General features: G+C 48.4%; 1 protein-coding gene across 1 annotated transcript; it reads right to left on the bottom strand.

The window, feature by feature from the left end:
* Positions 1-28,338: 28,338 nt before the first annotated feature.
* LOC140691680 (small ribosomal subunit protein uS3m-like) lies at positions 28,339-56,150 on the bottom strand. Its single transcript, XM_072955533.1, has 5 exons — positions 56,114-56,150; positions 55,191-55,251; positions 54,575-54,782; positions 30,350-30,461; positions 28,339-28,795 (listed from the first exon to the last, which is right to left on the bottom strand). The coding sequence occupies exons 1-5, from the start codon at positions 56,148-56,150 to the stop codon at positions 28,512-28,514; spliced, it is 702 nt and encodes a 233-aa protein (XP_072811634.1). The 3' UTR covers positions 28,339-28,511.
* Between the last annotated feature and the right edge of the window lie 15,939 nt (positions 56,151-72,089).

Below are 72,089 nucleotides of genomic sequence, written 5' to 3'. Positions count from 1 at the left end.
GGGAGACGGGATCGACACAGACGTCCTCTTTGGTGGCCTGGGAAGGGTCTCAGGGTCCGCACCGCCAGTGAGCATGGGAGGGGGGTGTGCTGTACCCCCCCACCTGGGTGGGGGGCTGGGGCTGGGGAGATGATGCTCTGTTGCTCTCAGAGGGGAGGTCACCCACCCATGGGCTGCTCTCAGAGGGCCCTGGGTTCAGCCCCCAGCCCCTTCCCCAGTGCCCCTCCCTTCTCTGAGTTCACACCACTTTGTCCTTGGGGAGCAGCGGGGCTGGCAGAGGCCCACTGTGGGCCTGCCCTCTCCTCAAGGGTGTCTGAGCCCGGACCTGCCTGTCCCCTGCCAGGCGTGGGAGCTGGAGGGGACAATGAGGGTGTGGCTTAGGGACTGCCGCTGTGCTCTGAGCCTGGGGCAGTGAGCATCTCCCCTGCCCAGGCATGCAGCCCTGTCCCCCCGAGCTGCTGCCCTCCACCCTGTGGGCCCCCTTGTCACTCTCCTCTGCAGCGCCAGCTGGAATGCTTGGTGCTCTTGTCCCTGGGCCCGCCGCCCTCTTCTCCTCCAGCCTCAAAAGCCACCTGCTCTTGGAGGCCTTTCTGCCCATTTTCCGACGTCCTTGGCCCTGTCGACTTCCACAGCTTGGACCTCAATTTTGCAGGAAGTCCGTGTATCCTCAAGTTTGCCCCCCCCAGCAGAGCGTGAGCCCCATATCCCCCTGTCACCTGTGCAGCAAGCCCTCGGGAGGCAAACAGAAGCCATTGGAATGGGCCGCATGTGAAGAGGGTCCATGATCCACCAAGGACCGGGGGTTTACTCATTCATTCGTTCATTCATGAACTCACTCATTCATTCCCCCAAACACGTCATTCCTGCATCCAGTCTGCCCAGGGTGGTCTGACCGTGGTGACGGGGTCCTGCCTCCAGGTGCCTCCATCCACCACCCACCCCGCAGGACATCCACCACGGTGCCTGGCCCCGGTAAGCCCACCCCCTCCCACTCTTGGATATGGGGAGAGGGGCCCACCCAGGAGGCTGGGGACCAGAAGGGCTGGGCTCCTAGTTGCCCCCCCACCCCGCCGCAGTGCCTGGTTAGGTCTGTACATCCGAGCATTTGGGGTCTGTCATGTCCTTGGGTGGCAGATCAGGATGATCAATCCTTCCATCCCAGGAATCCTTGTCTCTGCCCGCATCAGCCACACAAGCCCCAGCCTCAGTTTCCTTAGCTGTGCAATGGGACTAAGGAGGTGCGGCCCAACCGCCCCACCCAGCCCCAGCCTCCGCCAGATGCCTCCCAGGCTCCCGCAGAAGATGGGCGGCCAGTGCTGGCCTGGAGCCGCCTCCTCCTCACCGCTCCTCATTCTGGGGGTAAGAGGGCTGCCAGCTGTTGCTAGGCCAGTGATGCTGATGAGGTGTGTCTGGGGGGGACCATCACAGACATGCGCTTGAGGGTCGGGGCACACTGGCGTGGTGGCGGCAGGGGGCACCTGGGTGTGGGAGTTTTCCCAGGCGGAGTCAGGGCGCAGGAGTCTCCCATGGCATCTCATCCGTGTGTTTCCCCACCTCTGTGGGGCCCCCGTGTCTGGGTCCCCGTGTGTCGGTGGTGGGGGTCTGCAGTGCAATGAGCGTGATGCTCACAGATACTTGAAGGTAAGGGGCTGGGACTGACAGTCAGGGGAGGTAGTGGGTATGGCCAGCCCTGAGCTCACGGGATGTGTTGGATGGGATGGGGGTGCGCAGGGCAGCTGCGGGGTGGGGCCAGGTGGAGTCAAATGCTGAGTGGTCGGGGAGAGTGGCACCAGCAGGGGAGCTTCGAGGCCTCCCTTACTCCCTGCCTCCTGGCCTCTGCCATCATCCAGCCAGAATCTGCGCAGGCACTGGTTTGGGGAGTGGGTGGGACAGAGCCTTAGACATTGTCAGTGCCTGGAGAGCCCGCCCACAGGCAGGAACACAGGCCTGAGGGGACATGGCTCAGCAAGACTGAGATGAGGCAGATCTCCATCCCCTAAGGTCCCCTTGGTGACAAGCAGTGCCCCCAGGACCTGAACCGAGAAGGCATGGCACTGACCTGGGGAAGCAGACGTGGGCCTGCCCGGGGGTGGGCTGGTTCTAACAGGCTAGTGGTCAGATGGGAGCTGGGATGGAGTGGGAGGTTGAGGAGGCTGCCAGGAGATGGCAGGGCCTCAGGAGAGCCCTGAAGGATGAAGCTGAGTCAGCCAGCGGACAGGAGGGAATATGGTCAGAGGGAACGGCCAAGATCAAGACCTGGAGGCAGGAAAGGGCGCCTGTGCTCTGAGTCACCAGTGGTTCCATCCTGGTTGGCACAGGAAGGCAGGGCTGCCAGGCCTGAGGGGGGCTTAAGAGTCCTGATGAGCTATAGATGCTGGGGGAGGTAGGACCCAGGAAGGGATCACCAGTCCAGCAGCCGGGTAGGACCTGTAGGAGGAGCCAGGTGCAGTGTGCAGGAACTCACAGCTTATCCAGGTGGGCTCCCTGGAGGCGGCAACCCAGCGCAAGCCGTGGTCTGTGGGTGGGAATTCAGTAGGCAGACGTGGGAAGTGGGCACTCTGGACGTGTGAAGCCTGATTCACCAGGGACTGTAAATGGAATGGGTGGTTTCAGGAGCATCAAGGCACAGCTGAGGAGTTTTGAGGGTCTCCTAGACGCCCCTGCCTGCAGAAACATCTTGCCCACTCCCTGTTCCCTCACTGGGGCAAGCTGTGCCCTCTCTGGCTTCTTTCTGTGTGGAAGGACAGCTAAGAGTCATTCCCAGTCCAGTGTGAATTAGCCCATCACCCCAGGAGACCCCGATGCACACAGTCCTATAATAACACCTGCTTCCTGCGCCAGCACGAGGCATCCTGAATGCCGAGAATGCCTAGGCCCAGTGGGAGGCCGGGCAGACGGGTGCTCTCCATGCACACTGTGTTACTGGCCCCTGCTGTCCCATGAGCATGCTGGACCCTGTGCTGAGCCCTGTGTCCCTGCGGCCTCCCTGAACAGCACATGGGGTGAGGGTTTGCGCCCCCGATAGACGAGGCAGCTCAGACCTGAGTGGCCCGCGGCGGTCTTTGCTGCCCAGTTTCCCCTCCTGGGGATGGGCTGGGCCAGCAATATCTGGGCTCTGCAGGGAGTAGGGTGGCATGGGACCCCAGGCTGAGCCTCCTCCCAGGGCCTCCAACATGCCTGGGCCCTGGGGGAGGTCCCCTGGGGCCTGCTCTGAGCCGAGTGGGGGCCAGGCTGTTTCCCTCTGGTGGCTGGTGGCCGGAGCCAGGCTGCCTTTTCTGAGCCACCTCACCTGGGACACCAAGATAAGGCTGTGGCCCCACACAGGCGCTGGAGTCAAAACGAGGCAGGTCTCCCAGGGGGAGATTGAAGTGAGCAGGGGTTCCCCGCCTGAGTGTGGCTGGAAGGGTGCACATGAGGGGAGGTGGGGAGGGTCAGGGATAATGGGCCAGCCCCTGTGGGCTGTGGGTCCCTGAGGGCTGCATGGCCTTTGCTCTGAGTGAGGAGGGAGTGGCGGGGAGGTTTTGAGCAGAGCGTGTGTCCTGGCAAATTGCAAATGATGGCAGTGTTCTGGGGACAGGCAGAGGCGGGCCATACTGCCCAGCATCGGGGCCTCGCTTATACACCCATAGCAAGTCTTGGCTGGGCTCTCTGCCCCTACTGGGGTGCAGGCAGTGGGGTGAGCCAGCCAGGCCCCGGGCCCGCCCTCCCAGAGGAGGATGCCAGCAGGAACATAAAGCCATCTTGTGATGGGAGAACCCGGCAGAGTTGGGAGAACCCACAGGTGGTATGCAGCCAGTGGGCGTGCAGGCCAGGGACAGCCACCAGAGGACAACTTGGGGTGGGGGTACACAGGATCAGAAGGCCGGCTGTCCAGGGAATGAGGTGGGTGGATGGGCTGGTGTGGGGTGAAGGGAGGACGCTGCATGTATTCAGGACTGGCCAGAGGGTCCGAGGGGTGGGAAGCAGCAGAGGAAACTCAGGTCTCTGCTCAGGGTCAGTCCCTGGGAGCCAGTATGTAGGGGCTGCTGGCTCAGGGCAGCAGAAGAGCCCAGAAGTGGAGCAAAAGTGACAGGCAGCTGTCCCTGGGGTTTGATGACATGGGGACTTTGGCCAGAGCAGGGTGGGAGGAGCACGTGGTGAGGAACTGGTGGCCTGCAGAGGTGTGGGCAGTGGCTGGACCTTCTTGGGGACCCTGGTCAATGGGAGAGGCATAGCCCTGCTCTGGGGGATCCTAGTCTGAAGGGGAAGGCATGGCTCTGTCCTGGAGACCCTGGTCTGATGGGGGAGGAACAGCCTCTTCTCTGGGAGCTCTGATTTGAGGGGCCCAGGGCCACATGCATCCTATCCTCAACTCAGGAAGGAAAGGGCTTCCCCTCGCCCAGTGCTGGGAGGGACCACTGCTCCAGCTCCTTCTGTCACCCTGGACCAGCAGGGTGGGGAGCAACAGGTGTCACTGACCTACATTCCTCCGATCTGAGCCCAGGAGTGGGGACCTGGCTCTGTGACCCCCAAAGTTCCAAGTTTGTGAAGCTCAGAGGAGAGGTAGCAAGTGATCTCCCACGCGTGGGAACGGTCGCTGTGTGCCCGAGGAAGCAGTGACCTGCTTGTGTTGCAGCGATGATAACAGGTGTCCCCTGCAGCAGGAAGGATTGCAGTCAGACGTGGGGAAGAACTTCCAGATGTTGTGGGTACAAGATGATGTGTCCTAGTGGTCTCACTGAAAGAAGGCAGGCCAAGGGGCCCCTGACCTTTGCCAGGCCAGAGTGTGCCTAAGATACAAGTGAGGGTCCTCTAGCCAGAGACCATCACGCACCTGTCCTGCCTGGGGCCAGTCCTTGGCTGATGCCCAGCACAGCCCAGAAGGATGTGCAAACAATTTTGTAAACCTCCTTTGAATGGCTCTGCCCTGGAGTGGAATGAGCCTTAGGCAAGTCCCCTCTCCGCCTGGTCTGGGTGTTAGGACATCCTTGAAGGTCACTGTCAAGTCTGTGTTTCAGAGTCCCGTGGCTCAGATGTTGCAGGCCGTGGGGAGGGGCGGTGCGAGGCGGTCAGACAGATACAATCTGCTGGAACCCTCGCCTTCCTGCTGTCTTGCTGTGTGGCATCAGGCAATCCCACCACCTCTCTGAGCCTGAGTTTCTATATCTACACAGCTGAGCTGAGGATGACTTCTGAGATTAAATGATAAAATGCACAGGAAGCTGTTAACATTGAAAAGGTGGGAAGGGACAAGGAGAAGCGGCCTGTGCAGGTGCTGGAGGTCAGGAGCCTGCACGTGCTCCCCTGATCCCGGCTGCCAGGGCCTGCTGGAGCCAGGGGACACTGGATGGGGGACACCTTGAGGCCCAGGAGCCTGCAGCACAGTCCTGCTACCCCAGCTACCCACCTCCTAGGCTGCCAGCCGAAGCAGCTGGTTGTCTGGACCAGGGGCCGAGGCCTCCTGGCGCCCTCTGTGATGGAGGCTGCAGGCGTAGGCCCAGGCCGAGCCCCTCAGCGGCGTGGGCCGTGCCCACTGCCCTCCCCTCCGCTGGGAGGCTGACAAGCTTATTAGTGTCCGTAGCAGGAATCCTGTGAGGGGAGTCAGAGGTGGCCGGCAGCTGTCACCCTGGTGCCCTGCAGGGCCACCAGCACTGCCTGGGAACCTGCCAGGCTGCTGTCCCCAGCCAGCCTGACTCCTGTCACCCCAGGCCTCAGGGTGCTCTCCCTTCCTGACCCTCCCAGCAGCCTTCAGCCAGCAGGAAAGCTGGGTTCTGGGTCCCTCCCTCCACTCGGAGGAGGAAGCCTGAGACAGTGTCCAGGCCTGGACCATGAGAAACTGAGCTGGGGTTTGAACCCCGGACCGGCCAGCCACGGACCCCCGCTCTTGGGACGAGGACGATGGTGGCAGCGGGGCTGGCCCAGCTGGTGGCTCCCGGAGGGCAGGGCCCCCAGTCCGGACCTGTCCCTGCGGCAGGCGCGCTGAGCGAGGACACCCGGACGCCTGGCTCTCAGGATGAGCAGGAAATGCCGGTCCTGGTGGAAGGCCCGGGGGCACCTGTCATCCTCGCAGCTGCTGACTAGCGCCGCCTAGTGTTACATGGATAAACGAGATTTACTTTTTCAGGACTAGCGCTGAAGAGGGCTGGTTCAGATACTCGAGAAGCAAGACACGTCACTGGGGAGAGGATGTAGCTCAAGTGACAGAGTACGTGCTAAATACACACGAGGTCCCAGATTCAACCCCCAGTACCTCCTCCAGACGGAAATAAATGAACACAGCTAATCTTTAACAAATACTGACCTTTTAAATCTTAGATTTAACTGAATGATAAATAATGTTGCTGTTATTAGTGGGTTCTATGTCTATTTTTGAATTAATGTTTTTATTTGGGGGGCATATACGTCAAGAGTGGAATTCCTGGGCCGTATGGTGGTTCAATGTTTAGGCTTCTGAGAACCCTCCAAATTGGTTTCCATTGTGGCCGCGCCAATTTGCTTTCCTACCAACACTGTACAAGGGTTCCCTTTCCTCCACATCCTTGCCAACATTCATTTTTGTGTTCCATTGGAGAACGCTCATTCTTACAAGTGTTGGATGATATCTCATTGTGATTTAGATTTAAATTTCCCCGATGTGAGTGATGTTGATCAACTTTTCGTGTTCCTCTTGGCCATCTGCATTTCCTCTTTTGGAAAAAAATGTCTGTTCAGTTCTTCTGCTCATATTTTAAATGGGTTGTTTGCTTTGTAATTGAAGCACAGTTGATTCAAAATGTTGTATTAATTTCTGGTGTACATGATGTTTTGAAGAAGTTTCAGGGATATCATATTGAGTTACTTATGGTTGAGTTAATAAATGCTTCCTAAAATAAGTCTTTGAAAATAAGACTGTAATTAATACAGCTTATAAAGATGGATTCTAATGCCCTAAGCCTTTCTCTGAACTACAAGTATTTGATGCTAATTTGAGTTGCATTCTAAGCAGCAGTGACTTGCAGGGTTAAGGAGAAATCACACCTCGTAGTTTAGTAAGATGATCCACACATTTTTCTAAACATAACAAAACAAAACAAAACATAAAGCCTTGATTCTTATAATCCTTTGTGACTCTCCACAAAATAAGGGGACGTGCTCAACAAAAAGAAACGAACCAACCAACCTGCTGGAATCTCAGTGACATTGACTTGCAAAGAAATACTTTCCTTCAGATATAAGGATTTATTTAGTAAGACAAGGTGAGTGGATGTGGTGGTTTTAAAACACGTCTACAGATTCTTTGAGGCTTCTCTCATGGACTTCCCTCCCCTTAAATATATGCAGGCCTCAGTAACTGGTTTCCTGGGGACAGAATATGAGGGAACTTCTGTGTGATTTCTAAGGCTAAATATATTCTAACTTTCACTCCATGGGGATGTTCACCCTTAGAATCCTGCTACCATGTTGTGAAGAATTCCAGGCCACATAGTGAGTCTTTGTACATGCAGGCGCTCCAGCTGGCTGCCCCAGCTAACATCCCAACCAATGCCAAATGTAACTACCAAGCATGTACATGAACAAGTTTTAGATGATTCCAGTCCTCACCTTCAAGTCATCCTGGTTGATGCCAAATGGAGAAGAAATGAGCTGGCTCCACTGAACCTTGCTGAAATGCAGATTTGTGAAATGAGCAAATGCTCTTTTAAGCCACCATGTTTTACGTGGTTTAGTATATGATTTACTAGCAATAAATAACTGGCACACATGTTGATGTTAAAAGTGGGGTGCAGCCATGAAAAAGAATGAAAACATATGGGGATGCCTTTGGACCTAGAGGTAGTTGCATTCTGAACGGATATACAGAAGAGTAAGTATGGAAACACAAAGGGCTCCACAAGACTGTTAGTGGAAGCCTCAGGGCCCTTGAAGGGCTGAGAGTGAAGGCCTCTAGGCCAGGGAAGAAAATGACACTGAAACTGGAGGAAATGGGACTCTTGCTACCAAACAGTAAAAAGTAAAATTGATGAGGGAGATAATTTAAAAAAAAAAAGAGTATTAAATATAAAGGAATCAGGACATACTGGTTTCTAATATCTGTATCTCATTTACAGACTCTCCACGTGTCCAACTGTCAAATAATGGTAAAACAGAGAAACGGCTTCTGGGCTAAGATCAAGTCTAGGATGCAGCCAGGAAAACATGGTATAAAGATGAAGCCGAGACTTTGTTAAGATCTTGGAAAGATTCAAGATGCTGCCTCAGATTCCTTTAAGGGTCTTAAAAGCTTAAGAATTTTAAAGGTTTTGTCCCACTACAGCTTCGCAGGAAGCCCCAAGTGAAGAGCTTATCTCAAAAAGACTTGTGAGGGTAGCTTTTCCAATAGCATGAACCCCAATAAAAATTCACAGGAAACTCAAAGTTTTAAAGAGAACTGGGGTAGCAGAAACACTTCTTGCTAGCTTGGACTGAAAGAGACAAAGACAGTACAAAATGCGAAGAGACCTCGGGTTTTTTTCTTAGAAGTTCTATAAAGAGGAAGCGGGCTTGGGGAAAATTTTAGTCAGCTGCAAACACAGGTCATTTGTTATGAAAGCGATAGAACAAAGAGTTCAGAGAGGACAGCAAAGGAGAACCCTTCCCATGGTTAGGACTAAGTCCTAACCAAGCATCAGGCTGTATTTCGGAAATGCTATGGACCAGTGTGCCTCCATTTTCCATTTGTGAATGGGAAGGTCTTTAGAAGTTTAGCAGAAGGTTGGGTGTGTGGTGGTAAATAACCTGTCCCTTTCATCATCAAGTCTCAGCATTGAAAGGAGCGTGCTCAAGAGGCTAAACTCTAGAAATCACACCTTCAGCCCCATCTTTATATGATGAAGATGGTAAGATCTTGGGATGGAGCCCGACCCTAACACCACAGCAATGGAGACGTGTGTCACTACCGAGAAGTGTATTTTTCATGTGGAAGCAATATAAAGCAGCATGGCAAGTGATTAGATTATGCTGGTTTTTCAACGTATGCATACGTTTTTTTTAAATTAATTCCATAAAAAGGTAGACATTGGGCCAACCTTAAATCACTTGCTCCTAATGAGCAGAATGTGGTGAGGGTGGCCCTGGGGGAATTGCAAGGCCAGGTTAGAAAAGGCAACACAGCATCTTCCTGGCTCTAAACCCTGGAAGCCAGCCTCGTGTGTGGAGGAAACTCAGGCCACAGAGAGGGTGTAGGTGTTCCAGGGGAGGTGCTCCACCTGCGTACCCCAGCTAAGTTTGCAGCCAACCACCAACTTCAAACATGAGTGGACAAATCTTCAAGTGATTCCAGCTCCCAGCCTTCATGCTGCCCCACCTGAAGCTGAGAGGAATACAGGCCAGCTGTCTTGGCCGCACTTTTCCTAAGTGTAGGTTGTGAACAAAATAAATGTTTACTTAAGCCGCTGTGCTTTGGGGGAGTTTGTTAAGGGAAAATAGATACATAGAATAGTGGATTTAAAAAGCTAATAAGAAATGTAATTTAAATACAGTAGACATTGGCTCCTATAAATGGGAATCTAATGAAAATTGAGATTAACTTACTAATACCAAACAATGCTGATGAGAAGCAGCAGATAATGAGAAGTGAGTGCTAAGAACGATTGAGAAGAAAGTTTTTTCAGAGTTTCCTTCAGTTACAATTTCTTACACATAGGCACGTACGCCTCTTTAGAATTTCCCCTCAAGTTTGAGGATAAGGAAGACAAGTAAGCAGGGAGACATATGGTCTGAAGCCTAATGGTTGAAAAACAACTGGAAACAGTCAGTTTAGTTACCAAAATCAGACTTTTTACCTCATTTATTGAACTGAAATTCTAAAAGAGATAGGCAACTTTGAGATTTATTACTCTAGCACTCAATTTTTATTTTCCTTTCATCAGAGAGAAAATAAAATATTATGAAATCATTTTTAATCTTCTCAGTCATAAAACAAATGTAGTGTCCTTGGGCAGCATTTAAATTAAATACAAATTTTCCTTTACTTTACTTAAACTTGTTTGCATGGGAATGTAAGACTATCTCACCTTTATGTTGTAACACAATGCTTCTTTTTTTTAACTTTTTTTGTTGATTTATAATCATTTTACAATGTTGTGCCAAATTCCAGTGTAGAGCACAATTTTTCAGTTATACACGAACATATATATATATTCATTGTCACATTTTTTTCACTGTGAGCTACCACACGATCTTGTGCATATTTCCCTGTGCTACACAGGATAATCTTGTTTATCTATCCTACAAATTTGAAATCCCAGTCTATCTCTTCCCACCCCCTGCCCCCTTGGCAACCACAAGTTTGTATTCTATGTCTATGAGTCTGTTTCTGTTTTGTATTTATGCTTTGTTTGTTGTTGGGTTTTTTGTTTGTTTGTTTGTTTGTTTTAGATTCCACAAAGGAGCGATCTCATATGGTATTTTTCTTTCTCTTTCTGGCTTACTTCACTTAGAATGACATTCTCCAGGAGCATCCATGTTGCTGCAAATGGCATTATGTTGTCGGGTTTTATGGCTGAATAGAATTCCATTGTATAAATATACCACAGCTTCTTTTATCCAGTCATCAGTTGATAGACATTTAGGCTGTTTCCATGTCTTAGCTGTTGTAAATAGTGCTGCTGTGACCATTGCGGTGCTTTATGTTCATGTCCACAATGCTTCTTGATATCATATAGATTGACTTTGAAACTTAGAAATTAAAGTGCCTAATATATTATCTGTTTCTGATGAATTGATTGATTATTATCTGATTTTAACAGCTGTACTCTTGAAAAACTTTCCTTGGATGGGATGAAATATTTGTTTCACTAATCATGTATTAAGCTATAGAATACAGCTGGGCATCTCTCTTTTATAAGCAAAAGGAGGGAGACACAGGGGGCAGTGGTTTCTGAGAATGCAGGATCTATGCTAAGAACAAGTTCAGCACCAGTGTTACGCACAAGAACCAAGTCAAAAAAGAATTTGATTGTGAACTGCAAGATGATGGATTAGGGAGACTTCCAAAATGGAAATTTGACAGCCTAGATTTAATCTTTTGCTTCTGGAGAGTGAAATCTATGGATGAGTCTATGAATTATAATGAGTTCAACATAATGAAGTATATTGCAGACTGATTCAGCAGATCCTGAGACCATGATTTGATGGAAATTGGAGTGAAGTGGGAGGCACTGGGTGAGAAACTAAAGGTTTGAATGGAGGGGGGGAAAGGAATGGAATTTATCTTTGTAAGCCTACTTCCCATCATGTCATGGAGTCAGCAAGGCATAAGCTGGTCACAGGCTCCTTCAAGAAGCACAAAATGTCCACCAAAATAGAGTTGAAAACATTACACTACACTGACTTTTTATTTTGTAAAATGACTGGTAATATGAAAGAGGACTGGGAAAAAGTTCTCATAAAATCTGACTAGGTACTGGCATAGGACAGACATCAAGATCAATGCGTTACCACTGAGAATCTTAAAAAACAAAAACAAAAACAAAAACTCACATTTATGGTCAACTGATTTTCCAAATAATTGAATGAGAAAATAATAGTCTTTTTAAGAAATGATACTGGCACAATTGGATATCCACATGCAAAAGAACAAATTTCAACCTCTACCTCACACCATATATAAAAATCAATGCAAAAAAAAAAAATCAATGCAAAATAAAAGAGCTAATACTACAAAATTATTAAAAGAAAACATAAGTATGTATTTTCATGACTGGATTTGACACTTATTTCTTAGATAGGACACTAAAAGATAAAAACAGATTAACTGAACTTCGTCAACATTAAAAATTTCTATGGTTCAAAGAACATCATCAAGAAGGTGAAAAGTCAAGCTCCTGAATAGGAGAAAACATTTGAAAGACCTATATTTGATAAAATGTTTAAATCCAGGATACTAAAAGAATTCATACAATTCAATAATAAAAGACAACCCTATTTAAAAATGGGCAAAAACTTGAATAGACAGTTCTTCAAAGAAGATACACAAATGTATAAGCACATGAAAAAATCCCCAACATTATTAGTCATCAGAAAAATGCAAATCAAGACCACAATGAGATACCACTTCACACCTACCTGGATGGCTGTGTTAAAAAAAAATTACAGCTACTGAAAATTGTTGACAGGAATGTACAGAAATTGGAACACTTGTACACTTTGGATAAAATGGTGCAGCCACTCTGGAATCCAGAATGGAAGTTCTTCAAAAGGTTAAACAGAATTACCGTGTGATATGGTGATTGCATTCATAAGTATAATCCCCCCAAAATGAAAACATGTTCACACTCAAACTTGGGCATAAATGTTCACAGCAGCATTATTAACAGTAGTCAAAAAGTGGAGACAAACCAAAGGTCAGTCAACTGATGAATGGGTAAGTAAAACATGGTATGTCCAAACAATGGAATATTATTCGGCAAGAAAAAGAAATGAAATGCTGATACATGCTACAAAATAGATGGACCTTGAAAACATTATGCTAAATGAAAGAAGACAGTCGCAAAGGACCCCATATTATGTGATTTCATTGATATGAAATGTCCAGAGACAGGGAGTAGAGTAGTGGTTCCCTAGGGCTGGGAAGAGTGGGGAAGGGGAAATTGGCACAGAGTGATGGCTAAAAGATACAGGCTTTCCTTTTAGGGTGATGACAATGTTCTAAAATGGATAACTGCATAACACTTTGAATAACTAAAAGTACTGAATCAAACACTTTAAATGAGCGAACTGCATGGTATGTTCATTATATTTCAATAAAACTGTCACCAAAATACAATGGATGCCTGGGGGTCTGGGATGGTGCACTGCTCAGGTTCAGATCACTAGTCGGGGTTCATGACATAAGGGAGTTAATATTAAGCCCTTTTTATAGAAAATGATATAGGACAAATGCTGTCTTTTTTACTGGTATGAAATCTGGAAAATTAATATTAAAAAAATCTATGTTTCAGTGGTCAAAGCACTGAGTGACTTATATTTCCCCAAATTAAGTAATTTTGATGTCCCAAAATTGATTAAAAATTGCCTTATGCTTTAGCATATTAATCTGAATATCCAATTCAATTTGATTATTTTTCAAATCTCCATGGAAACTAATCTCTCCATTTTCATATTCATACAACTTCCTTCTTGTCATTTTAAAGTTTCTTAAATCTGTAGAAATGTGCTCAATGAGTAAGTCAAGTTCTTTAAAAGTAAATATTGAATTATTATTTAAACAGATATATATGTTCTAGCATATAAAATAAACCAATAAACTATGATCTTTTCTCATTTGTTCTAATCTAATATTGTTTGAAATCATAATAAATATAATTTTAGGTAAATAATATGAAGAAAAACCTTATGAAGTATATGGCAGGTAAAATTTAACATAATATATGTATTACATAAACAGTTTTAAACATAAGTTATAATTAATATCCATTTTTAGTATATTAATATGAAACATTCACTTATTAAATATTAACAGTAAACCAAAGGTCAAAGTATCCAAAGTGAAGAAGACCATATTTATAAAATGAATGTTTTGAAAAGACACAAAAATACATTTTGGTACATACTGGACCACAGCCTACAAAAAGAAAAGAAAGTACACACACAAAAAATCAAGGTACTCACTCAAAACAGAAAAAGAAACAAGGAAGATAAACCTTTGGCATCTGAGCTGTTGGCGGGGGGGATCCAGAGCTTGAAAGAAGGGGAATCAACGGAGAGGGAATGTGTAAGTCTCCTCAAGAATGTTTTAAGGGATCTAGAAATCTTGGCGAGCGCAATGCTGACAAAATATAAAACAATGTAGAGAAAATTTAATGAGAGAACAATGTTGATATGCATCAGGAACCACCGTAAGTATAACCATCTCTCAGTGTGCACAGAGGTTGCAATACCCCTTCACACCCCATGGATTCCAAAATCCACAAACGCTCGATCTCCTACATAAAATGGCATAGTATTTGCATGTAACCTGCACAACATCCTCCCACATATTTTAAACCATCTCTAGATCACTTATAATAACTAAAATAATGTAAGCACTATGTAAATAGTTGTAAATTCAATGTAAATGCCATGTGAATATTTGCCAGCCTGAGGCCAATTTAAGTTTTGCTTTCTGGAACTTTCTGGAATTTTTTTCTGCATTCTTTCCATCTGAAGTTGGTTGAATCTGTGGATGCTAGAGCTAACTGTGCTCAGCAAATAAATGGAAAGGAAGCCAGGTGGGCACTTCACAGACTTTGGGATGCACTTTAAAAAATCTGAGTGGTTGAAACATGATCACTAATTTTATTATTAAGTCATACATATATTTTTGTATGTACATTTTATGACTAAAATGAGAAGAAATTATAAGCCCAATTAAGATAAGTTTTGATATTAAACACTGACACAGGTAGGTTTTTAGATACTAAAGTACTTGAGTTTTGAACAACACTACTTAAAGAAGGAAAAATTACCAAAGAGAGTGAAGATATCTTACAGAGATGAAAATTCAAGGAAGACAATGAAGAGCAGAGTAATATTATTATATGCAAGCGGCATGATTCTTATTGTTTTAGATCTTTATAAAGCAAGTGTAATATTGTCGCATTCAAAAAAGTTTCAGAATGTGCTGTGAGTGTCCAAAGTAAATATTTAAACATGATAGTTTGTTTAGTTATGAAAATACATACATAAAATGAATTTGCATCTAGGTTTTAATAAAATATAATCATAGTTAAATCAATGAATTAATAATTGAAATGATCTGAAATATTAAAATCTTATCCAGTAATCTTTCTTTCTAATTCACTATTCTTCATTTCTTGACCCAAACTATATTCCAGAGATCGCTTTAACTCTGTTAATTTTTTCATTGTTCCTTTTCATCCTCAGACTTTGAAAAAAAAATTAAAGAAAATTATTTTTAAAAACCTAGAGACTTCTTCCTTAAAAATATTATTTTTCATGAGTTTGAGTCATGTGTGTTAATACTGAAACATAGTTTATAAACCTAATGCCAATGGCGACAGATTTCCAAAAAAAATGACTTTCCTTAAAAGAGCTTTAATTGATTTTTCATTATCATCATCCATTTTCTGAAACTTTAATTGCCAAAATGTATCTGTTACAAGCAAAGGTTTTTACACATAAAATGTGAAGTGTTAATGAAATTCTTTGAGTGGCTACATTTACATTTTAGCTTCTAAAGATGCCCTAGAAACATTTTCATCAATAGTTCCAAGATAACTGCAGTTTTTATTAAATCACAACTTACTAAAACACTCTTTGAAAAATTCTCATGCAATCTGCATTACATTTTTTATGATCAGGTGACTACAGCTTTTGATAAAGCCTCTCATTCTCTGTAAGTATCCTTCCACAGGATTCAATTTCTCCTTTTCTATCAACCATTTTTCTCTTTAAATTAAGTGTAAGTCTTCTCTATACTATATAAATATGTAACTTTTTCTTGACCCTTGTAGCTTTTTCTATCATCCTTTTTATTCCCCTTCTATTGGACTCTTAACATTCTTTAATGCATGGTCTCATCCACAGATTCATCTTTCTTTTATATTAAAATCTCGTTCTTCTTTGACACTACAATCTGAATTTCAACTTTATAATTCCCCTAAAAACATATTGAGGGTTACCAGGAACCTTTTTCTTTAGTCTTTTTCCTGCTTTTTTCTCAGCAGCAACTGATAACATGGCCACACCCTCCCTTTGCTCCTCTAAGCCGACCTCATATCTAAAGTTCGGTCCTTGACCCTTCCTGATCCTCTTCTGGAATTCTCTCAGAGTTCCTTAAGTTCCAAGGCTTCAATTCAGATTCCTGAACCTACATTTCTGACTTGACCCCTTTACTGAGGTCATCTGTATTTTTCCTCTCCCTTCTAGGTCCTCCTACACAATATCTTCAGCCACACTCATGAACCATCACTTGCTGTGGGGTTGCCTCTATAGCGCGCTCATCTTAAGACACTTGAGGTTTATTCTCATTGGTGTTATTTTGATTAGAGTGTTATTTTCCAGTCTTGTTGATAAGCATATTGTGTCGGTTTTCTGTTATAAAAAAATGCAAAAGTTTTCCACAAAGGTCAGGTTTTCACCTTTCTTTTCTCTTGAATAATTTCCAGTCGCATATAGAGACCTGATCTTATGGAAGCCTTTTTCTGATGCTCCTTTCAGATGAATGACTCAACCCAACTGTTTGGAGCTTTGAGTCAGCTAGAGTCATCTCTTCTTCCCAATCCAGATTCCTCCCCTCAAAACTGTGTGGTTCAGATATCTTAACCCAGGTTAATCTCTCGCCAGGGGATTCATGATTTGAAAACCCTGCAGAGAAGCTAGCGCTATTGACTGAGTTTGTTAAAACCTGACTCATTAAATTTTTCATTCAGGTCGACCTTAAAGTAGCTAATAATTCTATGTCACAACCCTAACTCATTTCTATAGGAATTTACAGAAAATCCCTCAGTATTAAAAATAACATGCTTAATCAGTGTTCGGTATTCCTACAATTTCTTTTCCATTTCTGATACCTTAATAGATTTCCATTTCACAATGTAAGGGGACTTCTGGCACATTCAAAGAAAAGTCTTTTTATCAACAAATTGTGTTGTCACTTGTATGAAAAGTACTTTAATACAATGTGACTACTTCATGTCAAGTCTAAATAACTAATTTTCATTCTTTCTTCAAACACAGGAAGGATTAGTCAACTGAATGTTCAAGTTCCCCTGATAGGTGCATATCTGCAAAGTGACCCTGCGTGAATCTAGCTACTGTGACTAAAAGAAATGAGTTGGACACCTCACTGCTCCATCTCAGGGTTCACAATGCAATCTTCTGATTTTTATATCGTGGGTAACTTCTACAAAGGAGACTATAAATGGAAGGAGAATCCTGCTCTGCTTGCTAAACTGATAAATAGTTTTCATTCTCCATCGACAAATTGCAATTCTGAATTACACGTCAATCTTTTCTGAGGCTGGCTGTTAAATCTTTGAAATGCTGATTAACTCAAGCTAATAGGAAAAATAAATTACTTCTGAACTTGCAATACCGGGAGCACCTGTTCCTGTGTAAGGCCCTGACTGAGCAGCCATTTCCACTTTTACTCTGCTATCTCTTTCCTTTTTAATTTTAATCCAACAAAGGAAAAATATATTCCTTTTAGTAAAATGCTTGTATAGTGACCCAGTAATCATTCTTGATGAAGAGAACAGAATACATTAAGGGTAATTCAGTCTCAAAACCCCACTGAAGCATTTAGATCGCAAGAGAAATTCAGAATTCCAGATCAAATCATTACTCAGATTTCTGGACTTCAGGAAATATCTGTAGATCCATGTTTATAGCAGCATTACAAACAATAGCCAAAATGTAGACAAACACAGATGTTCACTGACATTTCAATGAACAAAATGGGGTATATATTGCTTTTGGACTGTCACAAACTTTTCAACTAAAATCTTACTATGAAAATTATTTGTGAATTTAGTCAGCTTCCTCTATAAAGGGAATTATATTACCAGTACCAAGTAATATCAGTATAAATGCAAAAAATACTTTTATCAATGAGACAGTTCATATTATCTCAAATATTCTTATATACTACTAGGAAAGAAATTAGAATTCTTCTTCTCTATGACACAAATTAAGAGATTGACTCAACCAAATTTGTACTTAACAGGTTCTTCGTAAGCTGTTCAATTTTACCCCCTTGCTTTTTGATTATAACTTTTAACTTGGAATCTTCAATTTCAAGCCTAAATGTCTATTTTAAAATAATTATTCTGATTTTTAAAATACTACACAGTTTCTGAACAAACAACTCCGTGTTCAAGAACGTAAGTTCTTAAAAGTTTGAAGAGTAGATGATTTGCTAATTGTGGCCTTTTTTTAGTTGGGTTTTGTGGAGAATGTGGAAAATTTACAAATAACAGGGAAAAATTACATATTTCAAAACAGCTCAAAACTGAAAATTTTACCCAGCTTCACAAAGATGTATTTACTATCATTACTGACTTAATTCTCAGGTTAATTACTGCTTTCTACTTATACTCATTACTTTCTTGCTGCTTCAAATTCTACTTTTGTATGTGACCCTGCATCTTCCCAGCACATCTCACGGTCTCTGTATATCAATCCTGTACTTCTCGGAACCAAAACAAAGGGAAAAAATGTTTTTAATGACGGATAGCCTAGTACGTATCTGCCCTTGTCTATTTTGTGTTTTTCATCTGCACAGTGTTTATGGCTACTTTGGGGCCATCACAGCAGAGCTGAGTTACAACAGAGACCTCATGGCTGGCAAAGCCTAAAATATTTACTATCTGGCCCTTTAAAAGTTACCGATTTCTCCTCTAGTACTAAAATGCAACATTATTTGTGCTTGAAAATATATTTTATCAAGTAAATACAGAATTTTATAAATTGGCCAAATGGGAAAAGACATTTACCTTATGGTAAATATTTTTATTTTTGGACTCCAAGTTCCACATCAGCTATAACTTAAAATATTTACATATGTGAATGATCAGGGCTATTTCAGTGAAAATAAAAGTTAACACTGCTTTGGGTGACAACCAGAAGTTTCATGTACGAGTTAGAGAGGCTGTATCTATGCAGGAGGCAGAAAGCATGGGTCTGAGTCTAAATCTCCACCAGTTAAGCTGTGTGTCCTTGAGCAAACTACTTACATTTTCTGTGTCTGTACTTCTCCATCCATCAAGTGGAGATGATCAGAGCATCTATCTCACTGGGAAGTTGGGAGGATAAAACTGAGGAAAATACATAATGAACTTAGAATAGGATGTGGCACATAATAAGTGTTAAGTGTTTGCGGAGATGGGCCAAGATGGCGGAGTAGAAGGACGCTTTTAGCTCACCCTCTCCCACAGATACACCACACGCTCACATCCACGGACCCACCTAGCCAACCAGAGCATCTGCTCCGACAGAACATCACCCTCTTCAAAAGACAAAGACACTATTAATCTGGTAGGAGAAAGGGGAAAAAAAGAAGAAAAAGCAAAACAGTGCAGGACCAGTCCTGTGGGGAGGGAGCAGCAAAGAAGGAATAGCGCTTGTTTGCTGGGTCTGCCCCCTCCAATGTAGAAGTCAGAGGGACGGAGGGGGAGCCTCTGAGTCTCAGATCTGTATGGAACAGACCTTGACTCACAAAAGTAAGTTAATTGGGCACAGAGGGTCTGCACAACCCCCAGACACAGAGGCAAATTGGCAGGTGGGGAATGGGACAAGCTGCCCGAGTAGGGCAGAGGACTGGGGCAGGCTGCCCTGAGACAACCCCGGGGGACTGCAAGGTGCTGCGTGCCATGGATGTGTGGGTACACAGGGCAGAACAACCTGGGCCCTCCACAAAATATGGAAAAAAAGCAACATTGCTCATGTGCCCTGAGGAGAAGGGTGCCATACCCCCATCTCCAAATACCCACCAAACTGGTTTTCAGAAGAGAGGCGCAGCTCAGCCACAGCTGCCATATCCTACAGTGCCTAGCACTCAGATATGGGTGGGGTCAAATCCTGAATTGACCTTAGGTGTACCTAAGGGCTTAGGAGCCGCAAAGGCGAGATGGAGACTTGTTTACAGGCCGAGGCAGATAGGATCGTTCTGCCCTGGTACCTCTTAGAACTTGTGCCTCCACACAAACAAGGAGCTGAGTTTTGGCATGGAATGGGGCAGGGCTGTTCTGTGGTCTTCCCCGAGCCCACCTATGAAGCGTGGACCTGAGGTGGAGTGGGCAGCTGCACAGAGCAGGAAGCGACCAGCACCAGGAGAGGGTGAGTGGTCACCTCTTTCCAGCAGGAGCACAGCACGTGACCGCAGTGCTGGGAGGGGGCAAGACCTGCCCGCCTACCTTGTAAGAGTACAGCACCTGACCGTACTGTTGGGGGGGCACGACCTGCCCACCTAACTTGCTCAAGTGCAGCAATGACCACAGCACTGGGAAGGGGAGTGATCCATCGCCTACCATACAGGAGCTCAGCTCCTGACTGCAGTGTTGGGAGGGGACATGATTTGCTTGCTGACCGGCACTGGGAGCACCACAAACCAGGGGAATGAACTGAGGGCCTCAGGAAGCAGCGGGCTATGTCCACGCATCAGGGAGAGAACAGAAAGACTTCTCAATAAAATAATTAAGACTGCACAGTCTCCATAAAAGCACATCCACTTTTTTTTTCTTTTATCCTTTTTTCTTTGTTCTATTTTCTATTACTTCTTAAATTTTTACTTTTTAAACAATTGTGTATGTCTCCAGTTTTAATCCCTTTAAAATTTTTCTTTTCAAATATTTTTATTATTTTTTTAATTAACCTCAATTTCATTTTTATTTCTCTTGGTTTTGATCTCCTGTTATTGATTACACTCAGGTTTCAAATATCTTTTTCTCCTTTTTTAAGGTTTTTAAAAGACTTCTCAACTCAATTGTTATTTTGCTTCAATTTGTTCTTCTGTTATTGATTATATGAGTTTTCAAACCTTTTATCCTCCCTTCTTTTACAATTCTCTCTCACTTTTTTAACCTTTATTCCTGCATAAGCTTTAGATAGATAAATAAACTCCTTAAGGACCACAATAGATAACTGATACTCCATAGGCCACAGTGCCAGAGATATGAGCAAGATGAACAAGCGGAGGAACCACTCCCAATTAAAACAAGAGAACTTCCCTGAAACCATGATCAATGAACTGGACATTGATGGCCTACTAGATCAAGATGTCCAAAAAGGAGTGATCAAGTACTAAAGAAACTAAAAGAGAGTGTTAAGAGATATAAATATGTCAAAAATGAAATTGAAGCTATAAAGAAGAGCCAAGTAAAGTTGCAAAACTCATTTGCTGAGATGAGAGCTGACCTAAAGGCTGTACAAAGCAGGCTAGATAATGCAGAGGAATGAATAAATGACCTAGAAGACAGGACAACAGAAAGCACCCAATCAGAACAGCTGAGAGAAAAATAAGTAAAAAGCAATGATAACAGTATAAGGGACCTATGGGGTAATATAAAGCAAGGCAATCTACGCATAATAGGGGTCCCAGAAGGGGAAGAAAGAACAAAGGGGACTGAAAAGGTATTGGAAGAAATCATGACTGAAAACTTCCCAAACATAAAGAAGGATCAGATATCCAAGTACAGGAAGTTCAGAGGGTCTCAAACAGGAAGAACCCAAATAGACCCACACATAGACATATTAGAATCAAGATGGCCAGGGCCAAGGATAAACAATGATCCTAAAAGCAGCAAGAGAAAAGCAAATAGTGAGTTACAAGGGAAGGCTTTCAGCTGATTTCTCTACAGGCCAGAAGGGAGTGGCAAGATATATTCAAAGTCCTGAATGAAAAAAAAGATGCAGCTTAGGATACTTTATCCAGCAAGTCTGCCCTTTAGAAGAGAAGGAGATAAAAGAACTTCACAGATGAGCAAAAACTAGAAGAGTTAGCAACACTAAACCCATGCTAAAAGAAATACTGACAGGTCTACACTAAATAAAAAAGAAGCAGGATGTCACAGAACTGAGAAAATCATAACTGAAAAGGTGGTAACTACCATAAGTTACAAATAGAATAAACATGAAATTGTAAAAGAAGACATCTAAATCATTAAGAGTGGGAGAGGGAAGCAGGAAAATACAGAACTTTTTTTTCTTTTTTAAATTTTCTGTTCTCGGTAGGATGGGCTTGAGCTAATATTACTACTTGTTTAATACAAACTGTTACAGTAGTAGGTTAATAGACTTAAAAAAACGGGTAACCGCAAGACAAAAACTTACAAATGAGTCACAAAAACTAAATAAAATCCAACATAATGCAAAGGAAAATTATCAAACCACAAAAGAAGAAAGGAACAAAGAGGAAATATCAAATCAACTGAAAAAATAAGTTCAAAATGGCAATAAACACTCATCTATCATTAATTACTGTGTATGTCAATGGACTAAATGCTCCAATCAAAAGGCATAGAGTGGCAGATGGGATAATAAAGGAAGAACCCTCAATATGCTACATACAAGAGACTCACTTCAGTGAGGACACATACAGAGTGAGTGAAAGGATGGAAAAGGATACTCCATGCAAATGGAAAAGCCAAGAAAGCAGGTATAGCAATACAGATTTCAGACAAAATAGACTTTGAAACAAGGCCTTAAAGAAAGATAAAGAAGGACACTTTATAATGATTAAAGGAGCAATACAAGATGAGGACATTACACTCGTTAATATATATGCACCCAATATAAAAGCACCTAAATACATAAAACAATTACTAACAGAGATAAAGGGGGAAATTGATGGGAATACAATTGTCAGAGAATTTACCAATGCATTAACATCACTAGACAGATCTTCCAGACAGAAAATAAATGAGGTAACAGAGAAATTAAATGATACAATAGAAAAATCAGACTTGGTGGATATTTTCAGAGCATTACACCTCCCAAAAATAGGATATACATTCTTTTCAGGTTCACATGGAGCATTTTCCAGGATCGATGATGTACTTGGACACAAAAGAAGCCTCAACAATTTTAAGAAGACAGAAATTATCTCAAGCATCTTTACTGACCACAATGCCACAAAACTAGAAATCAACTACAGAAAAATAAAGGAGAAAATAATGACAGAATGGAGATTAAACAACATGCTACTAAAAAACCAATGGGTCAGTGAGGAAATCAAAGTTGAAATTAAAAAATACCTTGAGACAAATGAAAATGAAAAAACAAGCACAAAAAAATTTATGGGATACAGCAAAGGCAGTACTAAGAGGAAAGGTTATAGCAATACAGGTCTTCCTCAAAAAAGAAGGATCTCAAATAAACAATCCAACCAACCAGCTTAAATAATTAGAAGAAGAAGAGCAAAAAAGCCGAAAAGTCATCAGAAGGAAGGAAATAATAAAAATCAGGGAAGAAATAAGTAAAATAGAGTTTTAAAAAAGACAGAAAAAATCAATCAAACCAAAAGCTGGTTTTTGAAAGATTAAATAAAATTGACAAACCTCTGGCCAAACTCACAAAGAAGAAAAAAAGGGAGAGCACAAACAAGCAAAATAAGAAAGGAGAATGGAGAAATTACAACAAATAACATAGAAATACAGAATATCATACGAGAATATTATGAAAAACTATATGGAAGCAAACTGGATAACCTAGAGGAAACAGACAAGTTTCTGGAAATATACAGTCGACCAAGACTGAATCAAGAAGAAACTGACCACTTGAACAAACTGATCACTAGAAATGAAATTGAGTTAGCAATAAAAACTTCCCTACAAATGAAAGTCTAGGACTGGACAGCTTCACCAGGCAATTCTATCTAACATACAAAGAACTCTTACCAGTCTTTCTCAAACTCTTCCAGACAATTGAAAAGGAGGGAATACTTCCAAACTCATTCTATGAAGCCACCACCACCCTGATACCAAAACCAGGCAAAGACACTAACAAGAAAGAGAATTACAGACCAATATCACTGATGAACATAGATGCCAAAATCCTCACCAAAATATTAGCAAATAGAATCCAACAACACATGAAAAAAGATTATACATCATGATCAAGTGGGGTTCATCCCAGGGACACAGGGGTGGTTCAACGTATGCAAATCAATCAGTGTAATACATCACATCAACAAGAGAAAGGACAAAAACCACATGATCATCTCAGAAGATGCAGAAAAAGCATTTGATAAAATTCAACACCCATTTAATGATAAAGACTTTCACCAAAGTGGGTATAGAGGGAACATATCTCAACATAATAAAAGCTATATATGACAAACCTACAGCCAGCATAGTACTCAACAGTGAAAAACTCAAAAGCTTTCCAGTAAAATCTGGGACAAGACAAGGATGCCCACTGTCACCACTGCTATTCAACATAGTCTTCAAAGTCCTAGCCACAGCAATCAGGCAAGAGAGAGAAATAAAAGGGATCCAAAATGGAAAAGAAGATATAAAATTGTCAATATACAGATGAAATGATACTATGTATAGAAAACCCTAAAAGATCCACACAAAAACTACTAGAACTAATCAAAGAATTCATCAAGGCAGTAGGTTACAAAATTAATGTACAAGAATCCGTTGCATTTCTTTACATTAATGATAAATCTACAGAAAAAGAAAGTAAAGAAACAATCTCCTTTAAAATAGCACCCAAAGTAATAAAGTACCTAGGAATAAATCTAACCAAGGAAGTGAAAGAATTATACACAGAAAACTATAAACCACTGATGAAGGAAATTAAAGAAGACTTTAAAAATGGAAAGATCCCCCATGCTCCTTGATTGGAAGAATCAACAGTGTTAAAATGGTCACACTGCCCAAGGCAATCTACAGATTTGGTGCAATCTCTATCAAATCACCCAGGACATATTTCACAGAACTAGAACAGATCATATAAAATTTATATGGAACCATAAAAGACCTAGAATTGCCAAAGCATTACTGAAGAGAAAGAAAGAGGCTGGAGGAATAACTCTCCCAGACTTCAGACACTACTATAGAGCTACAGTCATCAAGACGCATGGTATTGGTACCAAAACAGACATACAGACCAATGGAACAGAATAGAGAGCCCAGAAATGAACCCACAATCTTTTGGTCAACTCATCTTCGACAAAGGAGGCAAGGACATACAATGGAATAGACAGTCTCTTCAGCAAATGGTGTTGGGAAAACTGGACAGCAGCACGTAAATCAATGTAGCTAGAACACTCCCTTACACCATCCACAGAAATAAACTCAAAATGGATCAAAGACTTAAACACAAGACAAGATACAATAAACCTCCTAGAAGATAACACAGGCAAAACATTATCTCACAGACATCTCAAAAATGCTTTCCTAGGGCAGTCTACCCAAACAATAGAAATAAAAGCAAGAATAAACAAATGGGACCTAAGGAAACTTACAAGCTTCTGCACAGCAAAGGAAACCATAAACAAAACAAAACAACAACCTACGGAACGGGAGAAAATTTTTGCAAAAGATGAAACGGACAAAGGCTTGATCTCCAGAACATATAAGCAGCTCATGTGACTTAATAAGAAAAAAAAAAAACAATCCAATCCAAAAATGGGCAGAAGACATAAACAAGCAATTCTCCAAGGAAGAAATACAAATAGTCAATAGGCACATGAAAAATAGCTCAATATCACTAATTATCAGAGAAGTGCAAATCAAAACTACAATGAGGTATCACCTCACACCAGTCAGAATGGCCATCATTCAAAAATCCACAAATGACAAATGCTGGAGAGGCTGTGGAGAAAGGGGAACTCTCCTGCACTGCTGGTGGGAATGCAGTTTGGTGCAGCCACTGTGGAAAACAGTATAGAGATTCCTCGAAAGACTAGGAAAAGACTTACCATATGACCCAGGAATCCCACTCCTGGGCATGTATCCAGAAGGAACCCTACTTCAAAAAGACATCTGCACCCCAATGTTCATAGCAGCACTATTTACAACAGTCAAGACATGGAAACAGCCTAAATGTCCATCAACAGATGACTGGATAAAGAAGAAGTGGTATATTTATACAATGAAATACTATACAGCCATAAAAATGACAACATAACACCATTTGCAGCAACATGGATGGTTCTGGAGAATGTCATTCTAACTGAAGTAAGCCAGAAAGAGAAAGAAAGAATACCATATGATATCACTCATTTGAAGAATGTAAAAAGAGGAGGTGGAGAAAAAAATGAAATTATATATAAAACAGAAAGAGACTCACAGACATAGAATACAAACTTGTGGTTGCCAGGGGGGAGGGGGGGTGCAAAGGGACAGAATTGGAGCTTAAGATTTGTAGATACTGATAGGTATATATAGAATAGATAAACAAGTTTATACTGTACAGCACAGAGAAATATATACAAGATCTTATAGTAGCTCATGGTGAAAAAGATTATGAAAATGAATATATGTACATTCATGTATGACTGAAAAATTGTGTTGTGCACCAGAAATTGACACAACATTGTAAACTGACTATAACTCAATAAAAATGTTTTAAATTCACAAAAAAGAAAATAATAATTTTTTTAAATTTCTAAATGATGAATGGATAAAAATGTTGAACACACACGCGCGTGCACACACACATACACATACACACAAACGGAATTATTATTCAGCCTTGAGAAAGGAGGACATCCTGACACTTACAACATGGATGGACCTTGACTATATTATGCTAAGTGAGCTAAGCCAGACGTAGAAAGACAAATACTGCATGACATCACTTACATGTAGAATTTAACAAAGCCAACTTTTTAAAAACAGAGTAAAATGATGACTACCAGGGGATGCAGGGAGGGGAGGACTCGACAGATGTTTAGGATACAAACTTAAAACAAGCAGTATGTAAATCCTAGAGATATGATGCACACTACAGTGAACAGAGACTATATTATATTACAATGATCAAAAACCAAGACACTATAATAATTCTTCCAACTACTAAAAAGAAAGGATAATTTTCTAATGAGACAGAGGTGCTAATTATCACTATAATGGCAATCATATTACAATACATTCATGCATTAACATACCTTACACCATACATTTACATACCTTTATTTGTCCAACACATTTTAATTAAAAAAAAAAAAAGAGGATCAGGGTCAAGGAAGGTCTGGGTGAGGCTGTCATGTTCAGTATCAAGGCAAGGGTGAGCAGGAGGGTCACAGTCAGATACAGGATAAGGGCCAGGGTCAGGTTGAGGATTTATATGAAGTTCAGAGCCAAGGTCAGTTTCATGATCAGTATGTGGGTGGATCTGGGTTCTGAGGGTCAGGGACATAATCAAGTCCAGCTGAGTTTGTCAAGGTCACAGTCAGCGTAATGGTGAGGGTCAGAACTTCTGGTTAGCCAGTATTAGGATGAAAACGTGGAACAGAGGGTCAAGTTCAGATGAAAAGGCAGGTTCAGGATCAGATTGAGGGTGAGGGTTTGTCAGAGTGAAGGTCAGAGAGGGTCAGGGTGAGGGTCAAAGTCCAGTCAGCTTGAATTTTGTCACAAGGGTACCAGTGTGAGTCTCAGGGCCTGAACGACAACTTTGCGATTGTTGAGTCTTAGAGCAGGGTCAAGAGCAAGGATGGATCTGTGTGAGGGAGTGTCTGGGTGAGGGCTGAGTTTCAAGGTCAAGGTCAGCCTCAGAGTCTGGTTTAGTGATGAGCGAGAGCCAGAATTAGGGTCATATTTAAACGATTTTCTGGTTCGTGGAAAAGGTTATGATGAACGTTTGGGTGAGGATCACGGTCAAAGGAAGCATCAGTGTTACCAGTTAGGATGAGTTGAGTTGGGGTCACAGGAAGGGTCGGGACAGTGTTAGCATGAAGTTTTCAAAGCGAGGTTTTCTGCATGTCAAGGGCACAGGGTCATGGTCAGGGCCAGGGTGAGTCCGTCAGTTAGTCTAAGGCCCTGGTGGACACCCTCAGGTAAGTGAGGTTGAGGGTAAAGGTCGAGTTGTGGGTAGAATCAGGGAGAATCAAGGGTTAGGATCAGAGTGGGCATTAGCGTCCAGGACCAAGTTAAGGGTATCAGCGTCGTGGTCAAGGGGAGGGTCATCGGCATCTGGGTGGAGTCGAAGGTCAGCAAACCCCGCCCCATTTCCCAGTACCACGTGCAGCTCCCGCAGATAGCACGTCCCTGAAACGTTCTTCCCTCGTTTACCGGCCTACCTCCCTCCCTCCCTCACCTGCCTGGAGTCTTCGATGCTGCCCATCCGTCTGCCCCCTTCCACTGGGATACAAGTGCTGTGAAGGCAAGGATCCTGGAATGGAAGGTTCTGTTCCTTGATGGGCTCCCAGCTGAGTGTCTGGCACAGTGTAGGGGCAGTTAAAAGCTTAATAAATAATGAGCATGCAGTACAGGATTTCTGGGGGGAAAAGTACATCTGGAAATAAACTACAACAGTTTACAGTAGTCCTTCCTGGGGTAGCATTACAAGTAAGCTTCATGGTTAATGTCATACACGTCCATATTGTTTTTACTTGCTTTTTGAGGGGGAGGTAACTTGGTTTGTTTATTTATTTAGTTATTTCAATGGAGGTACTGGGGACTGAACTCAGGACCTCGTGCATGCTAAGCATGTACTCTCACCGCTGAGCTATAACCTTCCCCACCATGTCGGTATTGTTTTGATTTTTAGAAAATTAACACTGCTTGAATCTTTCCGTTTTTAAGAGGCAACGAAGAACTTCAGGTAAAGTTCCTGACACAATTGGCACAAAATACTCAATGAACTGTTAAATATTACCTAAACCTTATGTAACTAGCCGCCTTCCTGGGAAGCCTACAGCATCCTCAAGGAAGCCCTGTTTTAGTTCCCTAGATGGACTGAAAGGCAGGACAACATGGAAAAAGTCTATTTATTCGAGGGCAACTTTGAAAACAAAGCCTCAGTGGTCCGATGGGACCTACTTCCCCCATTTCTACTTCAGCCCTTTCCCACAGGTTTCTGTCCTTCGCAGGCTAGAGCTTGATGCAGAAGGGGCAGATGGCCTAGATGTACTTATACACAACCTTGGAGGGCACAGTTTGCAGGTGCAGACGCACAGGACACTTGTAGAAGTGGGACAGCAGGGTCTCGCTGTAGCCCACGAGGAAGTAGAACTTGTGTGCGGGCAGCTGTCTCAGGACCAGGGCACAGATCTCCAGCTGGTTAGCCCGGCGCTTGAGGACAAGCTGGTCAGCCAGGCAGCCTGGGAAGGTGCCCAGCATAAATTTGCGGAGGAAGACATCTTCCACTGTCCGCTCTGCGGCATGCTCCTCCCCATCCAGGTTACCTGAAAAGAGAAGGGCAGCACGGCACGTTGGTCAAAACTCTAGCGGTAACATCCAAGGGCCCTGGGCACTTGATTCCACACCCGACCCCAGCCTCTTCTCTTTTGTCCTATAAAGGGGATAAAAAGAAATACACTTTAAACGCAAAGTACATTATGCCAATAACCCCCAAACAAATCCTGTGAAGTACATATGATCAGTACCCTTGTTTTACAAAAAAAAATTCGCCAGGGCACAAGACTCAGGTGATTCCTCTGCCAGCCCCCTTCCCACTCCTTCTTCACCACCGTATAGAAGCCCTCGCCAGCCCACGGGCCAGAGATGAGGCCACCAGCTACTTCTGAGTTTAAGGATGTGAGTTTTCTCACTGGCCAGCGCCGTGACCTCAACCACTGGATTCTCGTTCTGGACCCTTAGCTGTTAAGGGTCTCTACACCCACCCCCAGACTTTAGACCCAGAACTTGAAATGGGTGGGGAAAAGAAATCCGTATTTTAAGTACGTTCTCTAGATACATGTATCTCAAACATTCAAGTTGAGACTCTCATAGGAAACAAAATACTATTGATTCTCATTAATCCATAGTAGTTATATTCTATAAACTCACTAGTTATGTTCCATAAAATCACTGTGAATAATGAATTAGCAAATAATGAATCACTGTTCCTGATGGAAATACATGGTTAGGTTTCTCAAGCCTTTGGTTACAATATTTTTGTCAACAGATCAATATGTAAGGTTTTATTTTGTTTTTCTGTTTAAAGATATCTACGTGTGGCTGGTTAACACTGAACTCTTTCCCAACACCTTTGTTAACTCATGCCTGAAGAAAGCTTTTTTATCATGTTTTCCCTGTAAGGTAAATTGAAGCCTTCTTGTGCTTAGGAACACTAGACAGAACTTCAGTATTATATGCTACTTTGAGGCAGTGGAATCACCAAAAAAAAAAAAGCACAAAACTTGAAAACACAGCACTAATACATTTCAAAATGGATATCTGTTTACAGCATGAAAGCTGAAGCTAAAAGGCAGAGCCTTGCTTGCATGGCAAGATGCATGAGGGGGTCTGCTCCGCCCATGTCTCAGAATGAACGTGAAAGACCAAGAGTGTGCAAATTCACAAACATGGAATCTGCGAATAATGGAGGGCAACTTGTAGTGAAACGTGTGCTTCGGGGGGAAACTGCAATATTCAGTTTTCCGGGTCATCGATTTCTGCTGGGTTATAACTCTTTCCACTGCCTCTGAGCTAGTCTACATCTCCTTAAATTACAGACACCCAATAGCAATACAAAATAATTGCCTTCAGGCACCGTGAATGAAAAATTTTGCCAGCCGTATCACGACTCTGCCTTTTTACTTCTCCTTTGAAGGCGCTAACTGATTTCTGTCTCTGCCACTGATTAGTGAGTCAAATAAAACTTCTGACACGTGTTCATTTCCTGTTTTTGCGACAATCACGATTAAGAACTCCTGCGGTGGGGCCTGGGGTCGCATCACCGACCCCCTTCACGTCCTCGTCCACCTCTACCACCGAGACAGGCATCGCCCCCTCACTTGTGTGCAGCGACAGCCAGCCTTTGCGGTGCGCGATGTAGTGAGGCGAGTGTGCCTCCTCGTAGGTCACTGGCTTGTCCCCCTTACCCACTCGGACTCGGGCCGCCCGATTCTAGAAGAAAAGAAGAGTCATGACTTCCCCCGACTACTAACCCAAACAGCAACCACTGGCCCAAACCGCGCCTGAAGCCAGGATCAAATAGCCACTGACCCAAACGGCGCCCCAGGCCAGGCCCCCGCGACCACAGGCCCAAACCAGGCCCGAAGCCAGGATCCCGGAGCCACTGACCAAAACGGCGCCCCAGGCCAGGCCCCCGCGACCACTGGCCCAAACCGCTCCCCAGGCCAGGCCACGCGACCACTGACCCAAACCGTGCCCGAGGCCAGGCCCACGCGACCACTGGCCCAAACCGCTCCACAAACCCGGCCCCTACGACCACTAGCCCAAACCGCTCCCCAGACCAGGCCCCCGTGACCACTAGCCCAAACCAGGCCCCCGCGACCACTGGCCCAAACCGCTCCCCAGACCAGTCCCCCGCGACCGCTGGCCCAAACCACTAACCAGACCAGGCCCCTGCGACCACTGGCCAAAACCGCTCCCCAGACCAGGCCCCCGCGAACACTGACCCAAACCGCTCCCCAGACCAGGCCCCCGCGACCACTGGCCCAAACCAGGACCCTGCGACCACTAGCCCAAACCGATCCCCACACCAGGCCCCCGCGACCACTGACCCAAACCTCTCCCCAGACCAGGACCCCGTGACCACTGGCCCAATGCGCTCCCCAGACTAAGCCCCCGCGACCACTGGCCCAAACCGCTCCCCACACCAGGCCACCGCGACCACTGGCCCAAACGGCTCCCCAGACCAAGCCCCCGCGACCAGTGGCACAAACCGCTCCCCAGACCAGGCCAGCGCGACCACAAGCCCAAATCACTCCCCAGACCAGGCCCCCGAGACCACTGGCCCAAACCAGGCCCCTGCGACCACTGGCCCAAACCACGCACGAAGCCAGGATCTCGTAGCCACGGACCCAAACGGGACCCGAGGCCAGGACCCCATGACCACTGGCCCAAACCGTGCCCCAGGCCAGTTCCCTGCGACCACTGGCCCAAACCGCTCCCCAGGCCAGGCCCCCGCGACCACTGGCACAAACCGCTCCCCAGGCCAGGCCCCCGCGACCATTGGCCCAAACCGCACCCCAGGCCAGGCCACCGCGACCACTGGCCCAAACCGCTCCACAATCCCGGCCCCTTCGACCACAAGCCCAAACTGCTCCTCATACCAGGACCCCGTGACCACTGGCCCAAACCAGGCCCCCGCGACCATTGGCCCAAACCGCTCCCTGACCAGGCCCCCGTGACAACTGATCCAAACCAGGACCCCACGATCACTGGCCCAAACAACGCCCGAATCCAGGATCCCGTAGCCACGGACCCAAACGGCGCCCCAGGCCAGGCCCCCGCGACAACTGGCCCAAACCGCGCCCCAGACCAGGCCCCCACGACCACTGGTCCAAACCGATCCCCAGGCCAGGCCACCACGACCACTGGCCCAAAACTCTCCCCAGACCAGGCCCCCGTGACCACTGGCCCAAACCAGCCCCCGTGACCACTGGCCCAAACCGCTCCCCAGGCCAAGCCACCGCGACCACTGGCCCAAACCGCTCCACAAACGAGGCCCCTGTGACCACAGGCCCAAACCGCTCTCCCGGCCAGGCACCCGCGACCACTGGCCCAAACAGCTCCAAAACAAGGCCCATGCGACCACTAGCCGAAACCGCGCCCCAGACCAGCCCCCCGCGACCACTGGCCCAAACCGCGCCCCTGTCCAAGCTCCCGCGACCACTGGCCCAAACCGCTCCCCAGACCAGGCCACCGCGACCACTGGCCCAAACCGTTCCCCAGGCCAGGCCCCCGCGACCACTGGCCCAAACCGTGCCCCAGGCCAGGCCCCCGCGACCACTGGCCCAAACCGCTCCACAAACTCGGCCCCTTCGACCACAAGCCCAAACTGCTCCCCAGACCAGGCCCCCGCGACCACTAGCCCAAACCAGGCCCCCACGACAATGGGCCCAAACCGCTCCACACACAAGGCCCCTGCGACCACAAGCCCAAACCGGGCCCCAGGCCAGGCCCCCGTGACCACTGGCCCAAACTGCGCACCAGGCCAAGCTCCCGCGACCACTGGCCCAAACCGCTACCCAGACCAGGCCCCCACGACCACTGGCCCAAACAGCTCCCCAGACCAGGCCCCCGCGACCACTGGCCCAAACCGCATCCCAGACCAGGCCTCCGCGACCACTGGCCCAAATCGCTCCCCAGACCAGGCCCCAGCGACCACTGACCCAAATCGCTCCCCAGAACACGCCCCCGCGACCACTGGCCCAAACCGCTCCCAGGGCGAGGCCCCCGCGACCACTGGCCCAAACCGCGCCCCAGGACAGGCCACCGCGACCACTGGTCCAAACCGCTCCCCAGACCAGGCCCCCGCGACCACTGGCTCAAACCACTCCCAAGACCAGGCCCCCGGGACCACTGGCCCAAAAAAGGCCCCCATGACCACTGGCCCAAACCGCTCCCCAGACCAGGCCCCCACGACCTCTGCCCCAAACCGCTCCCCAGACCAGGCCCCCGCGACCAATGACCCAAACCGCTCCCCATACTAGGCCCCCGCGACCACTGACTCAAAACGGTCCCCAGGACAGGCCCCCGCGACCAGTGGCCCAAATCACGCTCCAGGCCAGGCCACCGCGACCACTGGCCCAAACCGCTCCCCAAACCAGGCCCCCACGACCACTAGCCCAAACCACTCCACAAACAAGGCCCCTGTGACCACTGGCCAAATGCGCGCCCCAGGCCAGGCCCCCGCGACCACTGGCCCAAACCGTGCCCGAGCCAGGATCCCGTAGTCACTGACCCAAACGGCGCCCCAGGCCACGCCCCCGCGACCACTGGCCCAAACCGTGCCTCAGGCTAGGCCCCCGCGACCACTGTTCCAAACCGCTCCCCAGGCCAGGCCCCCGCGACCACTGGCCCAAACCTCTCCCCAGACCAGGCCCCCGTGACCACTGGCCCAAACCAGCCCCCGTAGTCACTGACCCAAACGGCGCCCCAGTACAGGCCCCCGCGACCACTGGCCCAAACCGCGCCCCAGACCAGGCCCCCGCGACCACGGCCCAAACCGCTCCCCAGACCAGGCCCCAGCGACCAGTGACCCAAACCGTGCCCCAGGCCAGGCCCCCGCGACCACTGTCCCAAACCGCTCCACAAACCCGGCCCCTTCGACCACAAGCCCAAACTGCTCCCCAGACCAGGCCCCCGCGACCACTAGCCCAAACAAGGCCCCCACGACAATGGGCCCAAACCGCTCCCCACACCAGGCCCCCGTGACCACTGGCCAAAACCAGGCCCCCACGATCACTGGCCCAAACCGCTCCTCAGGCCAGGCCCCTGCGACCACTGGCCCAAACCGTGCACCAGGACAGGCCACCGCAACCACTGGTCCAAACCGCTCCCCAGACCAGGCCCCCGTGACCACTGGCTCAAACCACTCCCAAGACCAGGCCCCCGGAACCACTGGCCCAAACCGCTCCCCAGGCCAGGCCCCCGCGACCAATGGCCTAAACCACTCCCCAGACCAGGCCCCCGCGATCACTGGCCCAAACCAGGCCCCCGTGACCACTGGCCCAAACCGCTCCCCATAAAAGTCCACCTCAACCACTGGCACAAACCCCTCCCCAGACTAGGCCACGCGACCAATGACCCAAACTGCTCCCCAGGCCAGGCCCACGCGACCACTGGCCCAAACCCCGCCCGAAGCCAGGATCCCGTAGTCACTGACCCAAACGGCGCCCCAGTACAGGCCCCCACGACCACTGGCACAAACCGCGGCCCAGGCCAGGCCCCCGTGACCACAGGCCCAAACCGCTCCCCAGACCAGGCACCCGTGACCACTGGCCCAAACCAGGCCCCCATGACCACTGGCCCAAACCGCTCCCCAGACCAGTCCCACACGACCACTGGCCCAAACCGCTCCCCAGACCAGGCCCCCGCGACCAATGACCCAAACCGCTCCCCAGACTAGGACCCCGCGACCACTGACTCAAAACGGTCCCCAGGACAGGCCCCCGCGACCACTGGCCCAAATCGCGCTCCAGGCCAGGCCACCGCGACCACTGGGCCAAACCGCTCCCCAAACCAGGCCCCCACGACCACTAGCCCAAACCGCTCCACAAACAAGGCCCCTGTGACCACTGGCCAAATGCGTGCCCCAGGCCAGGCTCCCGCGACCACTGGCCCAAACCGTGCCCGAGCCAGGATCCCGTAGTCACTGACCCAAACGGCGCCCCAGGCTAGGCCCCCGCGACCACTGGTCCAAACTGATCCCCAGGCCAGGCCCCCGCGACCACTGGCCCAGCCTCTCCCCAGACCAAGCCCCCGTGACCACTGGCCCAAACCAGCCCCCGTGACCACTGGCCCAAACCGCTCCCCAGGCCAGGCCCCCGAGACCAATGGCCCAAACTGCTCCCCAGGCCAAGCCCAAGCGACCACTGGCCCAAACCTTTCCACAAACAAGGCCCCTGGGACCACTGGCCCAAACCGCTCCCCCGACCAGGCCCCCGCGACCACTGGCCCAAACCGCTCCCCAGGCCAGGCCCCCAAGACCACTGGTCCAAACCGCGCCCCAGGCCAGGCCCCCGCGACCACTGGCCCAAACCGCTCCACAAACCCGGCCCCTTCGACCACTAGCCGAAACTGCTCCCCAGACCTGGCCCCCGTGACCACTGGCCCAAACCAGGCCCCCGTGACCACTGGCCCAAACCGTTCCCCAGACCGGGCCCTCGCGACCACTAGCCCAAACCAGGCCCCCGTGACCACTGGCCCAAACCAGGCCCCCATGATCACTGGCCCAAACCGCGCCCGAAGCCAGGATCCCGTAGCCACGGACCCAAACGGCGCCCCAGGCCAGGCCCCCGCGACCACTGGCCCAAACCGTGCCCCAGGCTAGGCCCCCGCGACCACTGGCACAAACCGTGCCCCAGGCTAGGCCCCCGCGACCACTGGCCCAAACCTCTCCCCAGACCAGGCCCCCGCGTCCACTGGCCCAAACCGCGCCCCAGGCCAGGCCCCTGCGATCACTGGCCCAAACCGCTCAACAAACCCGGCCCCTTCGACCACTAGCCCAAACTGCTCCCCAGACCAGGCCCCCGTGACCACTGGCCCAAACCAGGCCCCCACGACCACTGGCCCAAACCGCTCCCCAGACCAGGCCCCCGCGACCACTAGCCCAAACCAGGCCCCCGTGACCACTGGCCCAAACCAGGCCCCCACGATCACTGGCCCAAACCGCGCCCGAAGCCAGGATCCCGTAGCCACGGACCCAAACGTCTTCCAGGCCAGGCCCCCGCGACCACTGGCCCAAACCGTGCCCCAGGCTAGGCCCCCGTGACCACTGGTCCAAACTGCTCAGCAGGCAGGCCCCCGCGACCACTGGCCCAAACCGCTCCCCAGACCAGGCCACCGTGACCACTGGCCCAAACCAGGCCCCCATGACCACTGGCCCAAACCGCTCCCCAGACCAGGCCCCCACGACCAAAGGCCCAGACCGCTCCCCAGACCAGACCCCCGCGACCAATGACCCAAACCGCTCCCTAGACTAGGCCTCCGCGACCACGGACTCAAAACGGACCCCAGGACAGGCCCCCGCTACCACTGGCCCAAACCCCTCTCCAGACCAGGCCCCCGCGACCACTGGCCCAAACCGCTTCCCAGACCAGGCCCCCGCGACCTCTGGCCCAAACCGCGCCCCAGGCCAGGCCCCCGCGATCACTGGCCCAAATCGCTCCCCAGGCCAGGTCCCCGCGACCACTGGCCCAAACGACGCCCAAAGCCAGGATCCCGTAGTCACTGACCCAAACGGCGCAACAGGATAGGACCGCGCGACCACTGGCCCAAACCAGGCCCCCGCAACCAATGGCCCAAACCACTCCCCAGGCCAGGCCCCCGTGACCACTGGCCCAAACCGCTCCCCAGACCAGGCCCCCACGACCACTGGCCCAAACCGCTCCCCAGACCAGGCCCCCGCGACCACTTGCCCAAACTGCTCCCCAGATCTGGCCCCCGGGACCACTGGCCCAAACCGCTCCCCAGGCCAGGCCCACGCGACCACTGGCCCAAATCGCTCCCCAGACCAGGCCCCCGCGACCACTGACGCAAAACGGTCCCCAGGACAGGCCCCTGCGACCACTGGCCCAAAAGCGCTCCCCAGACCAGGCCCCCGTGACCACTGGCCCAAACTGCTCCCCAGACCAGGCCCCTGTGACCACTGGCCCAAACCAGGCCCGGGTGACCACTGGCCCAAACCGCTCCCCAGACCAGGCCACCGCGACCACTGGCATAAACCCCTCCCCAGACTAGGCCACGCGACCACTGTCCCAAACCGCGCCCCAGACCAGGCCCCCGCGACCAGGGCCCAAACCGCTCCCCAGGCCAGGCCCCCGCAACCACTGGCTCAAACCGCGCCCCAGGCCAGGCCCCCGCGACCACTGGCCCAAACCGCTCCACAAACCCGGCCCCTTCGACCACTAGCCCAAACTGATCCCCAGACCAGGCCCCCGTGACCACTGGCCCAAACCAGGCCCCCGCGGCCACTGGCCCAAACCGCTCCCCAGACCAGGCCCCCGCGACCACTAGCCCAAACCAAGACCTCACGACCACTGACCAAAACCGCTCCCCACACCAGGCCCCCGTGACCACTGGCCCAAACCGCTCCACAAACAAGGCCCCCGCGACCACTGGCCCAAACCACTCCCCAGACCAGGCCCCCGCGACCACTGGCCCAAATCGCTCCCCAGACCAGGCCCCAGCGACCAGTGACCCAAACCGTGCCCCAGGACAGGCCACCGCGACCACTGGCCCAAATCGAGCTCCAGGCCAGGACACCGCGAAAACTGGCCCAAACCGCTCCCCAACCCAGGCCCCCAAGACCACTGGCCCAAACCACTCCACAAACAAGGCCCCTGTGACCACTGGCCCAATGCGCGCCCCAGGCCAGGCCCCCGCGACCACTGGCCTAAACCGCGCCCGAGCCAGGATCCCGTAGTCACTGACACAAACGGCGCCCTAGGCCAGGCCCCCGCGACCACTGGCCCAAACCTCTCCCCAGACCAGGCTCCCGTGACGACTGGCCCAAACCAGGCCCCCGTGACCACTGGCCCAAACCGCTCCCCAGGCGAGGCCCCCGCGACCACTGGCCCAAACCGCGCCCCAGGCCAGGCCCAGGCGACCACTTGTCCAAACCGCTCCCCAGGCCAGGCCCCTGCGACCACTGGCCCAAACCAGGCCCCCGCGACCACTGGCCCAAACCGCTCCCCAGGCCAGGCCCCAACGACCACTGGCCCAAACCGCTCCCCAGGCCAGGCCCCCGCGACCACTGGCCTAAACCGCGCCCGAGCCAGGATCCCATATTCACTGACCCAAACGGCGCCCCAGGCCAGGGCCCCGCGACCACTGGCCCAAACCGCTCCACAAACAAGGCGCCTGCGACCACTAGCCCAAACCGCGCCCCAGGCCAGGCCCCCGTGACCACTGGCCCAAACCGCACAACAGGCCAAGCCCCCGCGACCACTGGCCCAAACCGCTCCCCAGACCAGGCCCCCACGACCACTGGCCCAAACCGCTCCCCAGGCCAGGCCCCCGCGACCACTGGCCCAAACCGCTTCCCGGCCAGGCCCCCGCGACCACTGGCCCAAACCGCTCCAAAGACCAGGCCCCCGTGACCACTGGCCCAAACCAGGACCCCGTGACCACTGTCCCAAACCGCTTACCAGACCAGGCCCCCGTGCCCACTGACCCAAACCGCTCCACAAACCAGGCCCCGCGACCACTAGCCCAAACCGCGCCCCAGGCCAGGCTCCCGCGACCACTGGCTCAAACCACGCCCCAGGCCAGGCCCCCGCGACCACTGGCCCAATCCGCTCCCCAAACCAGGCCACCGCGACCACTGGCCCAAACCACTCCCCAGACCAGGCCCCCGCGACCACTGACCCAAACCGCTCCACAAACCAGGCCCCCGCGACCACTAGCCCAAACCGCGCCCCAGGCCAGGCCCCCGCGACCACTGGGCCAAACCGCGCCCCATGCTAGGTCCCCGGGACCACTGGCCCAAAACGCTCCGCAGACCAGGCCCCCGCGACCACTGGCCCAAACCAGGCCCCCGTGACCCCTGGCCCAAACCGCTCCCCAGGCCAGGCCCCCGCGACCACTGGCCCAAACCACGCCCGAAGCCAGGATCTCGCAGTCCAAAACAAAGAAACAAGAGTAACACCTGAATGAAGGCTCCCGGAGGTGAAACACCCTGAGCAGAGGCGGGGGTGCTGGTTGGGGAGGGTGGCCCCGGGTTGCATGCCCCTCAGAGCCTGGCTGTGAGGCCCACAGCCTGCACCTGGAGGGTGAGGGGAAGCCTCGGTCTGCACATGACTGAGCCAGCAGCCCCGGAGCCCAGAAGAGAGGGGACAGTCAGCCCTCCCGGCCCACGCTGTGTGCCAGGAGCCCAGCGTGGCAGGAGCTGAGGCCATTCGTCACCCCTCCGCCCTGGATCTGAGTAGCCCCCGGACAGCTCCAGGCAGCAGTGGTGGGTCGGGTATCGTGACACCCAGGTCACACCCTGTCCCAACTCTGGGTCTGGGGAAAAAGTCAAAAAAGACTCTAAGTTTTTCAGACAGAAACCCCCCAGCAGGACACCCCCACCCCCACGAGGCGGGAAGAGGAGGAGGGGCAGCCAGGTGACCTCAGACACTCTTTCTGTGCTGCCACTTGGAAGACGGTGGCAGGACATTTTGGCTAATTTTACAGTGAATTCCTGCTCTTCAACATGTAAGTATAGGGGTCAATAATTTAAACTGAAGTCTCTGTACATGATAGCCAGCTTCTTGGGAGTTACAGAATCATGTAAACTCGAAGAAAAGTAAATAAATAAAAGCAAGAAAACACCTTTGACAGACGCCTCTGAACACACAGACCTACGTGTAGCAATCACTCAACCCTGGCTGGCAGGTGACTTGAGAAGGGTCAGCTTCAAAGGCCACCAGTGGACATGTTTATTCTGCTTGGCCCACAGCACTGTTAAGATAAGGAAACTCTCCAGAGAAACCTAGATTTCCAACTTTTCTGAAGAGCCCAAAGGCCTGTCCACGATCGCCTAGACCACGAGTGGTACCTACCCTGTCCCTCCCACCCCGGTCCCAACACGCCCTTCACACGATGAGGCAAGGTCACACCACTTCTTTCCCATCACTCAGGATGCGACAAAGCTGGGCGTCCATGAGACATGAGGCAAATATCATGGGACCTGCAACAGGCACTTCAGGATAATGAAAAACCAGCATCTCCCAATGACCAGCAAAATCCACACTCCTAAGGGGGGAGCAGGAGATCTTATTTCATCACCATTCATGTCTGCGACCAGCCTAACGCAACCACAGTGGGGGCTGGTGACCTGGAGACGCAGGGCCCAGGGGGGACCAGCCACCTGGAGACACAGGGCCTGGGGGGGGACCAGCCACCTGGAGACATAGGACCCGGGGGGGACCAGCCACCTGGAGACACAGGGCCTGGGGTTGGACCAGCCACCTGGAGACACAGGGCCTGGGGGGGACCAGCCACCTGAAGACATAAGACCCGGGGGGGACCAGCCACCTGGAGACACAGGGCCTGGGGGGGGACCAGGAACCTGGAGACATAGGACACGGGGGGGGACCAGCCACCTGGAGACGCAGGGCCCAGGAAGGCAGCCACCTGGAAACACAGGGCCCAGGAGGGCCGCCACCTGGAGATGCAGGGCCCGGGGGGGCCGGCCACCTGGAGACATAGGACCCGGGGGGGACCGGCCACCTGGAGACAGGGAAGTTGGGGGGTGTAGGCACTGGACGAGGATCACGTGGGGATCTGGCCTAGCAAAGAGAACACAATTCTGAGAGGTTTGCTAGCGGATAATGGACAGTCCAGGCAGCTGGGGACCTGGTGCTCCAAATGGACCCCAGATTACCTAAAGGTTTCATGAGGGACCCAGGACGAGTTCATCACAAACCATTACCAAGCACTGAACACACTCCGGCTCTTAGAGCAAAGGCCCGCTCAGATAGACAGTCACGGGGCAGGAGGGCCCCAGGCCCTTCACCATTTGCCCATCCCTTAGGGCAAGTGACCCCAGGTCAGACATGCACACCCCGTGGGACAGGAGACTTGGTGATGGATGCACGCGGCTCATGGCTTGGTTTCGGCCCAAAGACCCAAGTCTGTGACTTGTCTGGACAAAGGCTGAGGAAGGAAGGGACCCTCAGGTACCATTTTTGCAACTGGGGCCGAACCAGGCTCTGGGTTCTCAGAGCTCTCCCCCTCTTTCCCACCCTTGGAAACAGCCTGCCCATCTCCACCGCCTTCCCCAGGGTGACCCGGAGGGGCAGGGCTACCCTGGCTGACACTCTGAGCACTGGACACTTACCCTGAGCACTGAACAAAAGGAGGTACTTCCTTGCCCCCAAAACTACATTCTGAACAGACACCCAACTCTACGGAGAATACTTTGCCCTCTTCCCAGACAAGAGAGCGTGGAAATATTCTAAAATAAATCCCCTTTATATATATATATATATATATATATATATATATATATATATATATATATAAAAATCTGTGTATTTAAAAGCCTGCACTCTCATCCTTTCTAAAGAAAAAAAATGGGACTCCCAAATCAGGAAAAGGCTCATTTCCACCCACTCCCACCAGGGTGACTGCAGGGACTGAGAGCCTTGTCCAGGAGAGCAGCCCCTGGGTCGCCCACATCAAGACCGGGCCGCTCCCCAGGGTGCCCCCCGGAGCCCAGGTGCCGGGGGTCCGGGGGCCAGAACAGTCGGGCACAATGAGGGGGGCCGCCAGACAACACCCGTGCTGGGGAGAGGGCACAGCATTGGTCCAAGGACTCTAGGCGGAATCCAGCTTCCTCACCTTGCATAACACGGCCATCAGAACCAAAGGGGTAACAACATCAGCCAACAGGCCAGTCTACCTGCCACGACAGCCTGGGCGCAGGGCGGACGGTCAGCCCGCCTCTGAAAGACACCTGCAGTGTCCGCACGCACGCGCTGGTGTTTTAAACCTCTGTGTCTCGTAACGGGGGGAAAACTTACTTCTGTCCAAATGAGCAAACATAGCGTTTGACCCAGAAATCATACATGCCGCCGGAGGGAGAATAAACTTGATTTAAAAAAAAATTAACTTTCTGAAAGTCAAGCTGGTAAGACATAGCAGATGCCCTTAAATCCGTCAATCAGCTCTGGTCTGTCTGGTTATTCCATTTTTAGAAATCTACCTTAAAAAAAAATCCAAAACAAGTAAAATGCAATAAAATAAAAATCCCAAATGCACAAAGAGGCTGATCTTAGGATCCTTAAAACCTAGGAAAATGGGGAACAAGCTGAATGTCCAGCATCTGGAGAATGGATGACTCACTCCATCAAAAACCACCTCGAAATATTACAGAGCCACTGCCATGTTTATGGGCTCATTTTTAATGGAATGCAAGTGCTCATGACAGAAGAATGCGAAAATTTACGCATGCTGTGACCACTGTATGAATAATGCAGAAAACAAAAGCTGCAAGGAGACGTCATTCGAGGTTAATGGCTCCTGTCTTGGTGAATTAGGAGGGGCATGGTTTTGTTCCTCTGCATATTTCTCTGCTTTAAAATTACTCCATGATTAGAATGCATTCGTTTTATTTTCGTAATAAATATCGCAATGGTTTAACTATGAAGTTTGGAAGTCGGAGATTCCTTTTGGCTTGAGAGATCAGGGCAGGCTTCCTGGAGGGGGCCGTGTTTGAAATGAGAACAGAAAGCCAGGGAGAGAGGGCGTTCCCAGAGGAGGCAGCAGCCCCAGCAGAAGCAATGGGGTTGGGTTCTTCCGTGAAAACACAGAACATTCCTGCTTGGTCGGCAAATTCCCCACAGATTTCCTCCTGGGCTGAAACAGCACACAGCGCGCTCAGTGCCAAATCGGATTCTGAGAACTTCCGGAAGCGTATCTCAAAGGTCAATCTTCCCATCCAAGGAGAAGTCTAAGTGCAGAAAATCACAGAAGGTACATCTTTTTCCTTCTTCCTATGAGCAACCCTGAGTGGGGAGGGGGCAAGTTCCCTCTCTGGTACAGCAGGGGGGCAAACAGAAACGCACCGAATTGGGGCTGGGGGGGACTGGAAGCTGAAGCAGGAAGACAAGGCAAAAGTGGGTGTTTGCTTTCTAAAAAAATGAGGTATATTTATTTATTTTTAACAGCAGTACTGGGGATTGAACCCAGGACCTCATGCATGCTAAGCATGCACTCTGTCACTGAGCTGTACCCTCCCCATTAAACAGGTAACAAAGGATGGAGAGGTGGAGGCCCAGCGCTGGGAGCCAGGTTGGGGACCACGGTGTCACAAATAAAGTCCAGGAAAGCTAAGTGACATGACCCCCAAAATGAAAGGCTGGAACCGGCTTAAAACTCAGGTCTGCCTGGCTCCAAAGCTGCCCTTTTTCCTACCCCATTTACATCACCTCCAAAAACTGGGGGTTAGACCTCAGGTCGTGCAGCCCGACCTCGCTCCTAAGGCAGGAGTCTGATCTCCCAGGTCGCTGACAGGGAACTCACTCATGGAAGAAAGTGACAAGGCGGCCGGGGGAGCAGGGGACCTCTCCGAGAGCCACCTGTGCTGAAGTCAGAAAGGTGACAGTACACTGGGGGGACAAGACACAGGATCGCCCAGACTGGACCCTTGAACCCAAAGGAAAAAGTCTACGCGGGGCTGTCTACACACTGCTGATAAACATTTACACACTTTGGGAAAGACGTGCAACCAACACCCATGCCTTGCACCCTTCAAAGTCCGGGTGGAGCTCTCTGTCTGGGTTTCAGCGGTGTTTACAGCAGAAAACGACAAATGCTTGACAACATAATTACAACTGTCACTCTTTCTAAAATGTATTAAGCTTGGAAACATTCAGGGAGTGACTGTGTAGGCCCAGGAGTTAATTACATCTCATAACCTCGTTGCCAGTGCACGTTAACACTGCCAGGAAGCATTGCTAGAAAGGAACCATAATTCATCTATTGTGTCGGGTATTTTTAAATTTTGGATTCAAGAATTTTTTTTTTTTTGACTAGGAATAGACTTACCATATGACCCAGGAATCCCACTCCTGGGCATATATCCAGAAGGAACCCTACTTCAGGATGACACCTGAACCCCAATGTTCATAGCAGCCCTATTTACAACAGCCAAGACATGGAGACAGCCTAAATGTCCATCCACAGATGACTGGATAAAGAAGATGCGGTATATTTATACAATGGAATACTACTCAGCCACTAAAAATGACAACATAACGCCATTTGCAGCAACACAGATGTCCCTGGTGAATGTCTTCTAAGTGAAGTCAGCCAGAAAGAGAAAGAAAAATACCATATGCGGTCGCTCATACGCGGAATCTAAAAAAAAACCCCCCAAAAATAAATATAGGACAGAAACAGACTCATAGACATAGAAGACAAACTTGTGGTTGCCAAGGGGGTCAGGGGTGGGAAGGGACAGACTGGGATTTCAAAATGTAGACTAGATAAACACGATTATACTGCATAGCACAGGAAAATATATACAAGATCTTGTGGTAGCTCACAGAGAAAAAATGTGACAATGAATATATGCATGTTCATGTATGACTGAAAAATTGTGCTCTCAACTGGAATTTGACACAACATTGAAAAATAACTGTAACTCAATAATAAAAATGTTAAAAAGAATTTTTTTTTGCAAAAAGGAGAAGTTTGGGGGAAAGCTTCTTTTTTATTTTACTTTTTTGGTGGGGGGAGTTTTTAACACCCCTACTTAGTTCCACCCCCTCACAGAATTTAACGGGGCTATATTCTGTGTGTGTGTGTGTGTGTGTGTGTGTGTAAAACACATACTTTATTTTTTTACTGAAGTACAGTCAGTTTACAATGCTGTGTCAATTTCTGGTGCACAGCACAGGGCTTCAGTCATACATGAACATACATATAATTCTTTTCATACTTTTTTCATTGAATATAGTTCCCCGTGCTGTACAGTAGAAACTTGTTGATCTATTTTATATGTAGTAGTTAGTATCTGCAAATCTCAGATTCCCAAGTTATCCTGTTATTTCTCCTCCTGCACCGCGTATGACGAGGAGTCAGGGCAGGCTGATGGAATCCGCATCAGTGAACAATCTTTGTTAAGAGGCCCGCTTTCAAAGGGAGGGAAAGATGAGCCTGGGGAAATGGGCTGTTTACCTACAACACAGACCCTGAGACAAAGTTACTAGGTTTGGCTGCATGTGCCAATTCATTTGCTGCAAGACGAATAAAATTTTGATTATAAACCTAGGCCAAAATATTTTGGTTTTTCTTTAAATATTTCCTTTACCAAAACCAATAAGACAAACTGGGGGTCAGAAGTAAATATGGCCCTCAAGCCTGCCGGGTGCCCCCATTCCGTGTCTTCAACCCCAGCCCCACCCCCCACACACCATGCCTACTTGTCACGCATCACCATGTAAGAAGGCCCCCCTACTTTTGATTCCACTGTGTTCCCTCTCCTCCATCCTCAACACACACCCCGTATACACATGTACGCGTGCACACACACGTTCACTCACTCTCCTCCTGTGGCATCACAGTCAGCCATCATTTCCATCCTCACAGCAGGACGGCTCCCAGGTCTGCCCTGTTCAGTCTCACGGGTGGCGCACTGCACAAATCAGTGGGTGCCACTGAGAAAGACTGCACGTCCTGGTTGCAGCTTAGCGATGTACCCTGTTCCAAATTTGCAATCTTGGATCTCTTTCCCTCCCACCCTTTGTGATTTCCAAATTGTGAAAGCTTATCCGGGGCTGTGATCCCCGACAAAGAGGAGAGGCAGAGAGAACTTGCCACTCACAGGCCCTCCCTTCCTCACCTGCTTACAGCTGACGAGACAGGCTCTGAAACTTGTACAATGATCAGTTAATTCTCCTACGATAAAACACACTTAAAAATGTGTGATGTCTGCTCCCTCACTCCTGGACAGAGCAGCTGGTTCGGGCAAGGGCGTGGAGCCAGACAGCCGAGGGGCAGCACGGCCACAATACCACACACTCCCTAAGGAATGGACAGGTGCCGACGGGAGCTGTCAACTAAGCTAAGGTGGGGCGGAATTTCAGGGCCACTTGTGGATTGCCAGTAAGGAAGTGACAGGCTGGATTAGGGTTTCAAACGATCATACAGGCAGAAGGAGGAGGGTCCTCCACAGGGAGAAGGGCCTGGACTGCGGCAGGCAAGCCAGATGGAGGTCTGAGAGAGGTGAGTTCTGGGACCTGGGAGGAGGGCGAGTCGCAGGACTGGGGATGGCAGAGACCGCACGGAGGGTGGGGCTGGAATGGTCCAGGTCTCCGGGGCAGCGTGCCGGGTGCGTGGCAGGGCCCGCCGACTGAGATAAAAATCCACGGATGGGCTCTCTTTCGGATACAGGACCTGAGAGATTCCTATTACATCACTGGATCCCCAGGGGCCAGCACTCAGCAGGGAACTCAGGCTAGAAGCATAGATTTGGGAGACAGCATAAGTACCGTGATGGAAGATTTAGAGGAGGCTGAGATCCCTCAGGATCGTTCAGAGAATCAGAAGAGGAAGAGGTCCTCAACCAAGCCTGGAGGACGTCAGCAGCCAAGGTGCACGTGAGAGGTGCGGGAAGGGGGCGCAGGAGGAAGAACCACGGGGCCGGGAAACTCTGCCGTGCGCCGGGAAGGGAAGGAGCAGGCGGGAAGGAGCAGGCGATGTCACCTTCACCAACACGTGTTGTTTCCACGCTAAACCACTACAGTAAAACATGCTTGGAAGCCAAAGACAAACCCATCGGGAACAAGTTTCACAGAGAAATATATATACATGTATTTTAAGCTGAAGTATAGTCAGTTACAATGTGTCAACTTTCACGTTTCAGTCATACACATACATACGTATATTTGTTTTTATATTCTTTTTCGCTAAAGGTTACAAGATATTGAATATAGTTTCCCGTGCTGAAGAAACTTGTTGTTTACCTATTTTTATGTATAACAGTTAATATTTGCAAATCTTGAACTCCCAATTTATCCCTTCCCACCCCCTTTTCCCCTGGGGTAACCATAAGATTGTTTACTATGTCTGCAAGTCTGTTTCTGTTTCGTGATGAGTTCATTAGTGTCTTCTTTTTTTCTTTCTTTAGATTCCATATATACGTGATCTCATATGGTATTTTTCTTTCTCTTCCTGGCTTACTTCACTTAGAGTGACATTCTCCAGGTCCATCCATGTTGCTGCAAATGTTGTGATTGTATTCTTTTTTATGGCTGAATAATATTCCATTGTATAAATACACCACAGCTTCTTTATCCAGTCCTCTGTTGATGGACACTTAGGTTGCTTCCAAATCTTGGCTATTGGAGAAATACACTTTTTAAAGGTCTTTAAAAAAATTTTTTTTTCAATTATCAGCCTGCCTGCAGACTTCAGAGAAGTAGTTGAAAGAAAGCGGCAAACCATGGGCCAGAACGGAAGGCGGGGACCCGTGTCGGCACACACCCCAGCAGGCACACGGCTGCTCCCTCCCCCTCCCCCATCAGACACCAGCCCACGAAGCATAACGGGGCTTCACGGATGCCGACTTGCAACAGTCTTCAAGCTTCAGTGCCTCAGTTTCCGCACATGTCAAAACTAAACAGAAAACCCCCATCTCCTTTTACTGCACGTGTGACCTGTAACAAATCACCTAACTTCTCAGCCGCAGCGGAGTGACCGTGTGACAGGGTTACCGTGGGGACACAGGTAAGGCACGCAGCACATTGTGGTTTGGCGCGTTGTCCTGGGTGGCCTTGTCCCTAAGTGTCCCCCTGTCAAAAGCTCTTTAGCCCCGGGCTCCCCTCCTACTCCCCGGCCCCAGGCCCCCTTATTAAGCACAGTGGCGGCCAGTTTCTTTCACAGGAGCTGTATGCCTTTGGCTGCGAGCATGATGCTTTATGATGAATTTTAAAAAGAGACCAAATTTCACTCACATAATTTCTACTTAGAGAGGCCTTTCAAGGACTATAATCCTACTGATTTAAAGACGGCTTGCACTAGAATTCCTTCAGTGAGTGCAAGTAAAACAGAGTCCACAAATATAAATTAACAAATAAGGCCAAACTGTCTACGAACCAACACCCACTTGTTTTCTTTTACACGTATTATAAGATGTTTGCCAACAGATTCTCCTAATAGCTCGTGCTTGGCGATGGCCCAGTGGGGACGTCTGCCCAGGGCCTCCCACCCCGCCTGTGCAGGCACCACGCGCTCACAGTTACGAGGCAGAAGGCCACCGCCTTGCCTGCCACCTGCGCAGCCGAGCTGGTGACGTGGGGGTCTGGGGGAGGGGGGCGCTGGCAGGGCTGCCCCGCAGAAGATGTGACACAGAGGCCACAGAGACAACCCAGTGGGGCACACTAGTTCCTGAGCTGCCTTCCTGAACTTAAGCTGGTTTATCCGTTTCTGGATTCCATGAGCCGGACTCCCCATCTTCCTCATTTCCACATCCTATTTACAATAAAGTCGCACCACTTAGGGTAACACGGCTGAGTTTCTCAGACTCTTAAGAACCAGAAAGCCCTAAATGTGAACCATCCAGCAGGACCTCCTTCCAGGCCAGGCCAGGCAAGACCCCCAGAGAAGAAAATATTATTATTATTATTATATAAATATATACATTTGGGGCAGGGGGACCACAGTATTTAAGGACACAGACTCTGAAATCAGTCTGATGAGGTTAGCATCCTGACTCTAGCTGGAAAGTCTGGGGCAAGCTCTTCCATCTCCTGTGCCTCAGTTGGTTCATCTGCAAAATGGACACAACACAGCACTACGCTCAGAGAAGGGCGCTAGAGATGAAACGCCACGTGTCTAAAGCAGTGTTTGGCAGGATATCCGCGTGATGTAGAGTAAGAGGTCCCCAGCTCATGCCCCCCACCCCAAGAACAAACTGGCATCCATTCACAGGCAACAGTATCTTCGTGGGAGCTTTTCGATTCAGGCAGGAAGCTGCAAAACCCTAATGAAGCCCGAGATCAAGACCTGGAGAAGGCAGGCTGGCTGACGGCAGCCCTGGCTACAGGCCCAACACAGCTCTGTCCCCCGTGGACTTGGCTCTGGCCCAGCCTGGCCATGGTCCTGCACAGAGCCAAGCTGCCAAGGGGCCAGGGGTCCCCACGTGCCCACGTCCCTGGTAACGGGACCTCCAACACAGACCCTGAAGTGGCACTGTGACCAGGCTGCAGCCCTGCCCAACCACAGGCTTGGAGGCAGCCCCGTCGCCCAGGGGACAGACAGTAATGGGCCTGCCCACGGTGGACACAACTGTAGATCTGACAGCAGCCGTGTGACCAGGCTCCAGCCCGCTCAAATTCAGGTGCAAAGGCAACGCCACCAGTCTTGGTTCCCCCTAAAATCAGCCTGTTAAGACAGGAGGAGGGGTTTGCCCCTTCAAATGCACAGACAGCAATGCCAGGCTTCGTGGACCACAATGAGTCAGGCAACCATGAGCCACCACAGAAACCAACCACAAAGAACTGGAAATCAATGACTCCGCCCTACGACGAACTCAAAATAATTGTCTTAAGGGAGCTCTGCAAACTGCAAGAGAACACAGACACGTAATCCAACAAAATCAGGATAATGCTACGTGAATGAGATGAGAATTCCAACCAAAAGAAATCACACACACACACACACACACACACACACACACACACACAAACAAGATGCAAACAGAAACGCTGGAGCTGAGGAACACAATGAAGAAAATGAAAAATCCAGTAGATTCCTTCAACGCTCTGCGATCAAGCAGAAGGAAGAATCTATGAACTCAAAGACGGGTCATCTGAAATTATCCAGGGAGAGTGAAAAGGCGAAAATGAGGAAGAGTGAAAAAAAGCCTATGGGACGTATGAGACGCCATCAAGCAAACCAAAAGATGTACCACGGGACTCTGAGAAGGAGGGAAGAGAGAAAAGGGCAGGGAGTTCATTAGTTAAATTATCCACAGTCAAATGCAAGGCGGAAGTTTTAAAAGCAGCGAGAGAAAAAAGATTTACAGTTAGAGGAACCCCTAAAAGGCTGTAAGTGGATTTCTATGAGTGTATAAAACTTACAAGCCAGGAGATACTGGGATAATTCAAAGATATATTCAAAGTGATGAGAGAAAAAGATGACCAATGAAGAATTCTACACGCAGCAAAGCTGCTCTTGCCGAAATGATGACGAGATAAAGACTTTCTCAGATAAACAAAACCTGAGGGACTGACTCATCACCACTAGACCTGTCTTCCGAGACATGCGAAAGGGAATTCTTCCAGTTGAAATGAAAGGAGGCTATTGATTGAGGAACACGAAGACATGATGGAAGCATCAAACTCACCAGTAGACACATAATCAAATTCAAAATACTCTAATACAGCAGGGCTGATGGGAAAATTACTTTCAACTCGAGTATGCGAGTTAGACACAAAAATATTACAAACAGCTATGGCCGTGATGATTTGTTAGTGGACAGACAAATACAAAAAGAAGTTTGACATCCGTAGCATACAATGTGCTGTGGGGACTTCTTGTGTGCGGCTGACGGTAAGCGACTGGCTTAAATTAGACTGTTAGAACTGTAAGCTGTTTTATATAAACCTCATGGTAATCACCAAGCTAAGGCCTACAGCATAGGAACGAAAGCTTAAGAGAACTGACTCAAAGGAAATACTGCAAAAAATGATCGAATCCCAAAGCAAGAAAGCAAGCAGGCAGGAAAGGAGCAAAGAAACTATAAAAAAAAAGTCAGAAAATAATAAACAAAATTGCAAGAGCAAGTTCTTACCTGTTAATAATTAATAATTTAAATTTAGATTAAATTCTTCAATCAAAAAAAAAGAGTGGCTGAATGAATGGAAAAAGAAGATCCAGCTGTATGCTGCACATGAGAGACTCGAGCTTCAAAAGCACACAGAGGCTCAAAGAGATGGAAAAAGATATTCCATGCAAACAGCAACCAAAAGAGAATGTGGTGTCTATAAGCTTAACAACACAGGCTTGAACATCAAGAGTCCACTTACATACTACACTGGTGTTGCTTTCATTTCTTTCTTTTTGAAAAATTTTTTTTATTGAGTTCTAGTCAGTTTACAATGTTGTGTCAAATCCCAGTGTAGAGCACAAGTTTTCAGTTATACGTGAACATACATATATTCATTGTCACATTCTTTTTCGCTGTGAGCTAACACAAGATCTTGTATATATTTCCCTGTGCTCTACAGGATAATCTTGTTCATCTATTCTGCATATGCCTGTCAGTATCTACAAATTTTGAACTCCCAGTCTGTCCCTTCCCACCCTTTCCCCCCTGGCAACCACAAGTTGGTGTTCTATGTCTATGAGTCTGTTTCAGTTTTGTATTTATGTTCATTTGTCTTTTTCTTTTTTCTTTCTCCCTTTTTTTTTTAACTGGTATTGTTTTCAATACATACATACTAAATAAGGACTACACGAGCCACGGTTGAATTCATGGATGTGGAATCGCGAATACAGAGAGCTCACTGTAAAGTTACATGTGGATTTTTAACTGCGTGGGCAGTTGGCACCCTATCCACCAAAATGTTCAAGGCTCCATTGTTCTTATATCAGACAAAATTGACCTTAAGTCAAAACTGTCAAAAGAGACCAAAAAGGTCATTATATAATGATAAAAGGTCAATTCAACAGGAAGCTATGACAGTTATAAATATTCACCCAACATCAAAGTATCTAAATATATAAAGTAAATATTGACAGGTCTGAAAGGAATTATAGACAGCAGTACAGTAATACTAGGAGAGTTCAAGATCCCACTTTCAAATGGATCAATCACCCAGGGAGAATGTCAGGAAGGAAGCAGCCAAAGTACACTGCACAACAAATGGACCTAAAGGACATATCCAGAACTTTCCACCAACAGTAGAAGAACATACATACTTCTCAAGTGCATACAGAACATCCTGCAACATAGATCACGTGTTAGTTCACAAAAAAAATTCCAAACAGATCAAAGCATTCCAAGTTTAAAGCCTTAAATTTTAAGAGCTAAAACTATAAAACTCCCAAAGAAAATATAGGGGGAAAGCTCCTTAACATAGGTCTTACCCATATTATTATTTTTTTAATATGACACCAAACACACAGGCAACAAAAGCACAAATTAACAGGTGTGACCACATCTAACTAAATGACATCTGCACAGCAAAGGGAACAGTCAACAAGGGGAAAAGGCAGCCTACAAAGTGGTAGGACATATTTGTAAACCGTACATCTGGCAAGGGGTTCACATGTAAAATAGACAAGGAACTTAAACCATTCAACAACAAAAACAACAATAAAAATTTGGCAAAGTACCTGAATCCACATTTTCCCGAAGAAGGCATACAATGGCCAACAGGCACAGGGAAAGGTACCCAGCATCACGAATTATCAGGGAAATGTAAATTGAAACCACAATGAGGTTATCACCTCATACCTGTCAGAATGGGCATCACCAGAAACACACGAGAACAAGGGTCGGCAAGGACGTGGAGCAGAGGGAACCATCAGTGAGAAATGTAAATTGGTGCAGCCGCTATGGAAAACAGTGTGGAGATTCCTCAACAAATGAAGAACAGAGCAAACACAAGGTCCAACGGTCCCATTTCGAGGTACAAATCCAGAGGAAATAAAATCACTATCTTGAAGAGATATCTGAAGCCTCATGTTCACTGTAGCATTTTCCATAATGGCTAAGATCACAAAACAATGTAAGTGTCTGTCAGTGGATGAATGGATAAAGAAAACGTGATGTAGTGGGGGTGGGTACAGCTCAAGTGGGAGAGCACCTGCCTAGCAGGCGTGAGGTCCTGGGTTCAATCCCCAGTACCTCCTCTGAAAATAAATAAATAAACCTAATTACCTCCCCCCAACGCAAAAAAAAAATTATAAAAAAAAAGAAAATGTGATGTATATACATATATATATATATACACACACACTATATTTACTTATTTAAATAAAAGTTACATAAATAAACATGTGTTTAAATACAAGTAATTATTTATATATAAATATAAATATATTTATTTAAAACATATAATATTATATTTATAGTGAAATATTACTCAGCCATAAAAAAGCACATTCTGCCACTGGACAACACAGATGACCCTGGAGGACATTACGTTCAATGAAATAGGGCAGATTCACAAAGACAAAAACTACACAATCTTACGTATACATGGAATCTAAAAAAGTCAAACTCGTAAAGAGGGTAGAATGATGTCTGCCAAAGAGCTGAGTGGATGGGGAAATGGGGAGGTGTTGGTTAAAGGGTACAAGAGTTCAGTTATATAAATCAATAAAAAATGGTAAAAAAAAAGAGTTCAGTTATGTAGGAGGAGTAAGTTCTGGAGATCTAAAGCACAGCATGGTGACTGCAATTAATAAAACCATTAATTTGCCAAGAGACTTGTTCTCAGTACACACGTACAAAAGGTAACTGTATGCGGGGATGTTAATTAGCTTGGCTGTGTCAATCACTTCACAATGTACATATATATCAGACCATCACATTATACACCTTAAATGTACGTAAAATTTTAACTTGTCCACTAGATCTCAGTAAACTCGGAAAAAAGAAAAGAAAATTCGAAAGACCCAAATTTTTTTATTTGGATAGTGTTTGGCACAGAATAAACACGCAGGAAGTGCCAGCTACCGCATCACCCCCATCATCTTTTAAGTCAGAAAAAGTAAAGAATGTTGGAGAGTCTGAAAAATACTCCAGTGTAAGATGTTTCAAAAAAAACAGTTACAAAACCCCACATCTCAGCAAGAAGGTCTCTGTGTGTGTTTACACCTGAATCACTGGGCTGATTTTTGATTCCACAATGCTGATCCCTAAGGACCCATCTAACACCATCCTCGTCCAAAATGCGTTTCTCACCGGGGAAACCTGGGGCTGGGGGAGCCAAGCAGCACCGCTCGGCCGGAACAGAACAAACACATCGATGTCTTAACAGACGCGTGGGAAGCTGGCTTATCTGCATCTCGCGCAGAACCAACTACCCCCACCCACGACGCAACCACAAGGACAGAAGCAGCCCCAAGTCGCGGCCGAATGACAAAGCAGAAAGGCCCCGAGGACAGCACAGAGCCGCCGGTGAACTGACCCTGAGGGGGCCCCAACCACACGGGACTTCTTACCAGAGGAAGGAATACACGTCCTCAAAGTTTACATCAGTTGAATGGGTTTCCTCCTGGTAACCCAACCGGTAACACAGTCTAACACACGAGAAATAAATGTAAACTCACACAGCAGCCACTATGGAAAACAGTATGGAGATTCCTCAAAAGACTAGGAATAGACTTACCGTATGACCCAGGAATCCCACTCCTGGGCTTGTACCCAGAAGGAAATCTACTTCAGGATGACACCTGCACTCCAATGTTCATAGCAGCACTATTTATAATAGCTAAAACATGGAAACAACCTAAATGTCCATCAACAGGTGACTGGATAAAGAAGATGTGGTGTATTTATACAATGGAATACTACTCAGCCATAAAAACCGACAACATAATGCCATTTGCAGCAACATGGATGCTCCTGGAGAACATCATTCTAAGTGAAGTAAGCCAAAAAGTAAAAGAAAAATACCATATGAGATCGCTCATATGTGGAATCTAAAAAACAAAAACAAACAAACAAAAACAAAGCATAAATACAGGACAGAAATAGACTCATGGACAGAGAATACAGACTTGTGGTTACCAGGGGGGTAGAGGGTGGGAAGGGATAGACTGGGATTTCAAAATTGTAGAATAGATAAACAGGATTACACTGTATAGCACAGGGAAATATACACAAAATGATATGATAAATCACAGAGAAAAAAATGTGACAATGAGTGTATATGTCCATGAATGACTGAAACATTGTGCTGAAGACTGGAATTTGACACAACACTGTAAAATGATTATAAATCAATAAAAAATGTTAAACAAAACAAAACAAAAAAAAAACGTACACTCACACAAATGACGTGAATGTTTCACACCCACTGACTTGTGTACATGCTCACAATCGCACGGAAGATCGACACTGGGTTCAACAGCGGGTGGACCCTGCCCCCCTGGATGCTGTGACGCCAACTCCAGCCATCTGTGCTCGGGCTCCCAAGAGCCACGATCAGAGCCTGGGACACGGGCAGCGAGACCGCGCCGTGGGCTGTGCCACCCCCACCGCCCACGCTCACCCACCTATCCCCCCGCGCGCTCCCCCCAGCCTCCCTGTGGACACAGACCCCACAGGGTAAGGACTTCAGACTGCGGCCTGAAACATGGGATGCTCAAGGGCTGCCACCAGACCCCGCATCACTGATGGCGCTGGGTGTCAAAGAGCGAGCCATGTTAGTGCCCTGAGACCTTTTCCGCAATAATGTGGACTTGCTGAAAAACAAGAGAACACCAAGGGGAGGTCGGGGTTCAAGGTCAGCGAGGAGTAGCTTCACTGGAAAGCCTTCTAGTACTTCAGGTTTCCTTCCGAAGGCTTAACTGCATTACTGATGTTTGTGCTCCAAGTACACAGACACCTTAGGTCAGGAGGACGTTAGGTGTAAGGTGGACAGTCAAGGCAGTCCTTCATCCAGGAGGAAGCCTCCAGGAACAGCCCCTGGCCAGCTGCCCCAGGGACCACACCTCACACCCGGCTCAGCTGACCGAAGCCCGGGGGTCATGAGCTCAAACAGCAGCTCCTTGCCTGCGAGGAAGTGGTCGAAACACCAATGGCACCAAATAACCCGGAGCCAGCTCCGTCGTGCCAGAAACCTCTTCCTTGTCCACAATACTGAAGGAACTTAGAAAAGTTAGAAGGAAACCCTCACCTTCCACTGACGTGACTGCCGCCAAGAACCCAGAGCACGAGACAGACCGAAACTTAACTCAGCAAATTCTTAATGAGGCTTTGAACTGCTCAGGTCAGTGACCAAAGAGCCGCCTCATTATTTGCCAATGAACTGCAGAAATATGCCACTAACAGTGGCTCAGGTGCAGTACATATTTTAAGAAATAATTTTTTTTCAACCCTGTGGTGAGCAGAATTCTCCTCTGCCCCTCAGAGATGTCCCCGGTCCACCCTCGGAAGCTTCCCTGGCAGAAGGGCTTTGCAGGTGGGATCAGCCAAGGATCCTGAGCTGGGAAGATGCCCCGGCTAATGCAGGTGGGCCCAGTGTCACCCCGACAACCGTTGTACTTGACAGAAGGAGGCACAAGGGTGAGGGAGACTGGAAGACACCACGCTGCCAGCTTTGAAGATGGAAGAAGGGGGCACCAGCCAAGGACTGGGGACAAGTCTCTAGAAGCTTTGAAAGATGAGGAAACAGATTCTCCACTAGAAAGAGTGCAGCCGTGCAGCCCTGCTGACACCCTGGTTTTAGCAAGACTCTTGTAAGACTTCTGACCTGCAGAACTGTAAGACAAAAACCTGCGTTGTTTCAGGCCATCGGTGTACGGTAATTTGTCACGGCAGCCATGGGAAACTAACACAGAGCTCACAGCACAGCATCTCCACCCTCACCCTCTCCCGAAGGCTCCCGTCTGGTGGATCTGCCACACAGACTCACCTGGCTCCCAAGGGACCTCCACTTTTTTCTTTGCCATCATGCAGTCCTCATTTCCCAAGCCATCAACCCACTTCTAGCCTCACATACTCCAGCAATGACCCTCAGTGACCCTCAGGTGGTTGTCAGCCACCTGAACACTAACCCCTTAGAACTCCTACTCCAGGCACGCCGCCAGGCCCACAGCACTAAACCCAGCTCTGGTGCCACCTTCCCATTCGTCTGTCCCCATGCCACTGGGGGGCAAGCCAAGGACTCCCGGCTGTATCCACAGGACTATCAGAAACGCTCAACCCCGGGGCAGCCTGTGTGGAAAACAGGGTGCAGATTCCTCAAAAGACTAGGAATAGACTTACTGTATGACCCAGGAATCCCACTCCTGGGCTTATATCCAGAAGGAACTCTAATTCTAAAAGACACCTGCACCCCAATGTTCACAGCAGCATTATTTACAACAGCCAAGACATGGAAACAGCCTAAATGTCCATCGACAGATGACTGGATAAAGAAGCTGTGGTATATTTATACAACGGAATACTACTCAGCCATGAAAAGGATAAACTAATGCCATTTGCAGCAACAAGAATGGCCCTGGAGACTGTCATTCTAAGTGAAGTAAGCCAGAAACAGAACAAAAAATACTATATGAGATGACTCATATGTGGACTCTTAAAAAAAAAGACACATGAACTTATATATAAAACAGAAACGGACTCACAGACATAGAATACAGACTTGCGGTTGCTGGTGGGGGGGCGGGGTGAGAAGGTATAAACTGGGAGCTTGAGATTTGCAGATACTGACTAGTAAATATAAAACAGATAAACAAGATTATACTGTAGAGCACAGGGAAATATATTCAATATCTTGTAGTAGCTCACGGTAAAAAAAGAATATGAAAATGAATATATGTATGTTCCCGTATGACTGAAGCATTGTGTTGTGCACCACAAATGGACAGAACGTTGTAAACTGACTATAACTCAATTAAAAAAAAAAGAAAAAGAAAAAGAAAGGCTCACCTTCACCTCCACCATGGATGCTCTGAGATGCTAGGATGCAGCTCCCTGGGGACCGGTCCCCCAGCTGCTCTCTTGGACCTTCCCCACTACTTGAAGTAAGACCCTTCTCACTCATCTTCATGGTTAACAAAAAGTTCAGGACATCCCACCAGTGTTGCCTCAAACTCTTTCCACTAAACCTCAAATATACGTGCAACTTCCCTCCAGCTCATCTGCCTCCTCAGACCCCCACTCTCTTTCCTGGCGCTAACCTCTATATCCAAGCTCTGCTCTCCCCCCGTCTCTGCTCGAGAAGACCTAACAGGCAGGCGAGGAAGACCCCTGAGCTAGGAGCTTCTGGGAGGAGACTGGCCAGGTCCTGCTACTCTTACCTGCAGGGACCATCAGCACTGTCTTCCCAGACATCATCTGAGGGTCTTTAACCACAGTGGGAGCTGAAATGCCAAAGTCAGGGGGAAGGGGAAACGCGCAGAGGAAGTGTGGTGCCTTCAGGGACCCTGGCTGGAAGGACCGAAGGCTCCCATCTCACCATCTCATCAGAAGCGCCTCTCAGAAAGCAGAGCTGCCCGGGGCCCACACCCGGGGACACACGCCGTCGCTCTGCGCTGCAGCCCAAGACGCAGGTAATGGCTCAAAGCTCCCCAGGATCAGACGGGCAGGGAGGTCCTCGGAGGATCAGAGACTTAACTAACGGACACTCCTTCGTGCTGTTAAAAACCCGATTTCTAGACCGTAACTCCCATAGGCCCTCTTTTCCTAAAACTGACCTGCCAGGGAACTCAGGTTCTGGTGAAGATGCTGGTCAAGTGACCAAGGTGGTCCCCCTTTCCCGGTCACCCTTCTCCTCTTTACAAAGCAAGGCACACCTCCCCCCTGACTCCTGCTCTTACTGGGATGCGCTGTCCTCGAACTGCAAACTGTCCCGGGCATCAGATACCAACCCTGCCTGCGGGGACTGACTCTGCTGCTTGCTGAGACGGTAGGAAAGGGTTCGCTCACGGCTCTGCACTTGCAGAGAGGGTGACAGAGCTCAGCTCCAAACCCAACGGGGACAAACGGGGGTTTACAGCCACGGAGCAGAGCGACGGGGTCAGGGAGTGGAAAAATCACTGGGAGGACGCACTGAGGGCGGGGACATTTTTGCGAAACTGATCGAACAGAATTCTTGCTGAAGGCAGGTCAAAGCAGTTGGATACCAAGGGTAGGGGGCTACTCGGCAAGATTCTTGCTGAACTTGGCTCTGGGCAGACCGACCCAGAAGGGCAACTCAGGGGCCTGGTCAAGAGACCCTCAGAAGAAGCTCACTGAGGGTCTGTCAAGGAGGTGGTCTCCGTCAGGACACACTTGACCGCTGCTCTTAAACTCTTTGCTTCCAGCTAAAGTGAAAAAATGACCTGATCACAGCTGACTATGAGGTTTGGGCACATGAGTCAAAAGAAGTTCAGTACAAAACTTCTTCCATTTCTACCAGTGATACATGATCTAATTGGAAAAAAGAAATCCTCACCCAGCTCACCCAGAAATTCGCTTCCAGTAAACTTGTCTGTTGAAGACTATTCAGCTTGGAATGTAGTTATTGTTTCAGTCAAATGTGTAATGATAAATCCATTAGTCAATTTTTTTTATTGAGTTATAGTCAGGTTCCAATTTCTAATCTTTGAATGGCTTATCTGAGGAAATGCTTTTAAAATTAACTCAAGATATGTATTTCTGTTACAAAAAAAATAGATATTAAAAAAAACAGACTTAAGCATGGGTTTCATTAAAGTTCTGCAGGGTAAAAAGAATGGAAGCAGAAGGTCAGAGAAAAGGAGATGACATAAATTTTCCAACTGTTAGAGATGAGCTTGTTTGTCTATTTTTAAAGGAATGATAATGTTAACTGAAGAAAAATGCACAACCTGAAAGTTGAGAATTATGGGGTTTTTCCCCTTCTATTTTTGGTTTGGTCTCATATTTCTTTTTTTCTTTAATTTTTAATTTTTTTTTGAGAATTATGTTTTATTTGGCAGACATACTGAGGACTTCAGCCCTGGAGACAGCCTCTCAGATAGCTTGGAGGGACTGCTCCAAAGAGGTAAGGGATATATCGGAGTTTCTGCAACAAAGACCAGGTAGTCTGAACATCAAAACATTGCTGTTAATTAAAGAAAACCAGACATCTTGCACTTTTCTCTCCATGGGAAGATGCAATAGTGTGGACTCTGAAATCATTTCTTTGACGTGCACCTTAGCTACTAAGGCCAGTATGCTGTTTTTCTGCATCCTGAATCCCCTCAGGGTGCCCAGTCATGGCAGCTGCAGTGGCTGATGGCTTGCCGGCCACAGCATCCTTTGTCTACTGATACGGCAGGCGATGCTCTCCATCCACAAGAATCAGTATCAAATTGCAGCTGGTATTTTGATTCCATTGGATGCATTAAAAGAATGATGTTCTAGTTTAATTTCAAGTAGTTTTCAGAATACCGGAGCGATTAATACCCATTGATCTCACTGGAATAAATTTATCGATCATTTAAAATCTGTAATGCAAAGGATTCCATAAAATGTGCGAAGGGGTATACGGGTTTTGAAAATGCCTCCAGAGAGCATACAAACCCAATTTTTGACAATCTCTGAGCTAGAGAAAAGTGGTCAGGAGGAAAGCGACATGAAATAAATTGAAAAAAAAAACAAACAGAAAAAAGAAGCCAGGGTTCCTGAAAAGAGAGCGTAAGGCTGAACTCCTTGGACTGTATCTTGAGGTCAGCAGACAGCAGAATGAGGTTCTAGAGGCTTCATCAAAGACAGGGGTGCCCTGAGGCTGGGGGACCTGCCTCATACACGCCACACCCTGCCAGCCCTGCTTCTTTTCCATCTGACTGAGGAAACGAGGTACCACAACTACACTTCACAAACACACTCCCCACCTCCCATAAGAGTCTGCGATGTGTCCCCACCCTCCACGAAGCCATGGTTGGTTTGATTCTTGGGACAACACTGGTCACAAATCACCGAACGCCACGAGACTGAGATGAGCTACAAGGGTGTCACTCATTGTCACTTGGTTAAAAAGTCAAGATGTGATGTGCGTGGCTGCTGCCTTCCAGCCCACCACCCAAAAAAGCATAGACGCGGGGAGAGAATGCCCGCTGGGACCCTTTGATGACCTTACCCAGGGCAAAAATTACGAGCCAAAGGTGACAGTAATCGCAATCTTCCTTTGTTTCGCCCGCTAATGACCGAGCCTAGTCACATATACCCTAAAAAGGCCCAAAAAGCATCATTTTTAAACAAAAAGGTATTTGGGGCCCTCCCTCTCTGCAGATGTGCAGCCTCCATTTCTGGCAGGAAACCCGGGTGAAAAACCTTGCTCACAAACAGCTGACCGTGTTCGCAATCTGTTGGCGCAACCTGTGCGGAGCTAAACTCCAACCGGTGGCCCTTCCCACCGCTTCCCTCAACAACGAGGGCCTTCTCTTCCTACAAGGGGCTCAGCTAAGCCAAGGACAGCCTGAGTTTACTACAAAGGCTCCCAGCCGATCCACAAAGCGCCGAGGTCCCACAACACGGGGCTATGGCGCCACCTGCTCTGGCCTGAATGTTCATGTCCCCCCCTCTCAAAATTCACGTTGAAATCCTAACGCCAATGTGGTGACTTAGGAGGTGGGGGGCTTTGGGGTGTGATTAGATCACAAGGGTTGATGGGATTAATGTTTTTATAAAAGAGACCGCGCAGAGATTGTGTGTCCCTCCCACCACGTGAGGAGGTGCCAGGTACGAACCAGGTATGAACGAGGAAGAGGTCCCTCACCAGGACTGGACCAGGCTGCTGTCTTTCCAGCCTCCAGAACTTCTGCTCTTTGCAAACCACCCAGTGTTCTGAAGTTTGTTACGGCGGCTCAGATGGACTGACACCATCTAAACAAAACACCACCAGCAGGCGTCTTCTGTGCTTCAAGTTCAAAATCAATCATCAATCAACGTCCAACCTGATTTATAAGATACTACCTCAGTTCTGTGCCCTTGTCAAAAGCTCTGAAGTCCACAGCTGCATTTCCTGAAAGTGTATATGTTCATACTCGCTGCCTCCCTGTGTTCATCCACCACCTGACTCCTTAAGTAGCGAAGGGTCACTGTTTCCTGGTCACCAAACAACGGTGTCGCATAAGGCTTCTGGATTGCTCGGCAGCATGAGTGCAAAGAAGTCCCACATTTAGGTACTTTGCCAGAGTTCCAGGCCCTCATTTGCTGGGTCTTTCTTCACCAAGGGCAAGTGATCAAGCACTTAAAAACACTGAATATTTACAGCTAAATTCTGACTTTTAAAAATTAAGAATCTCGGGGTCAAAAATCTTCACCATATACTTCACCCTTGATGTAGCAAAACCATAAAGGATACTGGATTTTTTAAAAAAATAGTATTCAAACAGATGTTGACAGGCTTAAGAACTTGAGATGAAAAGTAATGTAAAATATAATTAGAATCAAGATATCGTCCTCAATTTGGGTTTTAAATATGATGCTAAACAGCTCTGCAACTGCAAACTCAATGTGCAACTCTTGGCTTCTCTTCAGGATGAAAAGGTCCAAACGGGGGTGGAGACAGTGCCAGAGAGACGACACCTGCAGGGTGGAGTGTGTCTACCGCTCAGACAAGGCCCAGCGGGGAAGAGATGGGAGGCACGCCGGCTGACAAAATGCACTCAGCACCGAAGTCACCCCTTCTCAGACAGCGCCACGTCGCACGAGCTGCTCCGGGTCAACCTCAGAGGGCAGGATCCCAGGACAGTCCAACACAGTGACCATGACCGTGACCATGCAGATCTCCCAAAGACGCAGTGGCTCATGAAGTCTATGAAACAGACAAACGGATGTGGCAGGTACCTGTTGGTAACAAGCCAACAGGTGGCTTCATTCCTTTGATAACTATGTAAGTTCAAAAAGCTAAAGCTCTGAACATTCTTAGAAACAATAAACAGTACATATATGTAAATTAAAATTTAAAAATATATGTGCAGTTAAAAAAAAAGGCTTACCAAGCCATGAAAGACATAGAAGAAACTTAAAAGTTACATTAGTAAATGAAAGAAGCCAGTCTGGAAATGCTACAAACCGTACGATTCCAACCAAATGACGTTCTGGAAAAGGCACAGCTACAGAGACAATAAAAAGATCATGGTTTCCAGCGGTTTGGGGAGAAGGAGGGAGGGAGGGAGGAACAGATGGAGCACAAGGGAATTTTAAGGCGATGAAATTATTCTGTGTGACACCATAGTGGTGGCCACATGTCATCATGCATTTTGGCAAAACCCACAGAATGTACAACATCAAAAGCGAGCCCTCATGTAAACTGTGGACTTTGGTTGATAATAATGTGCCCATGTTGGTTCATCGATGGCACCAAAGATGCCACACTGACGAGGGATGTTGAGGGTCGGGAGGACATATGTGTGGGTGGGGAGGGCTCTGTGCGAACTCTGTGTGTTCTGCTCAATTCTGCTGTGAACCTGAAACTCCTCTAAAAAAATAAAGCCTATTAAAAAGAAATAACCCAACAGATGCCCAAAGGAAAAGTGATATGAATTAAAAAGACCAAGAGAAGCTGGAGGTGGACGTAAGGTGGGCTTTGATTAAGAGACTAAATAATTCTGGGGGAAAAAAAAAGAAATAAAACCCTTACTATGATCATGCCCTTAACTTGCAAAGTCAAGTGAAGACTGTGCTGTTACACATCACAGGATTTTAGCAGAAAAGTGAATCTCCCTTCCTCGCCCCCACATTGACCCAATTCTAAAAATGGGTACTTAGGATAAAATTCATTCATCTTTGGGGGAGGGTGCAGCTCAGGGGTAGAGAGCGTGCTTAGCATGCATGAGGTTCTGGGTTCCATCCCCAGCACTGCCATTGAAAAAAAAAAAAAAAGAAAAATGAAGAAACCAAATTGCATTCCCTCTCAAAGGAAAAAAAGAAAAGAAATGAGAAATGATAAGACAAACAACAAATTAATTCATCTTTCTCATCTGGGCTCTGCTTTCTCAAAACAACGCTCCATCAAGCTTTCTCCCCCCACTATCAGCTATGAAATTTTGATCCCTCTTTTGAAGTGGATCCACTCTGAGGGGCCGTTTTCTAGGACCACTTTTTTCAGACAGTGATGGTTTCCTGAGCGCTGCCCATGCAGCTTGGCGGTTTTCAAATTCGAAACCACATCTTGTGAGAAACGACAGATGGAGATGGAGCCTGGGGGAGAACACAGTGGGGACCAGCACAGCTGTGTTCAGACACCAAGGGGCCATCATCGTGATGGCACTTCCTCTGAAAAAGCCCAAGGAACAGAGCTAGAGCCAGGCGCAACGGCGCAGACATTTCCGCTCAACGTTAACAGAAAACTTTAACTGCGGAAATGGGCTGCAGAGTTGATGCTTTGTTTTGAGACAGTGAGTTTCCAGCCCTAGAAATATTCAAATAAAAGTCAGCTCCAAGTTGAAGCACACGTGGCCCCCTTCAGAGCCCACGGCTAATGGATCGCCTTCCCCTCTCTTTCTAGAGACCTATTCAGACTCTTCTCCATGGTCATCACCCCCTGATCTATTTATTCACTCAAATACGCACTGAGTCCCTGCTCTGTGCCAGATACGGTTTCAGATAACACAATGGACCACTAGATTATGGAAAGTAAATTCCATGTTTTGAAGGTGATAGACACAGAAAAAGGAGGGGCTTGGTCAGAGCAAGATGTTGGTAGGCCTCATTGAGAGGACACACATGGGTTCTAAAAAAATGACGTGCCACCCCATGGTGAGATATCCAGTGGCCACCAGCCTAATCTATGGACTTCTGGAGTCACTGACCGACCTCCCCCCCAAGCTGTGTACAAACCAAAGGACAGCAAGGGCTCACGAGGCTCCCAGGTCTGGGCCCAGAGCTCTGAGACCTCCTCACACACCGGGAGCCAGTTTGCCCCACTTCGGAGTGGTGTCCTTGCCACCAGGTTCGCTGATCACTGCCACCTCGCATCCTCGCGCCCCCGGCCTCCCGTGGAGCTTCCAGCCCTAACAGACTCCCTACAGGCTCCTTTCTCATTCAAACTGCATGTTGCCCAGAAATCTAAAAACTCTTCAAGAGCGGGAGGCTTGAAACGATGGATTTCAGAAAATTGGCACCCAGAGGCTGCCACGTTCGTGGCAACAGGAAACACTCTAAAAACATGACTTGGGTCTCATTTCAAGACTCCTGGGCCTCAAAATACAAAGGACTTGAGAAAAATGCTCAAGAACTCTCTTATTTTTCCCTAGTTGCAAAAGACAATGCTTCCTTCCCGACCCTCTCTCTCTAAGACAAGACCACTCCTTTCTTTCTAGCCCAAGGAGGGCTGTTCATTGGCCAGAATAATTATGAAACACACGGTGGCCTTGCTTAAAGTTTTCCAGCTTTTGGCTCCAGGAGAGGGTCAGAAAGCTACTGATGCCAGTCTCTTAATAAGGTCACCTGGCACAGAGTTCTTTCCCCCGTGAATGGGCACAGCGGGACCCCCGACACTGGCACGGGAGGGTGTCACACTGAACGGGGCGCTGCGCAGGTCTGCGCTCATTTCCGGAAGGACAGAAGCCAGAACAAACACCACTCAGTCTATTACAAAAGTGTCAACAACCCGGCCCCTGGGAAGAAACTGCAGTGACAGAGCTAGAAAGCCACGCCCTCTGATGAAGGCCCACAGGAGCGCATATGCTCGGGGCCTAATGGCTCCCCAGGGTCAAAGGCACCATCAGCTTTCAAACCTCTTTTCTTTTCCAGTTTCTAAGGTGCTCTGCAGCCCAGGGACGGCCACTGGGAGCTGCTTCACCAGGGCTTCTGGGAGGCGGATCTCAGCATTCTCCCTCTTCCTAAAGGCGCTGTTCTCAGGGCCTCACATGAACCAGGGGACAGAAGACCATCATAGAATTTTATGACCCAAAAAGACCCCTACTGTGTGGCCACGCTCATGGCCCGGGGGCCTGGGATGTACGCAGAGTGACCGGGGAAGGGGGAAGATGAAACAAGGGTCCTCGCCGGCTCCCCATGCAACTCACAGGCAACTCTGAGTTAACAGGAAGGAAAGGCCACTGCGGGAATCAGGAGCCTCCCCGGGGAAGGGACGCTGCGATCAGCGGCCTGTTCCCACTTTGTTAAAGCCCTGCCTGGGCTTCTGGCATGGGGTGCACACCAGGGCTTCCAGTACGGTTCTGCTGCCTGGGGTACAGCCTCCGATTTCAGTTTGGATGCTAAATTCTGTGGTCCCCTAAGGAGATGTGGCTGAGTTCCTAGAGGGCACTTTGCTGGTTTAGCTCCTGCGTGGACCGAACACCTCTCCGAGCCCACCACCGGCCCTGGGAGCACCCATGTACAAACCCTTTCCATGTCTGTCTGTCCAGGAGCACAGCACAGGGAGCGGGGGCCACCGCCTGAGCTGACATCTCAAGCCCTCCCACCTCACAGCAGAGGGACGGCGGACAAGCTCTTTTAACACCTCCCATTTGAAACAAAAACGGGTACAAGCAATTGATAAGATGAAGGAGTTAATGTTTGTCAAGTGCTCAGAACAATGCGTGCCTCAGGGTACACACTCTGGAAGTGCTTGCTAAGTAACAAACACGCAGTCTTTCTGTGTAGAAGCAAAGTGAATTTTTTAAGAGGATGTGAGGCAGGGGAGGAAAGCCCTTCTGAGACAGCTTTCAGACCCCTCTCCCTGCTCAAGGACCCCTTGCTAGCTTAACCCCCGCCTGCAATCTTCCTGCGTGGTGCTGGCTAGGAACAGGGTGCCAGAGGAGGGGCCCAGACGGCTTACAGGCTGCCAGGTGGCTTCTGATCTACCACACCAGGACTGCGATGAAGCCAGCTCAAGCAGAACAAAGAAACAAAGACAAGAATCCCAGGTTGCAGCTGGCTGTCAGAAGCCTTCAAACATCTGCCTCGATCTCTTATACGCTCACCTGGAAGACAGCCCTCGGCCTCTCCACATTATCGGCAACTGAAATCGCACATTTATGCATGTGATTCAGGGCTTCAAAAGCACGCGAGGTATGCTGGTAACACCCAATTTTAGACAAAATTCAGAGCAACCCCCTTCAGGTGACAACATCTCAGACGTATACCCCATGTATAAAATTCCACGCGATAAATTAGAAAGAAATCTTCTTAGTAATTCCTTGGAGAGATACCTCTGCCACAGACAGAACAGGTGCTTGGAGTAACCATCCCATGAAAACAAAAGTCACCAGTCATCTAAATATTTGACTGTGTGCCAGCATCCATTTCGTCACTTAAATTTTAGTGTTGTCGCAGTTCCGCCTAAGATTGTTTGAAGTTTTCAGACATGACTTGAATTCTCTGTTAAGACCATAAATTCCTGTGGGCAAAGAATGTCACCTGCCATATTCAGTGAACAAAGGATGTGGCGTCCATCTAGCAACCAGCCACTGCAGCTGCCCCATACAGCACCCTGTGGGGATTCAGGACGGAGAAAAACAGAATTCTGGCCCCAAGACAGTTAAGTTGCAGATCAAAGGAATGATTCCAACGTGCCCAGACTCTTCCAGCATCTTCCCATACAGAGAAAGGCGCTAAATTTATTAACCTGAGATGTCTGGTTTTCCTTAATTAACAGAAATTAATTATTTCTATAATTTATTTTATTTTATTTTATTTTTGCAAAAATATATAACCTGGCTCCTCCCTGACCTCTTCCCAGCAGTCCCTCAGAGCTGAAAGGCTGTGTCCGGGGCTTAAGTCCTCAGTAAGTCTGCTGAATTGAACTTAATTCTCAACGTTGCAGTTGTACATTTTTGTTTTTGTTTTTTTCCCCCACAGCGACATTCCTGTGCAACTGAGCATCTATTTTGGGAAGAGGCAGTCTACCCTACATTCAGGGGACAGCACCACACAGACGATCTGGGGAAGACAGAAGCAACAAATGCCAGATAATTTCATCAAGTGCTGATTGAAAAGTGCGGGGACTGCACGTGTAAGAACAGATACATTTGTTTTTTTATGTGAATAGTGGCCTCAGACTCATTTCCCCATTATCCTGTCTCGTAATCACCGAGGCGATGTGATTCGTAAGGTCATAGAATTCTGAATGAATGAAAAGAATGCAAGTGGAGGGAAACCACAAAAACAGAAACCACTCTGCCAGGGAGATATAAGAACAGAACAGGAAGCCTTTGTTATGGCGGATCCTGGGGCCAGAAACTTGGCCATCAACCTACCTTTTAGGAGAGCATTTGTAACGTATCTTTCTTTATAAATGGAGAAAACCAAGGGGTGATTTCCAACACGAACACCCCACTATTAAAGAAAAGAGTTGAAGACCACAAATATTCAAGACAGAAACGGAAGACAGTCTCATCACTTACTCTCACTTCATTAATTTAATACACATTCACTTCAAAATAATGGAGCTGAGCAGGGGACGGAACAAACCCGAATGCAAACGACACCCCAGAATCCCACGAGCTCACATTTGAAGGAAGCCGCTCTGGCAAGAAGGAGGTGGCCCGCATCCGAGGGCGCGACCTCCCAGCCGGGGACAGCCGAGGTCCCCACGGGGGCTGCGGTCACCAGCGCCCCCGCCGCGACCGCTTCAGCAAGTCCAGTCCCCGGTCCAGGCTCCGAAGGCCACACCCACCCTGCCAGCTCTCCAGGGCTTTCCTCTCGCATCTGAAGCTTCCGCGCTGTGTTTTCACAAGGGCGACATTCCCTCTTACTCAGCCCTGCCGTCCGCCTCGCGCTCCCGTGACATGTCCCACATCCGCGTCCCCGCGCGCTTGCACCTTGACCCGGCGGCACCCCACCCCGCCCCGAACAGCCGGGCCGCTCCCTGGACCCTCATCGCCCCCCCAACCCGAGCCGGGCCCCTCGGGGAAGATGCTCCGGGGTCCTCCCCACACGCGTGGAGGGCGTCAGAGGAGCGGGGGGCACTGGGGCGACTCCCCGACACAGAGGGACCCGTGGCTCTCGGCCCTCGGCCTTCCGGGCTCCCCGAAGAGGGGTTCGCGTGCGCCTCGGGGCGGCCCCCGCCCAGCCCGGCCCGGCGGGGCCCTACCTCCACGAGCAGCCCGAGCAGCAGCGCCGCCACCCTCCTGGCCAGGCGGCCCATGGCGGCGCGCCCTCCTCGCCGCAGACGCGGGATAGCGGCACGTCCCCTGCGCGGCGGGCGGGATCCGGCCCCGGGGGCGCACGAGCCGGGGGCGCGCGAGCGGGCGAGGAGCGGGGATGCGCCGTGCAGCCTTCGTCGCGCCCCGCCCCCGCCCCGCCCACTCCCGGCTCGCGCGCAAACCCCGCCCCCGGCTCGCGCGCAAACCCCGCCCCCTGGCTCGCGCGCAAACCCCGCCCCCCGGCTCGCAACCCCCTGGGCACACCCCTGGGTACCAAGGTCCGCCCTGCCTGAGTGCACGCGCCAGGGGCCCCGAGGGCAGTGGCTGGGCCGCCGAGGTGGAGTGTTGCTGCCAGGGGTCTCCTCCCTCTAGGACACAGTCCTGTCACCCTTGAATAAGCCTGGCAAGGTTTTGGAAAGAAGCGAAGTCCCTGCGGGCTGAGGCTTGTTCCAGAGGGCGGTGACTGGCCGTGAACCCATTGCTCTGCCTCGCGGCGTCGTGTGCTTCTAGGTTCTTCAAGGTCCCTTCGATCTCTGCGCCCGGTGGGGCCATGCACTCTCCCCACGTGTGACAGCAAGGACAGCCAAAGGATGAGGAGGCAGACCGCGGACGGAAGGCTCCCTGAGCCTCACCTCTCACTTAGATGTGGAGCTTTCATGCCTGGATCTTCCCGCCCTGGCCCTGCCCCGCGCTCCCCTACAATTGGCCCACACTGAAGCCCACCCTCCAGCTGGTGACTTTGAGATGTCCTTCACCTCTGCTGAATTCCCCTTCCACCCCCCACTACCTCTTACCCACCATGTTTTTTTTTTTCACAACACGGCTCAGATCCCATCTTATTCGTGCAGTTATTCGAAAACCATTTATTGAACTTGTAAGTTGTACCAGACCCCGAGCAGGAGAGCCAGTACACAGAGGGTTGCAAGAAAATTCTGCCTGGTGTCTAGAGAGAGAGAGAATCAATTACGCCAGCAGGATGCAAAGTGCTGAGTGCAGACGGTGAGGCTACAAGTTAGTTAAGGAGGTAAAGGAAATGAACTTACCCGTGACTGGAGGTGAAGGGAGGGGGTTCAGGGAAATAGACAACACCTAAGGCGAGTCCCAGACACTTTTCCAGATCTCAGCAAATGTGCACATCTGATTGACTGAATCGTGCAACCCCAGACCACACCTGTTGGAACCAGAACTTGCCAGTAACGCAGAAAAGCCGCCCTTGCTCTTCATTGCAATGGTAACACGCCATCGGACAGGATCGCCAAGGGTCTTTGGACTCCAGTAACTTTGACTTACTATTTAAAGTGAGAGCATTTTATTACTCTTAAAGGGCAGAATTTAACTTGCAGAATACGAAGCCCAGGCTGTGTTGTGTAACAGAGATGCAAAGTTTTTTTTTCCCCAATGATGATGTAAATGATCTTATCCTGTAAAAATGCAAGTGACCTCTGCCACGCTCAGAGCCTTAACCAGTTTTCTGTCTGATTCATCAATTTCACCCCAAGAGTTTTCTGTTTCTCCTTTGTCACTTGCTCTGTATACACACTTGCTTGCATTCTCCCTTGAAGTAGCTTTGCTGGTTCCTCATTAATGGGTTGTTGCCCTGAAACAAATAAGTAATTTCTTCAGCAAAGATGGGTTCGTTCGGACACAGCAGAGAATTGCAATTTGAGGTGTGTGGCCATGGCATGCCACATGCATGCCCCACAGTGGAAAGAGGGAGTACCCTTTCATAGAGGAGGACGTTGAGGTGGCTAAAGTAAACAGAGTCCATGACTTTCCTTTGCCTGGGTCCTCCCTGAGCAAGAAGAGAAATCTTGCTTCTTTCCTATTGGGTTCTGCTATCATCATAGGTTATGAGAGCTCCCCCTTCTGGTCTCTCAACTATTTAACTGAGATTTCTTTTCATTAATTTTTTGCATTTACACCTTTTGATCAAGATCTTCCTGTGAAAGCGTCACTGATGGCTTTTCTAGTGTCAACAGCTTTTTATCCCTTAATGTTGGGAAGAATCTTTCCTGGGTGCAGTGTCTTATGTCAGAGGGAAAATGCACAGGTTGGAAAACTATTAAAGCCACAGCTGAGTAACAAAGAGGGGTTAGGAAAGAGAACTCAGGCATTTTTTCATCTGAAGTTCATATGTTGTCAAGACCATAGACTCTGGAGATCATCTGAAGTGTTACGTCATTGTCAAAGGTTTGGCGACAGACTTCCAGCTAAGCCTGATCCAGATATCCTGGGAAAGCTGTTTCATCACATGTCATTGGCTTCAGTTCTGGTAAGTCTCTTCTTTCTGGTCACCAGATGGTGTGAAGATCTAGTCAGGGTTTGGTGCTTTTTAAAGATGTGCCATGCGAATCACGAGTCTTTTCCTTGGAGTTTGGCAGCCCCAGACTTGGTTATCAGAACCTGATGGGGGGAGGGTGCTCCAGTGAGGCTGAAGAGAGTTCTGGAGGAATCCCTTCCAATGGACAAAAACTCCATGTTGAAAAGTGTGATACTTCAGGTCTTTGAATCCCACATTGTGGGGGCACACTGTGAAAAGATTGCTCTGCCAAAAGATGGTTATTTTTTGACAAATGCTGGAGAGGCTGTGGAGAAAGGGGAACCCTCCTACACTGCTGGTGCGAATGCAGTTTGGTGCAGCCACTGTGGAAAACAGTGTGGAGATTCCTCAAAAGACTAGGAATAGACTTACCGTATGACCCAGGAATCCCACTCCTGGGCTTGTATCCAGAAGGAACCCTACTTCAGGATGACACCTGCACCCCAATGTTCATAGCAGCACTATTTACAACAGCCAGGACATGGAAACAGCCTAAATGTCCATCAACAGGTGACTGGATAAAGAAGAAGTGGTATATTTATACAATGGAATACTACTCAGCCATGAAAACTGACAACATAATGCCATTTGGAGCAACGTGGATGCTCCTGGAGAATGTCATTCTAAGCCATGCTGCTGTATACCTGTTCTGACCCCACTGCTATAAATAATTTTAAAAACCAGAATAATTTTTAAAATATTAAACCTCTCCAATGAGTTTGTGAGAGAGCTAGGAATTTTCTGGTTAGGTAAAAGAAACAGAGAAGTGGAACGAAACAGCAACCGTGGTCTCCTTCTTGGGGATCTTCACCTTGCCAGGTGAACTTGAATTTGAGCTTCCACAGCCTCGGGTATTTGAAACACAGAAAACATCCCTCAGACCCACCCACGGCAGGGACTGTAAAAGAACAGACTTCATCCCTAAGCTGGGACCCCAAAGGCCATACCCACAGTATTGAGAGTGAAGCTGCCCTCCACTTCAGAGGAGAGTCGAATGTCTCCAATTTGGCTTAGGAGGAGAACTTCCAATAACACCAAAGTGACAATGGTCCTCATTATAGGTTTATAGCCTGAATCCACCCTACCTGGGTAATCTGAAAATTGAGAAGGAAATTTCGAGAGATCCCGGATTGGGAGGCCTTCTGGAACCCTGGAAGACACAAGGACAAATCACCTCTGGAAGAATAAATGACCTCATTTATTCCAGGCCTCAAAGAATTTCTGAAATAAAATTGCAAGAAAAACGAGCATCTGATAGTCAAAAATAACACGAACAGTGACAAGGCACCATGGATGAGAAAAACACTAGAACAGACCTTCAAGAATTTTAGATAAATAGGGGTGGCAGGGTATAGCTCAAGAGCTAGAGTGCATGCTTGGCATGCCTGAGGTCCTGGGTTCAATCCCCAGTACCTCCTCTAAAAATACATAAATAAACTTAATTATCCCTGCCCAAAAAATTAAAAAAAAAAGAATTTTAGATAAATGGAATTGTTAGACACAGATTTTATAATAACTGTTTA

Source organism: Vicugna pacos, chromosome 36 (genome assembly GCF_048564905.1).
Source record: "Vicugna pacos chromosome 36, VicPac4, whole genome shotgun sequence".
Classification (NCBI taxonomy): Eukaryota; Metazoa; Chordata; class Mammalia; order Artiodactyla; family Camelidae; genus Vicugna; species Vicugna pacos.
This window is presented reverse-complemented; position numbering and strand designations above follow the sequence as displayed.

Coding starts and splice junctions, on each gene's coding strand:
- LOC140691680 (XM_072955533.1), bottom strand. CDS start 56,150: ATGGCAAAGAAAAAAGTGGAGGTCCCTTGGGAGCCAG. Junction 30,462..54,574: donor TGTCGATCTTCCGTGCGATT/GTGAGCATGTAC, acceptor CTTTTCTTCTAG/AATCGGGCGGCCCGAGTCCG. Junction 28,796..30,349: donor CTGGCTGTCGCTGCACACAA/GTGAGGGGGCGA, acceptor TTCTCTTTTCAG/GTAACCTGGATGGGGAGGAG.